The sequence below is a fragment of the Protomyctophum parallelum genome (assembly GCF_964188405.1).
Source record: "Protomyctophum parallelum genome assembly, chromosome: 1".
Lineage (NCBI taxonomy): Eukaryota > Metazoa > Chordata > Actinopteri > Myctophiformes > Myctophidae > Protomyctophum > Protomyctophum parallelum.
In genome coordinates, this window is record NC_139697.1 from 18,869,372 (window position 1) to 18,941,460 (window position 72,089).

Here is a 72,089-nt window from a genome sequence, read left to right on the forward strand (position 1 = left end):
ATACCCTCTGTGTACACATTCATTATGTTATTCTACCCTCTGTGTACACATTCACTATGTTATTCTACCCTCTGTGTACACATTCATTATGTTATTCTACCCTCTGTGTACACATTCATTATGTTATTCTACCCTCTGTGTACACATTCATTATGTTATTCTACCCTCTGTGTACACATTCATTATGTCATTCTACCCTCTGTGTACACATTCACTATGTTATTCTACCCTCTGTGTACACATTCACTATGTTATTCTACCCTCTGTGTACACATTCACTATGCTATTATACCCTCTGTGTACACATTCATTATGTTATTCTACCCTATGTGTACACATTCATTATGTTATTCTACCCTCTGTGTACACATTCACTATGTTATTCTACCCTCTGTGTACACATTCACTATGCTATTATACCCTCTGTGTACACATTCATTATGTTATTCTACCCTCTGTGTACACATTCATTATGTTATTCTACCCTCTGTGTACACATTCATTATGTTATTCTACCCTCTGTGTACACATTCACTATGTTATTCTACCCTCTGTGTACACATGCATTATGCTATTATACCCTCTGTGTACACATTCATTATGTTATTCTACCCTCTGTGTACACATTCACTATGTTATTCTACCCTCTGTGTACACATTCATTATGTTATTCTACCCTCTGTGTACACATTCATTATGTTATTCTACCCTCTGTGTACACATTCACTATGTTATTATACCCTCTGTGTACACATTCATTATGTTATTCTACCCTCTGTGTACACATGCATTATGCTATTATACCCTCTGTGTACACATTCATTATGTTATTCTACCCTCTGTGTGCACATTCATTATGTTATTCTACCCTCTGTGTACACATTCATTATGTTATTCTACCCTCTGTGTACACATTCATTATGTTATTCTACCCTCTGTGTACACATTCATTATGTTATTCTACCCTCTGTGTACACATTCATTATGCTATTATACCCTCTGTGTGCACATTCATTATGTTATTATACCCTCTGTGTACACATTCATTATGTTATTATACCCTCTGTGTACACATTCATTATGTTATTCTACCCTCTGTGTACACATTCACTATGTTATTATACCCTCTGTGTACACATTCATTATGTTATTCTACCCTCTGTGTACACATTCATTATGCTATTATACCCTCTGTGTACACATTCATTATGCTATTATACCCTCTGTGTACACATTCATTATGTTATTCTACCCTCTGTGTACACATTCAAATACACATTCAAACATTCGACGTGCATAAATGCAGGGCTGATACTGAACAATCATGACCCAGAATGAAAAATTACCAGATGAATACCAGATGAGTCACAAAACATATTTTGTTGTCTTGTGACTTGTTTCTCTTCTATTCATTTATGCATATTGTGTGTGCGTGTGTGCGTGATCACAGTTAGATATGTGCCAACTTGCATATTGTGTAAAACACAAACTTTTTATTTTCTCCAAACTTTTCGGTTTGTAATCTACAGAGGCTTTTGTCAAAAGGTTGTACTTTAATTGAATTATGTTAAAATAAACTTGACACAAAGCTTTAGTATGAGACATGAATATATATATATTCTTTCAGAGCGAACGTTTTAAACTCATATCCTTTGCTTCATGGGGGGGGGGTCCCTGGAACAACATATTTTCACATGGGCGTCCGTGGCCAACTACAGATAATTCTGGGGGTCCTTGACAAGAAAAAGGTTGAGCGCCACTGACACCTTTTGTATGTTTTAGTCTCCAAAATAATTATTAAAAATAAATGAAAACTGTATATGAAAAAACACGCCACCCTCACGTATTAGGACAATATCAGTCACCAGAAGAAAAAAAGGTTGGGTGTTATTGATTAATCTACCATGGTTAAAATAAGAGTTTGGAGTTAAGATATGTTCACATAAGCCTGAGTAGACGATAAAATGACCAAAGGTTTTTTTTTAAGTGAAATATGCCTTTAACCAATTTCAACCTGGGTGTGCCTAAAATGTCTGTCCAAACTAAGTCCCAAATGTCTTTAGAGGTCTTAGAGGTCTTGTATAGGTGTGACAGCGGTATACGGCTGCATGGATGCCTGCTTCTGTCAGGGTGACCTCATGTGTTTGGCACACAGCGAGAGGGGCTATCAGCTTTCCCCCTGTGCAGATTCCACAACACCCCCCAAGGGGCGTGCGTGCAAGTGTGTGCGTTTGTCTCGAAAGAGGGGCCTTCGTGTGTGTGTTTATGTGTGTGCATCTGAAGAGGGACCTTGAGAATGTAAGCCGTGTGTGTGTGTTTGTGCACGTGCGTGCGTGTGTGTGGGTGGGTGCACTCATCTTCCCCCCCGGTCTACAAGCGGTGCATTTATTTGAGTGCGAGAGCGAGAGTTGGAGATGAATTATATGACATAAAATATTAAGAGACTCCAACGTTTGTAAGACGGACGGAGACCGAGAGAGAGAGAAAGAGAGAGAGAGACGGAGAAAGCATAGGGGGGGGGGGAGAGGGAGAGAGAGAGAGAGAGAGAGAGAGAGAGAGAGAGAGGGAGAGAGAGATATGAACTGGCTGAACTCTGCAGGACTCCCCTTCCTCTCCTCCTCCTCCTCCCCCACCTCCTTCCTGCCTCCTCACATTTCCTCTCAGCCTGTTATGTATGCTCATGATAATGTGGGTCACTCTCACAGAGTGTGTGTGTGTGTGTGTGTGTGTGTGTGTGTGTGTGTGTGTGTGTGTGTGTGTGTGTGTGTGTGTGTGTGTGCGCGCGTGTGCGTGCGTGCGCGTACCTTCTGACCCCTTCCGTCACATGCGAGTGTTTACGCGTGGATTCTACGACATGGTATTTAGTCAGCGGTCAGAAGAGCCTGTTCTGAGCATTCTTTCAGGTGGAGACGATTTAAGTGACATCAGGTGTGCACACACCTTGAACAACAAGTGCCATACACTGAATGTTATTAGTAGGCCTTGGTATACATTCTATATTTGTATAGGCTATAGATATATGTTTATTATGTATAGGCTATAGATATCTATATGCGTGCTGTGTTTATTATGGCGTGGCTCTGTGGGAGGGTCTTTGGAAGCAGGGTTGATTTCGTCGACTATAAAACTATGACGAAGAAAATGCTCGTCGACTACCTTTTTTCACTGATGAAAACTGAATGGAAACTAAATGAAAACTAGGCTATGATGACAAATACAAACCAGACTAAAATGTTAGGGGACTAGAGGACAAGAGATCCAGTAAAAGTAAAAGATACACAAGTCATTTTACACTTGGTCGCATGCTGAAAATAGCCGACCTTGTGAGCTTGTAGATCGGCTATTTTCGGCAAGTGTAAAATCAGCCATTAATTGTGGCGGCATCAAGGCCCGCCAAAGCCGACTAATTCTTAGTTGATGTAAATCTTATGATATTTAGTCGACTAAAACTAGACGAACACTAAAACTATTCCGAAGACTTAGCTGTCAAGATCAACACAGTGTTGGAAGTGGGTCTGTGTGCTATAATCTGGCAAGCCTTTGGTCCAATCGATGGTTCCGTGTGCACACGCAGAGCCATTATGCCGTTGAATTATTTATGTTCTTCTCAAAATGAAATCAGGCTCCCGATCGGGAGGGGGGCTGAAACCCAGCCCAAACTTGAAGTCATGCGCCGTATTAGAGATGCATTATGGATGACTGACAATGAAGGCATGGCCACGTGAAACGTTGTGTTCGTAACCCGCAAAGAACAAATCCTATACCTTAACCCATTCTGACATGGGATCAGATTCTAAAAATGTCTCGTCTACATCCTGACAGTTTTCTGAAAAAGCTATGTTTCTATGTCAGCCGTTCTTCGATTTCTCAAAAATAGCAGACCTACAAGCTCGTAGCGCGCCACTCGGTGGCGCGCTATGAGCTTGTAGATCTGATATTTTTCAATAGCTAAAGCATAACATAATGGGTCGGCAAGATCTGTCCACCACATTAAGAGAGAACATGTTACAGTAAGTACGTAAGTACGTACGTACGTACGTGTGTATGTCCAGAACCAGCACCAAAGCCTCTGCCCGGGCTCTGGACCCCTATATCTCCATATATGCAGTCTATATCTGCATAGACTCCATATTTGGGCATGCCTGACAAAGAACTCCATATATGGGCATAAAAGGGACACCGACATAAATAACTGGGTGGGGCATTCATTTCCAACTTGCATCGTTCCAAGTAGGTTCTAGTTATTCTCAAAGACAAAAAGATCAAAGTCACCTCTTCAAAACAAATCTACGTATCAACCACATGCTAGAATAATGTATAATAATAATAGTAATAGCTTGGATTTATATAGCGCCTTTCATGAACCCAAGGACGCTTTACAAAATGTACCAACAACAATCAACAACTATATGCTATAAGCCTGAGAGAATAAGTGTGTTTTTTACGTGCACATTTACACATTTTAGAAGCAGCGCATTAGAATATGTTTAGATGTCACAGTGTGTATCATAACAGCTTACACAGCCGTGGGGGAATCTGGAGAGATCAATGAATCATTCAAATGCTAAACCGCTGAAGTGTTATTTGCCGGGAAAACACGCTTTCCAGCTTTTCCCGTGTTTATGAGGTGACCGTACACTTCATTAGACCCCTTGGTGTGGTTCTTATGTCTTCCCTTTGTATTTAGGGTCTCTTCCTTGAGGCTGAAACCTTGACATGTAGTCAAACGTGCCAATGGAAGGAGAAAAAAAGTGATATAGTGACATCACAATAGCATGGGTCCCATGCAGGGAAACGCTATTCTCTAAAACGCTAAAACGCTTTGGGAACCACATGGTTTAGGGGCTTCTGAATGGACCCTTAACAAGTCTGTAACTCTGAGCATACACAAATGGAACCAAATGGACCCGTTAGCTGTCAGAGTTATATGGGGAGAGCTTGGCATTTTAAAAAGTTTCAAAACCACCGATGCACATGTACATACTGTACATAAATAGTGTGTGAATCATTTCCGTTAAGTCATAGTATCTGTGTGCGTGTGTGTGCGTGCGTGCATGCGTGCGTGTGTGCGTGCGTGTGTGCGTGCCTGCATGCATGCGTGCGCGTGTGTGTGTGTGTGTGTGCGCGTGTGCGTGCGTGAGAGAGACCACAGCAGGGAATGTGCGCTATGCCAGGCTCTATATTACACCGACCCCGTGTGACCTGCAGTCATGCTCTGCACGCGCGGTGAGCACACACCGTTGGCATCCATCACTATGGTAACGATACCACACACACACACACACACACACACACACACACACACACACACACACCCACGCGCGCACGCACGCACGGGCAGCGATCCGCTTGATAAACTCAGAGGGCTTTTCCAGCACACACACACACACACACACACACACCACACACACACACGGGATACGGGTTAAACAGATGTGGCATGCAAGCCAGCAAACTATCACATAGCGAGCAACCAGGGAAGCAGAGTCCTCCACCATGCCCCTAGAAGGGGGGGGGGGGGGGGGGGGGGGGGGGGGGCATAGCAATAAAAAGTGCTATCTACACCTTAACACATCAGCAGATCAACTCCACACAGCAGGACTGTGGAACTGGGGCAGAGAGAGAGAGAGTTCTGTATTTACCTGCTGTGTATAACGTCAGGTCTAGTGATAAATTGGGAGGTGTAAAGTGCTGAAGACCACAAAACCTGCCCCCGGCATGCAGCATCTCATGAGGTCTTATCAACTAGCGTTCAGTCAGTGCACATCCGCTCTGACACTGTTACTGTTAAGTGTGCGAGGGGGGAAATATCTCGGAGATGAAGATGTTTGCCAATTCGTGGAATGTAAGGCTGCCTATATATATATACTGTACCAATATGTTGGGAGACGCGGAACATATGGCCGCTTCCACAGCATGCAGCTGTTGTTTTGGGGGGGGGGGGGGGGGGGCGAGAGGATAAATAATAGATACAAGTCTTTCACACGGTCCTGAAGACAGCTATGAGAGAGAGAGAGAGAGATGCAGAGAGAGGAGAGAGGGGAAACCATGTTTTGTTTTACCAGTTGTTTTTTTACACAAGAGCCTAAAGGAGTGAAATAGAGGGTGAAAATGAAAACATCAGTATCCACAAGTAAAGGAGTTCCAAAGCGAACATTAGCATCTAAAGCACTACCTTTAAGCATCCCTAACACAAGCGCAGAGTTCTATTCTTGGTCCCCTGTTTGTGTTATTTCCTCTTTGCCCAAAATAGGCAGTCTATAAGCTCAGCAGGTCGACAAGATTGTGAGCTTGTTCATCTGAATATTTATGTCTTTATGTATTTTTCCCAAATGGTTGCCTATAGTATTATGACCAGAAAAGGGATACTAAAGTTTAACACCTTTTGTGCTATATGGACGTCTTTTCGAATAAAACCGTTGGGGACTTTCTGACTTCCGGGCATTCATTCAGCTGCCACAGAAACGTTGAGCAGGGGGCCGTGTTAACATTCCAATAACGGGCCCTCGGCCAAATTAAGCCGCAGATTTCCGGGGGCCCCCGCTATCCTCCTGCGTGGGCGAAGCATGCGTTTGGGGGGTGGTGCGCTTTGCTCCGTGCGTGGATTAACTTTTTTCCCATCATTAAACTGCAGTAGTACAAGCAACATAATTCTAGACAGTCGACCAGTGTACAGATATGTCATCGCATAGTGACCACGTGTGGCAACTATACAGCCATCCCAAGGTACAGCATTTTCAGTAGAAAACAGTAGCCTGATAGTGAGTGAGTGAGTGAATTCATCTTTATCTTGTCCATGAGTGTGTGTGTTGTGTGTGTGTGTGTGTGTGTGTGTGTGCGTGCGGTGTGTGTGTGTGTGTGTGTGTGAGTGTGCGCGTGTGTGCGTGTGCTCGTGCGTGCATGTGTGCGTGCGTGTGCCGGCAAGGACGAGTGATTAACCGCAGAGAGCGTCGAGAAGCGGCACCTCGCGCGGGGAACACACATCATGACGCCACTTTTTAATTCGGTTGCCAATGGCTGTTTATGCGCTACTAATTACTGCCGAAGAATAATCATCTCTCCTCCGATTCCGCTCTGGAACGCCTAGAGGCATTCCTTTTCTCCTCTCTTAGACACACACGAACACACACACACACGGGCGCACATGCACACACACACACACGGGCGCACACACACGGGCACACACACACACACACACCTCCTTGTTAGTGTGATAGCGAAGAAAGGATGCCGTCTTTGCGGGCGTCCACAATGGAAATAAGCCTTAGGGCTTTTATACAATCAAATCAATCAATCAATCAATAAAATAACCCATGCCACCCGACCCTATACTTGCCCTGCTGTCTCTGTGTGTGTTTTCTTTTTCACACCCTTCATCCATGCCGCCCTCCTATACCAGTCGTTTTCACACCCTTCATCCATGCCGCCCTCCTATACCAGTCGTTTTCACACCCTTCATCCATGCCGCCCTCCTATACCAGTCGTTTTCACACCATTCATCCATGCCGCCCTCCTATAGCAGTCGTGCCATGTCTCTGGTGTTTTCGTTTTCACACCATTCATCCATGCCGCCCTCCTATACCAGTGGTGCCATGTCTCTGGTGTTTTTACACCATTCATCCATGCCGCCCTCCTATACCAGTGGTGCCATGTCTCTGGTGTTTTTACACCATTCATCCATGCCGCCCTCCTATACCAGTGGTGCCATGTCTCTGGTGTTTTTACACCATTCATCCATGCCGCCCTCCTATACCAGTGGTGCCATGTCTCTGGTGTTTTTCCACACAGACTAATGGTCCAAAGTGTTACACAGTGTTGGGAGTGGACAGGCCGGGTCCTTTCTGAATGCCTGCCAAAAGGAAACCATTCAGGGCATAACATCATCCAAAGAGGCTGCAGCAGCAGGCTTTGAGTCATATTATTATGCCTCGAATGGAAGCAGGAGGGGAGAAAAAAGGGCCTGTTTGCTCTTGGTAATCCTGTCCCCCTCCCCCCTCCACCATGCATGTATAGCGCTTCAAAAGGGTTCATCTCGCTACGCTAAATTGCCACGCCAATCTGGTGTGTATAGGAGCTCATTGAGGGGGGATATTCAACAGGTCTGGCATCCGCTCAACAGCCCTATTTGCTTATCGTCATTCACGGCACAATTGGCTTTTTTTTTCTCCTCTTTTCTTTCTTTTTTTTTTTGCCACTTTTCAAGCACTATATACACGAATGACGCGCTATACTTTCATTGAGCCTGCCCTGCCACCAACAAAAAAGCAGCTGTGTTGTGGGTTAACCCGTCCTCCATTATGCTATGCTTTAGCTATTGAAAAATAGCTAATAGCCACCGAGTGGCGCGCTATGAGCTTGTAGGTCTGCTATTTTTTGAAAATCAAAGAACGACTGACATGGAAACATGGCTTTTTCAGAAAACCGTCAGGATGTGTAGAAGACTTTTTTTTTTTTTAATCTGATCTCAGGTCAGAATGGGTTAAATATCTGTCTACATAGGAGGCACCGGCAGGAAAATAAGGCTGTTGAAGAAGCCTCCTTTTCAGGGACACTAACTCAAGAGCATTCGGGGGCTCCATGCACCGTGCTGGAAATAAATTGTATAAAGCCCACAGGGTGACATGTCCACCACCACCAACAACAACAACAAGCAGCATTTTGTTCCGTCAAACTCTGATGTGATCATTAGGGGATTGATTTAGGAGAGAGAAAAGTCTCCGGACAAATCCCATTACTCAATTTTATGCCTCCTCCTCCTCGCGTCCTCGCTCCCCCCTCCATCCCTCCATCCATCAACAAATCAACAAATGTCCCAATCTATCTATATATCCAACTATAAATGCACCAAGTGTTTGTGTGTGTGTGTGTGTGTGTGTGTGTGTGTGTGTGTGTGTGTGTGTGCGTGCGTGCGTGCATGCATGCGTGCGTGCGTGCCCAAGCCGAGAGCTATAAGGCATCGGCAAAATTCTGTTCAGTGTCTGCGATAATTGGCGAGAAGGCGATGCTTTCTGTACCCGTGATCTCTGTGTCCTGAAGCACTTGTTGTAGACTTTTTTTTCCAAGTTTGCGCATCCGCTATTGTTCGTGTTCTTGTGAATTTCTTGTAAAATGTGAATGCAAGTGTGTGTGTGTGTGTGTGTGTGTGTGTCTACAGTACTGTTCGCCCCACCAAACTTAAATTCGACACACGCGTTCCACCTCTGCCCAATGCAGGCTCTGGGCAGGGCCCAAATCCAGAGCACCCCCCTAGATCTCCATATATGGAGCTGGACTGTTCCGACGACATCACAATGATGTTCCGACAATGATGTTCCATCCCCTCTGTTCTTTCTCACATTATCGCAGGCTCATTAAAAACATTTGAGCATGTGGTGTGTGGCGACAGGTGTATCCAGTAGTGTGACACCTCATAAATCCATTTCCTATACAGTACATATCCTCGCATCTCTGCCTCGCATCATTAACCACTTCAACCGTATAATAATACATGTTTGTCCGTGGTGTCCCCCAGGGGCCCCCTTCTTTTGTTCCCTCAACACCAGATCTCTTCCACAGTCATGCCAAGAGTAGTATAGTGACACTACGGTTCGTTGCAACGGTATAGTTCACAGTTTACACACTAAACCCAAGCGTTTAGGTTATAAAGGTTATAAACACTTGTCACAGTGTTTAGATTATAAACCAGAAGAACATGTTTAATCGCCAGTAACACTTTTTAAACACATAAACATTTAGTGTTTAGTTTTTACAATCAAAGTCAGTCATATGGAAGTTTAGAATTCAATCACTATAGGTGTTCTCGTGAGGTGTTTGAGTGAACTCGTGTTCTACTGTATTTCATGACCATTAATAAACATTTGGCATTTTATTATTACACTGGTGTTTTAGGTTTTAACGTGTCACATGTTCCAGGGAAAATGTACATGGAAACCTGCAAAACATGTCAGTCAGTCCGTCATGCCCTGTGACACGCTCCATATATAGCCAATACGACATTACATTCCATATGTTGATCTGACCTCCTCCGACCTCGTCTGACCTCATCAAACCCTGTGCACCCTGACAGGGTTTGCCACCGCTGCCCAACCTTTTTATCTCCATATATGGAGCTGACCTGTTCTGACATTCCTGACCTCATCAAACCCGGTATATGCACTCAAAGACACGCTCCATATATGGCCAGACCTCATCGAACCCTGTGTACACTGACACTGCCCCCCGGGCACTGCCCCCCTTTGAACTCCATATATGGAGCTGACCTGTTCTTCATGACATTCCATTATGTTGATCTGACCTCATAGAATCCTGTATACACTCAATAGAGGAGGGATGCAAGTGTATAGGGACGGGAGGACGGAAAATCCACTTCTTTTCCTCCTTGCCTTTATGTCTTTCACTTTCTCCTACTCTCTTGCCTTCCCTCCCCACCTTCTCTCTCTCCAAAGTGATTTCCCCAGACTCTCAAGATGATTCTCTGCTACTAGTACTTTTCCCACAGCACAGCATTAATCAAAAAAAAAGAAAGAAGAGAAAAACAAAGAAAGCGCCCCCCCTCCCCATTTTCCAACCACGTCATCATCCAGTGTACATAACTATAATAATTCCCCCGTCCAGGAATAGCTTCTCGTCACAACTTGTGTCTCGCGTGCATGCGGTGCCATGTCGCTATAGGCCCGCCGCGCTGCATGTGCCGGCCCCTTTTCATTGCGCCCGCCTTCTCACTCTCCGTCTTTTTTTTTCCGTGCGTTTCCGAGTCTCTCCGGCTCTCTCGCCATATATATATAACTGCAGGCGTCATGGGGTTTGCGGGGTGGCGACGGCAAAGGGGCACAGACACGGTGGAAATAGAAACTGCTTAAACCATTTTAGGTGGGAACCCCTTTTGGTGTTAGCATTATGCTATGCTTTAGCTATTGAAAAACAGCAGATCTACATCTGATCTTGTAGGTCTGCTATTTTGAAAAACCGAAGAATGGCTGACATAGAAACATGGCTTTTTCAGAAAACTGTCATAAGGGGTGACCGAGTTCACCCTTATACTCTATATTGTTGCGCACATTTAGAGCTCAAAATGCTGATTATTTTAACGATTACCTTGAGGTTTAATTGAATAATCGAGAGTTTTTTTATTTATTACTTTATCAACAAATTGACTGAATCGGTTATTTCCGATTAACCTCTTACGCCGTACATTTGTCGTCGTCTTTTCGAAAATACCCGAAAACAGTCGAACCACGAGCTCACTCGTTTGTCCCGCGAGTGTTTTACAGATCCAGGGAATGTTGTAGTTTTTTTTAGTGGTGCTAGCCTACTCCTATATACCAGGGGTTTTCAACCGGTGGTCCGCGGACCCCTGGTGGTCCGCGGAGGTACTGCTGGTGGGTCCGCAGCCAGGCATTCAGAAAAGTTATATTTTTGCCTTTTTTTTCTTTACTTTTTTTTAACCTAATATATAATATAAAACTTATTTGCAATATTTTTACTTGTTTGTAAATAATAATAATAACTTATGTCGAATCTAACATTTCAAAAAGTCAAGTGCTCAAGGTGTCAAATAAACCAAAAAAAAAAAGCTGACGGAGTCATCAGCTGCCAGCGGAACAACCATCCTGCTCTTCCACCCAACGCATGCATGCTTACCGTGCTTGCTGCCCAAGGCAAGCACGGTAAGACGTAGACATAAGTTATTCATCCAATTCATAATAATACATTTGGGAAAGTCAAATCTCCCTGCCATAGAGTTATAATATCTGCCGCGGATCGATTGAATAGTCTCACATAATATGTGACGTATTCACTATTCAATGTGCAACTTCTCAGTCTATAGTTGCCGAAAAGGCAGAGCTACAAGCTCACAACGCGATGCAACCAGGTGCGGGCTCCACCGGGCCGGTCAGCGTCGCGTCTCCGTCAGGGAATGTTCCCGTTTTAAGCAATGAAGGGTGAATCCACTGCCCACATTGTGTTGCGTTGCGTGACTGCATTAAAATTGCCCCGGTTGGCCGGTTCGTTTTTTGACGCACACAACGGAGCCCCGGTGTGAGCTTGTAGATTGGCTATTTTTGGTGCGTGACACTGTCAGAAACAAACCTACTGTGACTGTCAAATGTGTCAAATGTGTCTTCAGTGTTTGGGTGATTAACTGAAATGGATTATTATTTTGAGACTTATTTTGAGTCCTGCTTAGTACAAGTAAAAAACACTTTAGTAAAACTTTTGATAATAAAATACTTTGAAACATAGTTTTTTTTTGTCCAGCTCATGAATGTAGCCTGTGATAGTGTGATTAGTGAGTAACAAGTAAGAAGAAAACAAAAACAATCTTAACCCATGGTGCATGAATGCCCCACCACTATTGTGTCGGGTGGGTCCATCGTAGATCTACGATGAACCCACCCGACACAACAGTGGTGGTCCCCAGGCTGCTGCTAGTCAGAATGGTGGTCCCTGGGTCAAAACCAGTTGAAAACCCCTGCTATATACACATGCAGCAACGTCTGTCCCTGCCTGCCTGGCTGGGTGGGTCTGTCCCTGCGTCCGTCCGAGTACGGAAATTGTGTTTGTTGACCACCGAGTGTCACTGTTGCGTGTCACAGTGCCGTCGCTATACCTATACGCGCAATAATACGCACTGCGAGTAGGGCAACACGCCGGGGGGGGGGGGGGGGAACAAAATGTGGCAAAAATTGCAAAGCCGACTGTCAAAATAAAACATTTCTCTGCATAATAACGAGTGGCCTTGTGTGCGTCATCGCAAACAGCAGAAATAGTCGATCTGGATGAGGAATAGCAGCGCTCTCGCCGGGAGGGGAGGGGAAGCACAACTATACTACGAGTATAGGGCAACCAAATGGTCAGCTACGTCACTGCTGTTGCGCAGCCTTAGCACGCGCACTTCGCACACACACACATGCACGCACGCACGCACACATGCACACACACACACACACACACACACACACACACACACACACACACACACACACACACACACACACACACACACACACACACACACACACACACAGGCCAGGGAGGAGAGCTTGTACAGTACAGCACAGCACAGCACCACTCAGTTCAGACGGGTCAGATTTCATTTATTATTATTTTTATTATTGTTATCTTTTTTGCTGAGTGAGCATGGCCTCTTTCAGAAGAGTGACCCTGTTCGCCTTCTTATTATTACGTACGCATGCATCCACAGCTGGGAGCGCGCCAGCACAACGACCGTCTTCTACACACTGCTGTGGCACGAGCAAAGCACCTTGCTCAAGGGCTGCCCGCACAGTGAAGACCGCAGTGCAGCATTCTGGCACAAACAAGACCAACAACTAAAACAATAGTACACTCCACCAGGCTGGGTGAGTGAGCTAGAACTATTAGAGTTGCCCCGATGACATTTTTTTCAGGCCGAGTATGAGTACAAGTACTTCATTTTTTTTTTTACTCGCCGATACCGAGTACCGGTACGAGTACTTTATTTGTTAACAACTTATTTTAGACCCTTTTTCTCATATATGCAAATGGATCTCTGATCTACACGTGTATACTATACAGTTGTCATTTTTATGCTTGTAGATCGGCTGTTTTTGGCGATTTGCTGCAGTGTTGGGTCAGACTTCTTGCTCCCGTTGCATTCGTTCAACAAAGTGTCAATGGGATGTTTTTTGGTACTATAGGGTCAAAGTATCGGGACCGGTTTCCGAGTACTTGAGGGTGGCATCGGCCCCCGAGTAACCGATACCAGTATCGGAACAACTCTAATAACCATGCAGGCCTGCAGGGCTGGCACACTGTGGAAGTCAAGTACAGCCAACAATGTGGAATGGGGATATGAACGCTTTGGCAAATAAATCCATAGATTTGTGTGTGTGTGTGTGTGTGTGTGTGTGTGTGTGTGTGTGTGTGTGTGTGTGTGTGTGTGTGTGTGTGTGTGTGTGTGTGTGTGTGTGTGTGTGTGTGTGTGTGTGTGTGTGTGAGTTTTGGAGTAGTAGCAGCAAAAAAAATAAGAGAGAACTCAAAGAGAACTTGTTCGGGTTTTGGCAAGCCCCCCCCCCCCCCCCCTCCAAAATAATTTAATTCTTTTGAAGTAAGCTGCCAGCTAAAGTCGTATAAGGCAAGCGAGATTAATTTAGAAATAGGGCAATCTTTCAAATCTTTTGAAGTGGACAAATCAAAAATAATTTCACCTTCAAAGGCGTCCAAGAACGCCGTTTTTTCTTCCCCCGCCAGTATACGAACTCCTCTCTCTCTCTCTCTCTCATCAATCCCAGACACCTGTTTTTCCAATCCTACCACCTCCTCCCGGGGCAAGGCCAAGGTGAGCCGAGAAGACGCCGCCGCACGCAGGAGTGTTCCGGTGCAAGGCGTTCCTTAAGAGTGCACACACGGGCCGCTCGTTTAAAAATGCAGGAGCAATTATACCCCCGCTGGTGTCTGGGTCTGAGCACACCGACTGTCCCCTCCTTCAGCCCCCCCCCCCCCCCCCCCCCCCGGCGCGGCCCGGGGGAAACACGAGCGTTGTTTTCCATCCTGAGTCGCTGCGTGTCATCGAGAGAGACGGGGCGGCGGAGAGAGCAGACACCGGCCCGGGCGGATACGGTTACTCCTGGAACAAAAGCCTTCTGCGCCCGTCTGTCTGTCTGTCTGTCTCTCTCCATCCCTCTGTCTGTCTGTCTGTGTGTCTGTGCCTGCCTGTCTCTCTGTTTGCCTGTTTGTCTATAAATGGTACATGGTATGTATAAAGCGCCTTCATCCAAGGCACTTTACAGAGATTGTGCCAAATTGACACATCGACGCCAGAGGAAACCATGCATGCAAGGCACCAAACTGCACATCGGGAGCAATTATAGGGGGTTCAGAGTCGCTTTGACACTATAACTCTCGGGAGCCCCGGGATCAAACTGGTGGCAACCTTTGCGTTTCCCATGCAAAGTCACTCTATACCCCTGAGCCACTGGCGCGGTGAAAGGAAATGTGACAATGTCAACTGTCGACGACTGTATATGTCTATGCCTGTCTGCCTGATAAAGTATGAGAGTATGCACGCCTCTAAAATGCAATATGTATGTTTGAGTATTCAAAAGTACACATTGCAAAGTAAAATGTCTTTTTTAATATCAGTGCTTTATTGCTGTATTGAAATGCAACACATTTTCCTCCCAAAATGATAGGCAGATCATGATGATCTTGCAGATGCAGTATGCCGATTCTTTACGAGTATAGCATCGCAACGCATTGTGAGCTTGTAGATCAGCTATTTTAACTATATTTGAAATAAGGCTCAAGTGGTTAAAATGAAATGTAGTAAAAAAAAAAAATCCCCAAATAAAAACTATAAAAAAAACTACTCAAGCAAATGTACATCTGATTACTGTCCAGGGCCCGCCTGCCTGCCCCAGCCCCAACACGCTGGTAACATGGAGCTGTCGTACGCCATCATCTTACACTTCCTTCTGTAAATACTCCTCTCTGCCCTTTCCGCCCCCCCCCCCCCCCCCCCCCCCCACCACCACCACCAACCAACACCACACACCCCTTCGACGGGGACCAAACAAGATGTTATCTGCCCCCCCCTGTGAATTCCAGCTATGCAGTCTCGCGTAAACAGAGGCGCTCTCGGTTTGCACCGAGAAGCCCCGCCAAGTTACAGTAACTTGGTGACCCAGCGGCATTCATCTGCCGCTCATTTGGCATCCCGCTCAGAGCTACAGTATAGCATTACGGTTACAGTTTGTGTTGGCCGTAATGAAAAAAAAAGAAAAAATACATTTGTGCAAACTTATGAATTCCAGACTATGTGGTCGTCTTCATGTGAGCCATCATAGCATAAACAGTTTAAAAAAAAACGTTTTACGTTTTCAGTATAGCTATTTATTTGTCATGAAAACACCCTGTTTAACCCATTTTGGGTGTTAACCCTTTTGGTGTTTTAAACATTATGTTATAATTTAGCTATTGAAAAATAGCAGATCTACAAGCTCATAGCGCGCCACCGAGTGGCGCGCTATGAACTTGTAGGTCTGCTATTTATTTATTTTTTTAATCATGAAAATGTGTCGCAAATCCTGACAGAAAACTGTCAGGATTTAGAAGACATTTTATACATTTCGACATGCAGGCCTAAGTGGGTTAAATCAGTATATGACATGATTACTCGCAACAATACAGAGGACCGAGATGTTCTCACAGCCTGTGCAGAGGTGGGGTGAGCTGGGTTTAGATGTTTAGCTGTTTATCTCCCTGCATATATATAGAGCACACTATGCACTTTTTAAACCGCTCAGTTACTGAAAATGTTTCAGAAACTTAATGGAGTTAAGCTGTGGAACAGCTCGTCTGAGCCAATAAAGCAAAGCAATAACTAAACTAAAACAATTTAAAAAGAGGCTCAAACAGGAATTATTGTATGGAAATAACCTGGACTGAGTGGGGAGCCGAGCTATGTTATGCTATGTAGTGTTGGACTAAGGTATAACATTGTATAGCTTTGTCTGTTTTTGTCTTTTTTTTCCCTCCTTGTTTCTCGTTGTCTGTTTTCTGTTTTTGTTTTTTGTTTGTTTAAGTTTCTTTTCTTCTTCTAGAAATGTAATTTGTTTGTTTTGTTTATATGTTGATTGTTATGCATATCTTCAATAGTATTTTGGAATACATTGAGATAAGGATAGGCAGTAATAAGCTTTAAGCTTCTGCCTATGCCTTTTCGATCACCTAAAAAGAAAAAGTACTGTAAACTGTTTTTGTGTAATGTTTCCCCTATGAAAGATCGAAATAAACTATTCATTCATTCATTCATTGTAAGCCTGGAACCAAACCAGCCAACTATGGGATGCATTGTGGCCATATAACTAATTTGACTATAAGGTCAAAGGTCAAATAATTTCCCAACCTAACGGTATAACCCTCCTCTCATTATGATTATGTTAATACTAGTGTGTATTCTATACTTCAGTGGTTCTCAAAGTGGGGTCCGGGGACCGCATGGGGTCCTTGAGGGAGTGTTCCAGGCCCCGGGGGTCCCCAGCTGAATGATAGTGTGGGAACCCAATGGACCCTTATGGGTCTGTAACTCTATACAAATGGAACCAATTTGGTTCAGTTTGTAGTTATATTAGTTACATTAACTTAGATTTTATTATAAATTGGGGGTCCCAGAGATAGAAATACCATTAAATGGGGGGTCCGTAGACTGCATGTCAAACTGGGGGGGGGGGGGGGTCCTTGAAATTAAACGGGTTGAGAATCATTGCTATAGAGCCGTAAGCATCTTCTCTTATGGGGGGGGGGGGGGTCCCTGCATGGCATATCTTTTCAAATGGGGGTCCGCGGGGCTAATTAGTGTCAATTTCTGTACGGGAACCCCTTTTGGTGTTTTAAGCAGATCTACAAGCTCGTAACGCGCCACCGAGTGGCGCGCTACGAGCTTGTAGGTCTGCTATTTTTGAAAAGTTGTGAAAATGCAGCACAAATCTTTCAGAAGACTTTTTTATTTTTATTTCGACGTCATGGCCTAAACGGGTTGACATGAAGGCGTTTGGGAACCACTGTTGTACTTTATACTTGTAGCGATCGCACGGCCATCCCTTCTGGCCGCGGCATTCAGGGGACTCGGGATATAATAGCAAAGAATCTCATGAGCCGTCCGTGACATTGATAAGTATATAACCCATTCTGACCTGAGATCAGATTCTAAAAAAAATGTCTTCTACATACATCCTGACAGTGTTCTGAAAAAGCCCATGTTTCTATATGTCAGTCGTTCTTCGATTTGTAAAAAGAAATAGCAGACCTACAAGCTCGTAGTGCGCCACTCGGTGGCGCGCTATGAGCTTGTAGATCTGCTATATTTTTCAATAGCTAAAGCATAACATAAGGGCGTTCCCGGCCCAAAATGGGATAAACACTTGCACGGTGTAAACGTCCAGCTCCACCATGCAGCAGAGTATAGACGTGCCATGCCTGCACGCCTATAGTGTTACACACCGGGGCTGCAGTCAGTGTATAGTATTTCGGCACCGTGTCATTGTGAATAAAACATGGTTTTTTTCTTCACACCGCATTTGATTTCATCATACACAAAAACGCTGTGTGTGCGCGGCTTCATCGTTTTACACAACCTCATATAGCACTATGTGTGTCAGACGGCTTATGGCGTTACACGAGCGATATTAAAATCCTCGAACTGAACGGGATTGTGTTCCTTACGGTAACGATGGTGCTGGAAGTGGGGTGGGGGGTGCATGCGTGCGTGCACGTGCGTGCATGTGCGTGTGTGTGTGCGTAAGGGAGTTAAGAACCACATTTTTACACAGGACAGTAACGGGGTCCAATTGTACACTCCGAGGCCTCTTTTACACGGCGACCATCTCCAGATAAAACGGCAAAGTCCCGTTGCGTTCTCATTTTTTTAATTGACCCTTTATACACGAGAACGCAGACGCTCAAATGCAGAATAAATAACGTGAAAAGGGTTCAGAACCACTGCTCTGCATAATCCTTCCGGAGACGAGGATGTCCTTCTACATGGAACGTTATGACATGGACGTAGGAAAATGGAGGGAGGGGTCTGCATGGTATTATATACAGGTGGGCGTCTCCACATACAGCCTTGTCCTTTGCCAACGCGCCACAGATGGTGGCACTATAATACGTGACCGGGGCAGTCTGCAGGACATCCCCCTCCAAGCACGAGGGCCAATAGGAGGAGGGGGGGGGCAAAGGGGATATGAGAGAGAGAGAGAGAGAGAGAGAAAAACAAGAAACATGAATGACTCGGTCATAACTGCCAGGTGCAGCCAGCAAGATGTCATGATTATTCCAGATGCTCCGGGGGTCTCCTTCCAGTTGGACATGCCTCGAGGACCTCCCTATAGGGAGACGCCCGAGAGGCATCCTAACCAGATGCCCCGGGGGTCCGAGAGGCATCCTAACCAGATGCCCCGGGGGTCCGAGAGGCATCCTAACCAGATGCCCCGGGGGTCTCCTTCCAGTTGGACGTGCCTCGAGGACCTCCCTATAGGGAGACACCCGAGAAGCATCCTAACCAGATGCCCCGAACCACCTAAGCTGGCTCCTTTACAGACGAAGAAGCAGCGACTCTACGTACCCCCCGAGTCTCTCTTGCGTGACTGAACCTCTCACCCTCTCTCTATAAGGGAGATGCCAGTGGAGAAAACGGAGTTGCACCACTCACTTCACACGGGTGTGATTTCATTTTACAGTGAAGCAGGCCTGGCATCCATAAAAAAAAAGAAAAGTAAGACAGACTGTACTTTGAGCTTCTTTCCATCTTCCCACACTCTCACAGACACCGAACACACCTGATGATGCTGTTCTTAACAACACCTGATGAGTGTCTCTATGCTGTTCTCAACAACATGTCAACAAAACGTCAATTAGTATTTTTTTTTCCAGACACCATGCTAGGGAGCACACGGTAAGGAGGAGACGTTCTGTTCCTGACAGTCAATGGTCCGGATCTGATTCTGTGCACGCACGCACGCACGCACGCACACACACACACACACACACACACACACACACACACACACACACACACACACACACACACACACACACACACACACACACACACACACACACACACACACACACACACACACACACACACACACACACACAGTTGTTCTATCAAACTGCATAGATAGAATGTGTCGTTTTGAAAGCACCACTATTGCACCCCTTGCAAATAAGAAATAAGACACATGAACATGTTTTGTTTGAAAACCTGTAAAAGGGGTATATACATATATATTTTCATTTTTTATTATTTTAAGTTAACGGACAAAAGGGTATAGACGTAATAAGCCCATAGGCTTCAGTCTATACCTTTTTTTTTTCCAGATTAATAAAAAAAAAACTAAGAATGTTTTTTTTGTATGGGGAAAAAAAACTAAACTAATAAACTAAACTAAATGCTGAGAATGTTAAGTTGATATAGCATATAGTAATTTCCTACGTTTGATGTTTAATACCTGGTATTCGAATTTCAAAAACTCTAAACACTGTACTCTACTTAACCCATTTTGGTGTTAGCATCACGTTATGTTAGCAGATCTACAAGCTCATAGCGCGCCACAGAGTGGCGCGCTATGAGCTTGTAGGTCTGCTATTTTTGAAAAATCGAAGAACGACTGACATAGAAACATAGCTTTTTCAGAAAGCTGTCAGGATGTAGAAGACATTTTTTTTAATCTGATCTCAGGTCAGAATGGGTTAAAGCGTCCATTGACTTTGACGCTTGTTTTACCAGGCGGGTTCGTGGCATTCATTCCGATGCTGCACTCGTAAAGCCACTCCGTCCGGATATCTAAGTTTCTCGGGACCGACGGTTTTCACCTATTTAGTTGCATAAATAAAGCCTATACTATAAATTTAATTAGCCAAAGCCTATATCAAGTTTGCTCTTTAGCACAAATGGGGGGGAAAAAAAAGACAGCTTCTTGATGGTGACTTTCAGTGGGCGTAATTGCAGATTCTCTGTGCCATTTAATCAATTTTGAGCGGGAACCCCTTTTGGTGTATTAAACATTATGTTGTAATTTAGCTATTGAAAAATAGCAGATCTACAAGCTCATAGCGCGCCACCGAGTGGCGCGCTACGAGCTTGTAGGTCTGCTATTTTTGATGAATCAAATTTGGAATATTTTTTTTATTTTTTTTAACTCAAATCTTTGCTTCTGGAGGGTCCCTGGAACAACATATTTTCAGATGGGGGTCTTTGAGGCCAATTACAGATAATTATTGGGGTCCTTGACATGAAATATGGAGTGATATAGGCCTAGAAACATAGGTTATTTCGGAAAACTGTCAGGATTTCGAAGGCATTTCTTTCAGGCCTAAATGGGTTAATTGTCACAAGCAGAGTTGTGTGGCACGAGAGAGACTATATACACTAACCGACGTCTTCCGACGTGTAAATTGTTCAGACGAATAAATAAATAAAACCAAGCATATAGTCTCATTTCCCGTGTCGGTCTCCTCTTTTGCTCTTCAGCAGAACGTATAGCCTATACTGTACGTGATGTACAGTATAGACGCACAAAGAGCAGCGTAAATGAGCTGTGTCTGCCTTGAGAGAAGACTCACAGTGAGAGACAAATGAACACAGAGCCCCTAATAATGTATGGCCAGCTGTCAGTTTATAGATGAGCAGCGCTCGCACTGCAGCGTGTGTGTGCGTGCATGTGTGTGTGTGTGTGTGTGTGCGCGCGTGTGTGTGCGTGTGTGTGTGTGCGTGTGTGTGCGTGTGTGTGTGTGTGCGTGTGTGCGTGTGTGGGGGATGCATGAACATTGGTGGGTACATACATATGTCTCAGTGTGCACACGCGTACCGTGTGTTTGTGTGCGTGTGCGTGTGTGTGCGCGTGTGTGTGTGGTGCATCGCGTGCATGCGAGTACGCAGCTACACGTACGCTGCATGTGCGCGGCCGGGTGCGCCCACACACGTCGAGCTTTATAAACGAAGCTGTCTGCCCGACTGAGTGACAGCTGTGTGTGAAAGGGATGGTGTGACCAGAGAAAATAAAGATGTTACAAACATAGCTACAGAATCCACAGAGAGAGAGAGAGAGGGGGGGGGGGGGCTAAAAAGCCTGCCAACAGTGGAGAGAGTAACCAAACGGACGAGTGCTTTATGGCAGAGCAGAGGCGGGCTGCGTTCAGGGCCAGCCAGTCAGTCAGTCAGTCAGTCAGTCAGTCAGTCAGTCAGTCAGTCAGTCAGCCAGCCAGCCAGCCAGCCAGCCAGCCAGCCAGCCAGCCAGCCAGCCAGCCAGCCAGCCAGCCAGCCAGCCAGCCAGCCAGCCAGCCAGCCAGCCAGCCAGCCAGTCAGTCAGTCAGTCAGCCAGCCAGCCATCCAGTCAGCTAGCCATCCAGTCAGTCAGTCAGTCAGTCAGTCAGCCATCCAGTCAGTCAGTCAGTCAGTCAGTCAGTCAGTCAGTCAGTCAGTCAGTCAGCCATCCAGTCAGTCAGTCAGTCAGTCAGTCAGTCAGCCATCCAGTCAGTCAGTCAGTCAGTCAGTCAGCCATCCAGTCAGTCAGTCAGTCAGTCAGTCAGCCATCCAGTCAGTCAGTCAGTCAGTCAGTCAGTCAGTCAGTCAGTCAGCCATCCAGTCAGTCAGTCAGCCACTCAGCCAGCCAGCCGTGAAGCGCCAGTCAAGAGCTACAGCCGAGGGAAGTGAGTTATACCTCGAACATAATACTAATAAGTACACAGCGTTCCTGTACCTCAACAGACCGGGGCCGTTGGTCAATGAAACGTAGGAGTATTTCATTTCCCCCCGGACAGACGGACGGACGGACGGACGGACGGACGGACGGACGGACGGACGGAAAGCCTAGGCCTAGATGAACTCTTCAAAGTGCCCGGGGGCTTCGACCAGCGAGGAGGGGTGGAGGTCTTCTCTGCTCCGGAACACCCCATCCACCGTTAAAGATCATGAAAAATGAGCGTGCGAACATTCGGCAGACCTCCGAGCTTCCAATGCGTCGCAACATGACACGCGAGCTCGTAGATGTCCGTGTATGGGGGATGACTGCAGTCAACCCACATATACACATACACATTCTGGGCGGAACATTAGCCAAAAATGCAACGCATTGTGAGCTTGTAGAAGATAATTGGGCTTAAGTAATTGGTTCAAATTAGGGTACGATATGGGTACCCTTACCTCACGATACAAGACATGTGGCAAAAAGGCAAAAATCTGGAATTTATTCCAAAATCGTACAAGATTTTTCGCGTCACAAACTGGCCGAATCACATGAATCTTGCCCTCCTCCAAACAGAATAATACTGACTGCAACTTTGCAAATATCACGATATTGGGCGGACAATACGATATATCGCAGGGAGGAAGTATCACGATATATCGCGATATCGATATATTGGCACACCCCTAGTTAAATGATATAGTGCATATTCGGAATGAGAGGACGTTGAAAAGCTATGCTCGGCTGGAGTGGCTGAAGATGAAGATCAGGCGCGCCCACGCACGCACGCACATACGCACGCACACACACACACACACACATTTACAAGGCTCCGTTGTTATTTCTGAAGCACAAATAGATCATCCCGGCTAATGTAACCAAACCCTCTTCCCTTGCTTTTAGCCGACCGACCGACCCCTCCCTCCCTCCTCCTAACTGCTCTGACAGTCAGTCTCTCTCTCTCTCTCTCCATCTCTCAGGCTGGCTGTCTGGTCCTCCATCTATAAAGCATTAAGAGTCTAGTAATGTTCCCTAAGTACAGTATATGGGCAGAGCCTCTCAATATGGGCTCCCGTCGACCGTTTGCTTAAGGCCCCGCTGCTAAATCTGCCTCTATGTCTGCTTCCCCCATGTGCTGCTCACCTTCTGTACACACTGATCCTTGATCAGTCAGCCACGGCGCGCGCTCGTGCGTGCGTGCGTGCGTGAGAGATACACCAGATCCACTACAACAGCACATCACAGCTGGAGGTCAAAGGCCACCGTCAACATTCGTGAGAGCCCCGTGGCGTCAGTGAGAAAATCCCCCAGCATGCATTGTGTGTCAGCAGTCAGTCTACCATAGAGTTACTGTATACAGTTTTGGAAGAAAAAAAGTACTCGCATGTTTTATACTTCAGTAAAAGTATCAATACTGCAATGTAGAACTATATACTCCGTTACAGGTAAAAGTCCCAAATTCAAAATGTAGGCTTATGCTTGAGTAAAAGTATAAAAGTACAAAAGTATCAGCATCAAAATGTACCAAAAGTGGAAAGTACTCATTGTCCCATTTTCAGCAAGTATAAAATCAGCCAAAATACATTTTTGTCTACTAAGTAAACTGTCCATTTAGTCGACTAAAACACTGAACACTAAAACATTCCAGGTGACTAAAATGTGACTAAAACTAAATGAAAACTATTCAAGGGACTGTGACTAAAATAAAATAAAATGTGCTGTCCAAATCAACACCGCTCCGAGGGTGTACAAATGGAAACGAGTGGACCCGTATAATGGCTCATTTGGTTCCATTTGTTCACTCAGAGTTCAATTAACACTCGGGATTTGCAGATCACGCCGAGTGCCAAAACCAACAAGCGCTTCGAAAGCGCCTCCCATCAAAATGAAATCCACACATACACACACACACACATCCCCACACACACACACACACACATCCCCCCCGCCCGAACGCTGTCATGAAATAACAATAATTGATCATGTGCGATGGTAATTGTTCGGGGAGGTTGAAGAGCCGTTTTTAGCTGTAATTTTCTCATTTGCGGTGCGCGCACATTACCTAGCATTAAAATGAATGCACACTGAGCCGTGAGAGCCAGTGGTGCCCGTACACATGTGTATGTGCACGCACGCACGCATGCACACACGCACACACGCACACACGCACACACACACACACACACACACACACACACACTTATCTCTGTGACAGCTCTGTGGATTCAACAGGCGAAGGAAAATTAGTATAGTCATTCACTCACCAACGTCATGTCCAACAAGCCGCACGCACGCACGCACGCACGCACGGTTTCAGGGATCAATAATTGTGCTATACAGAGAGAGGCACATGCAACGCCCCGCTGCATTAAACGATAGAGGTCCGATTGTTATTGTTTCATCTCATTCCCAGACTTTTACATGTTAATCTGGAGTGAGAGGTGGACGCTATGGGTCCATTACGTATTCATCTAGAAGACCACCCCTTTTGTATAAGCAGATCTTATAGTTTAATGATGTTTTGGAGAGACAATAAACTCTTTCCTGTTTTGTTTATTTATGTGGGTAATATGTGTTTCTGTTTTTAGATATTTTTTGTATTTCAAAGTGTCTGTGATGCCACAGACTCATGGTCTCACTTCCTTCCTGGACTACAAGTTGTCTCAGTAAGACGGCCCTCCCCCCTCTCCACAAGATGGGGTGAGTGCACCAAAGCATTGTGGTCACTGTAGTATAATCCAGCAATCCAGTCAAAAGCCTAGTCAAACACACACACACACACACAGACTAAATTATTTGTCTGCCCATATAGAGTGCATTCCGAATTGTGCTATACTGTTATCTACTACAAATACTATTAACATTGAGTGACTGCAGTTTCCTCGAGCTGTGAAATGTCCAAGGGCTGCACCGTTTACAAATGTATTTAATAGACGGCAGACTATACACGACTGGTGTAACAATTAATTAATTTCCATCTATCCACGAACAAAAGCATTGTGATTAATGAAGGTACAAAACGAAGCGTCGTTCACAAAACGTGGAGAGAACATTAGTATTATTACGGAGCTATGTGTGTGGCTGGCTGGCTGGCTGCCTGTGTCTGAGCACTATGCCCTATATATTGTGCCACCCCCTTACCCCTTATCCCTAAACTTATTTGCCATTTCTTACTATTTTTAAAACATTTTAAAATACCCCTTATCCCTAAACTTATTTGCCATTTTTTACTATTTTTAGTACAAATAGCCGATCTACAAGCGAACAACGTGTCGATGTAGATTGGCTATAGTGAACTATTTTTAAACGTTTTAAAATAGTAAAAAATGGCAAATAAGTTTAGGGATAAGGCGTAAGGGGTGACGCAAGATGGAGCCCTGTGTGTGTGGCTGGCTGGCTGGCTGGCTGCCTGTGTCTGAGCACTATATGTGTGTGGTTGGGTATGAGCACGAAAACAGCATGGTTGTTTTTCACCACCTGTGCACAACCTAACACACACACAAACACACACGCACATATTAACCCATTCTGAACGGGGACCCATTTTGGTGTTAGCATCATGTCGTGCTTTAACTATTGAAAAATAGCAGATCTACAAGCTCATATCGCGCCACCGAGTGGCGCGATACGAGCTTGTAGGTCTGCCGTTTTTGAAAAATCGAAGAACGACTGACATAGAAACATAGCTTTATCAGAAAACTGTCAGGATGTAGAAGACGTTTATAGAATCTGATCTCAGGTCAGAATGGGTTAACTGTATATATGATGATTTCGGGTGTGCCAGTACAGTACAGTAAAGTACAGTAAAGTAGAGGGACCCCCCACACGGTATAACTATGTCATTTCTCAACCATTTCGGACGTGGGGCGGCACGCCGGAACCGGCCCGGCACGCCGGAACCGGCCCGGCACGCCGGAACCGGCCCGGCACGCCGGAACCGGCCCGGCACCCTCTGTGCGTTCCTGTGGGTCTAGAACTTCCACCCCCCCCCCTCCCCCCCCAATACAGTACCAAGTCGGCCATGACCAAAACGTTGAGCCCATTTTGGGTGGGAACCCCTTTGGGTGTTAGCATCATGTTATGCTTTAGCTATTGAAAAATAGCAGATCTACAAGCTCATAGGTCTGCTATTTTAGAAACATAGCTTTTTCAGAAAACTGTCAGGATGTATACAAGACATTTTTAGAATCTGATCTCAGGTCAAAATGGGTTAATATAATAAAATGATTGGCAATATTAAACCTATACGGTCCAATATGACATAAGGCATTTAAATAGCAACTTATACGTAATAAACTGGTGCACCGTAGACTGAATGCTTTAGGAGTGGTCCATCCCCCCCCCCCCCCCTTTCTCAGTAGTCTATGGTCCATTTGTCATACAACAAGTAATGGTTCATTTATCCGTTGTTCGACACGTGAAAAAAAAGCGTCTTTTAAATGCGTCGAGTGACATTTGTGGAAAGGGGGCCTAAAAGAAATTAGCCTCCGAGAAGACTCCATCCATTTTAATAGAGACTTTCATGATAATCACGGCCAGATGTTGGGTCGGTTGTGTTCTCTTCTCTCTCTCTCTCTCTCTCTCTCTGCAGATATGTGCCATGAAATGGAGGCGGTGGGTGGGTGGGTGGGTGGTGGTGGTGCTGGGAGGGGGTGGCAACACTTTGGTATGAGTTATACGCAGAGGGAGAATGGCATGAGGCCATACATACATACCTTCAGTATGCAACAATCGTGATTAACCCATTTTGGTCGGGGAAACCCCTTTTGGTGTTAGCATCATGATGTGCTTTAGCTATTGAAAAATAGCAGATCTACAAGCTCGTAGCGCGCCACCGAGTGGCGCGCTACGAGCTTGTAGGTCTGCTATTTTAGAAAAATCGAAGAGCGACTGACGTAGAAACATGGCTTTTTCAGAAAACTGTCACGATTGTAGAAGAATTTTTTTAGAATCTGATCTCAGGTCAGAATGGAAAACTGTCAGGATGTAGAAGACATTTTTTAGAATCTGATCTCAGGTCAGAATGGAAAACTGTCAGGATGTATAGAAGACATTTTTTAGAATCTGATCTCAGGTCAGAATGGGTTAACGGAGGCAGGACCTGCAAAGGCTCAGGAACTGACGCCCAGCAGCGCCGCACGGCAAGAACGAGGTAGGTATAAAGGTATTGGTTTCGACAACACACTCGTCTGCGAATCGCACGAGCGCCGCAGGTCAAAATGACCTGGACCCGTCATGTCATCGTGTGTGGACATGGCGTTAAGCTGACAGACAGCCGTGTTCTCTCTCCCTCTCTCTCTCTGGTCTCTCCCAGCGATCAATGGTCATTAATGAGAGCGTGGGATAGCCCTCCCCGAGCCACTCTGTCACACTGCCCACCCCTCCCTCAGGCCACCACCCCCCTCCCCCTCCCCCTATATATCCACCGGTGTCGGCTCGGTGTTTGTCAAGGTTAGCGTCAAACGCTGACGGTGGCAAGATGGGATCTGAGCTGACCTTGGGGTGGGGTGGGGTGAGGCGGGGGAGGGGGAGGGGGGGGATGGGGCTGGGTGCCTGTTGCAGGTTATACAGTGGGAGGTAGAGAGAGGTAGAGGTAGAGAGAGAGAGAGAGGCATGAGGGGAATGCTCTGGTTGAGAAACCTCTGAAATGAGCAGAAAGGAGCTAATGAGTGCGTGAGTGCGTGCGTGCGTGCGCATTGTCATTGCACAGTAAAACAAGACTTGCGATTCTGGTAAATTGCACGTGTGGTTGCACCTACAAATCCAAGCTTTGAGCCTCGCATAACAGTATGATGATGATGATGATGTACTGTATGTATAAGTCGCTCTGGATCAAGAGTCTGCTAAATTCCTACATTGTAAATTTCGTGTTGACCCACATGACGTCACAGAGGGACCCTATAAAAGGTTTATACGGAATAAATAAATGAATCATAAAGTCGAGGCATTGGTACTATATAGTCTGGTTGCCCTGGGGCGACCACAACAGCATGCTGGCTTCACGTGGATCTACAGATATCATGTGTCCAGAGTATCGTCTACAGATGTGTCGTTGGAGAACGTTGCATGTCCTGCCATTGGCAATTCAGTAGATTGTCAGTGCGTTTTTGATTGATTGAAATATATAACAGTTTGCAGAATTACAGTATACATTTCAAGCACAAACTCAATACAATTAAAGACTGTTAACTGTGAGTGGACGACCCAATTAAGCATTACACTTGTTTACAAGAGGGTCCACCATGTTCAATTCATCAAAGCATTTAGAGACGTACAAATAGACACTTCTATATAGAACAGGAATTCATGCGTTGTCAGAAACAGAACATTGTCAGTGACAAAGGGGGGGGGGGGGCTGGGCATTTTAGCCAAGGTGTTATATGTTAAATCCCTGAATAGACATAGAGTTCCTCTGCTGCTGGACACTTCACTTCACGCTTCAATAGCAAAGCAGTAGAATTAGTAGTGAAAACGTGGCATTTTCAGAAAACCTTCAGGAAAGTGAGAAGAGTTGTCATGATGCAGAGGTTTCAGCCTGATCTAACCTGCATTGACGCGCCATTATCAAATCAAAAGGTATAGATATGACCAGAAAATATGAAACCACGTGGATGGGAATAAAACGCACGGAGGAACTTCCTTGGCCTACTGGCGGGCGTGCCTATAAGAAGCCCGACGCTAAATTGTCTGACGTCTTCTTTTTTGATTGATTGATTGATTCATTCATTTATCAACGGTTTGCAGAATCACAGTACATTTCAAGCACAAACTCAACACAAAGACTGTTAACTGTGAGTGGATGACCCAATGAAACATTACACTTGTTCACGAGAGGGTCCACCATGTTCAATTCATCAAAACATTTAGAGACGTACAAATAGACACGTCTTGCCTCTCGCAGAACTATATAATGAGATGAGGATGAAAACTATCCACTGTATAGGTAATAGCGATTAACAGAGCCGTGTTAATTCACTGAAACAGCATGGAGGAAAATTAAGCCTGATTTAGACTTCGTCACGCGTCGGCGTATATCCACCCGTGCCGAAAATAGACCGTATATACTACTACGAGCTGGCAGCACGCAGCATCACCACTCGTTTGCAGAGCCCGTACAGCGTCAGCTAAGATTTCCGGCCGCACAACGCCATCGTGAGATAAAGACTATAAATCGGGGCGTCGGTGCTCAGCGTCCTGGCAGTTTAATCCTCTAAGACCTGGAAGGCATCCTTGTTGCCTTTAGCTTTTATAACCCATTTTGGGGCGGGAACCCCTTTTGGTGTTATAGCATTACGATATGCTTTATAGCTATTGAAAAATAGCAGACCTACAAGCTCGTAGCGCGCCACTCGGTGGCGCGCTACGAGCTTGTAGGGTCTGCTATTTTTGAAATAATCGAAGAACGACTGACATATAGAAACATAGGCTTTTTCAAGAAAACTGTCGGGATGTGTAGAAGACATTTTTTTAGAATCTGATATCAGGTCGGAACGGCTTAAACACAAATGAAGTGTCTCCCATTTGAGTCCCCTGGATGCTGCCTGGTGTGTGTGTGTGTGTGTGTGTGTGTGTGTGTGTGTGTCTGGGGGGGGGGGGGTGCCCTGTCCAGGCAGACAGACAGGCACTCAGGCAGACAGGCAGGCAGCATCCTGGCAGCCATAGCAGAGCCATTGGTCTGGGCTCCCAGCCCAGAGCCGCTGATGCGTAAAACAGCCAGAGCAAACATGGGCATGGAGCCTCCCTCCTCCTCCCTCCTCCCTCCACCACCGCTCGCCGTCCGTCAGCCCCCCCCACCCCCCCTACAATATACGATGTGGAGATCTACTGTATATATATATATATATATATATACACACACACACCATGACAGATTATAGGACTATAGATCAAATACATTGAGATGTTAAACCATTCTGACCTGAGATCAGATTCTAAAAAAATGTCTTCTATACATCCATGACAGTTTTCTGAAAAAGCCTATGTTTCTATGTCAGTCGATTTTTCAAAAATGGGAGACCTACAAGCTCGTAGCGCGCCACTCGGTGGCGCGCTATGAGCTTGTAGATCTGCTATTTTTCAATAGCTAAAGCATAACGTAGTGCTTACACCAAAAGGGGGTCCCGCGCCCAAAATGGGTTAAACTCAGACGGTATGATGCGAAACCTATACGGTTCAATATGAGGGTCTGCTGTACGGCATGGCATATTCAAGACCATGGATATAAGTATGGTGTGTATATGATGTAAAATGGTGTATTTATAGAGCGCTTTTATCCAAAGCGCTTTGCGTTGTGCATTACATCCACCCAGTCTCACACACACACACACACACACACACACACACACACACACACACACACACACACACACACACACACACACACACACACACACACACACACACACACACACACACACACACACACCGATGGCGGAGGAAACCAATGCAAGGCACCACCACCAACCTACACATGGGGAATATAGGGGTGCAACAGTTTATCAAGGCAATCCATTTGATCTATTTAAAAAAAATGGAACAAAATAGCAAAAACAGAGCCTGTGCATGAAACAAATCACACCCGCGTGAAGTGAGGGGCGCTCTCATCATCATCATCATCATATCACATACATCATCACATTCCAGCCACACGTCGCGATTCGCGTCCTCACTTTTGGCTTCGAGGTTTACGCGCACTTTTTTCTTCCAAGTTTTTTCACGCAAAGACTCAAACACATAGGAAGGGCTTTAAGGCATTTTGGGTCGGAACCCCTTTTGGTGTTAGCACTATGCTTTAGCTATTGAAAAATAGCAGATCTACAAGCTCATAGCGAACTTGTAGGTCTGCTTTTGTTTTATCGAAGAACGACTGACATAGAAACATAGGCTTTTTCAGAAAACTGTCAGGATGTAGAAGACATTTTTAGAATCTGATCTCAGGTCAGAATGGGTTAAAGCGAACCTCAATAAAAAAGAAAAAGAAAAACCCAGCTCCTTGATAAACCAGCCTATATAACGGAAAAGGTATAATGGGTAGAATAATGGCCATAAGAAAAACAATCGATAGTCGCAGCCCTAACGGTCCAGTATGTCACGCATTCAGCACCACGGTGTTGTGTTAACACACAGGGCTCTCTCTCTGAACTATACGAGGACCCTGCATGCAGCATGTCGTTATGGTGAGAGATGAATGGAGGCCACTGGACAGCTCCCAGTAAACACACACACGCACGCACGCACACACACACACACACACACACACACACACACACACACACACACAGACACAGACACACACACACTAAACGCTCCAGTACACCCAGTATAGACTCCAGCCCACATAACCTCCATCACTCAACCAGTGACAGACACACACACTCATGCACGAGCGCGCAACCGAGCCGCACGCACGCACAAGCTGACACACTGACACATACGTTCAAAGCCTGCGCGACCACCCACCCACCCCACCATCGGGGGGGAGAGAGAGAGAGAGAGAGACTATAAGGCCGGCAGCGATCCATCACACCCCAACTTCACTCGGGGATAAATAGCGTGAGGTGAGCGGTGGTGGGTGACGTGTAGAAGGGAAGGGGGTTGACGGGGTTAAGGGAGGTATGGGGGGGGGGGGGTCGACGGGGTGAGGGGAGGTAGGGAGGGGGGGGGGGGGGGGGGAGACTGTTATCGGGGTGTGTGGGGAGGGAGGGAGGGGGAGCGTTCTTTTACCTTGGTCTGGAGATAGTGGGGGTAGTAGTAAGTGTACTGAGGGTACATTGGTTGCTGCTCCAATCGCTTGCCCATGTAAGCTGGAATCCTTTAGCACTGCTGAGGCAGGCAGGGGGGGGGGGGGGAGACAACACAGATCCAACCGGTCGCTCCAGGAGTCGCTCGGGACGGACGGACGGACGGACGGAGGCAGCTTCCTCGTATGTTTCCTTTTTCGCTGTGGTCTTTTGTTGTGTTAAATATTATTATTTTATCTCCTGGCTGGCTGGCTGGCTGGCTGGTCCTCCACCTCCTCCGGGGGAGGGAGATCAGGCAGAGAGGGTCCGTTGATCTGGAGAGGGGAGGGAGGGAGGGAGGGGGTAGAGCTCCTTAAATGACACACGGGGTATACCTGAGCGGAGAACGGGCTCAGTCTCTCTCTCTCTCTCTCTCTCTCTCTGTGTCTCTCTCTCTCTCTCTCTCTCTCAGTGGCGGTCCGACGTAAATATTATCCCACGCGAGATTAGGAAGCGGCTGGCGTCTCGCTGGCTGGCTGGCTCCGTGCGGTCCGTCCGGGTATACGTATGCGCGCACGAGCCACGCGCGGCGAGCTTTGGAGGAGGAGAAGGAGAGAGGAGCAACGTGATGTGGAGAAGAAGAAGAAGCAGGTGGCAGGAGCGAGATCTGGCTCACCACCAACCGGCACACTGGAGGAGGATGATGAGGAGAGGGAGGAGGAGGAGGAGAGGACGAGGAGGAAAGGAGCGACAAGGAGAAGAGGGGGGAGGGAGAACGTAGAGCTTCACTTCTCTATTTAAGCTGTCAAGACTTGTAGTCCTTCAGACTTGTAGTTCCTTTCTGCCTTTCGCTTTGATCTCTATCTCCTCTGCCCCGGGAAATCGCGTGCGCGCGTGTGTGTGTGTTAGAGATCTGCTCAGCAGACAGATGTGCTCTGGCAGGGGGGGGGGGGGGGGGGGGAGAGACGAGAGCCCAGCTACGACCAGCGAAACAGTCCACAGGCGGCGGAGCAGGCGAGTGCAATTAAGAGAAAAATCAAAGGATCCTCCCGGCTTCCTATAATGAGACGGCACCAGTTTGTCATTAGAATACAAAAGAAGAAAGGGGAAAAAACTAATCAAATATCCCAGTGGTCGGTCGGTCGGTCGAGTCGGACGGATGGTCGGACGGACGGACAGACGGACGGGTGGTCCAGGAGAGGAGTGGGAGAATTTTTTGTTTTCAGTGAGTGATTCCCAGCTGTCCAACAGACAAGGAGACCCTCATCTGAGATCCTCCCTCTTTCCTTCTTCCCCACAAAATGTGTTCTTTATTTTTCTTCCGCGCGGCTCTCTCGCTTTCAGCCTGCCTCCTCACGCTCTCTCTCGCTCTCTCTCTCTCTCTCTCTCTTCTCTCTCTCACTCACACACACACACACACAGTCCCTCGCTCTCTCTCCTTTCCTTCCACAGTGACAGGGCGGTAAAAGGGGGCTCGTCCGAGTGAGCGGAGCAGACCGCCTCCTGTAGACTGTAGGAGGGACCAGAGCACGGGGGGAGAGAGAGAGAGAGAGAGAGAGAGAGAGAGAGAGAGAGAGAGAGAGAGAGAGAGAGAGAGAGAGAGAGAGAGAGAGAAGCAGGCTGCAGCGTTTTCAAAAGCCTGTGAGAGGAGAGGAGAGGAGAGGAGAGGAGAGGAGAGGAGAGGAGAGGAGAGGAGAGGAGAGGAGAGGAGAGGAGAGGAGAGGAGAGGAGAGGAGAGGAGAGGAGAGGAGAGGAGAGGAGAGGAGAGGAGAGGAGAGGAGAGGAGAGGAGAGGAGAGGAAACGGGCAGCAGCACAAGGAGTGTATTCCCCCTACTGGCTGCATGTGGAGCTACGGCCCTAAACACTAAACACACACACGGTCCATACAACACTGACTCTGCACGCATCAGTGCTGATTCTATAGCTCAGGAATCTTGATTCTAGATGGGATCATCAGCGCTGATCCGGCCAATTCCATCCGTCAAAGCTGATTCTGCATCTGACAGTGTGTTGCCTCTTTGCCAGCATACACAGCGTCCGCTTAATTCTCTGATTTCTCAATTAAAGACGTTGATTCTTGAATCTGATTTTCTTGAGCAAAATACAGATCATGTATGATCAGTGGTGGAAAGTAACTTTACTCAAGTACTGTATACTTACTGTAAGTAGCATTTTGAGGTAGGCCTAGGTTTTACTTTACTGCAGTATTTCCACTACATCTCGTACTTTTACTCCACTGCATTTATTTGAAAACTTTAATTACTAGGCCTATAGTTACTTTGGAGATTTACATTTTGATTATAGAAAACAAACCACTTCAGCCCTATCTACATTTCGGCCATTTGAAAATAGCACATCTACAAGCTCACAATGTGTTGCGATGAGTCACATTGTGAGCTTGTAGATCGGCTATTTTCAAAAGACTTTCTGCAATATGAGTACTTTTACTTTTAGTTCTTTAAGTACATTTGTATGCTGATACTGTACTTTTACTTGAGTATACAGCCGACTTCTACTTGTAACGGAGTAAATCTACATTGCAGTATTGATACTTTTACTCAAGTACAACATTTGAGTACTTTTTCCACCACCGTCAGATGCAGACTGAAGATATTTGTCCCCCCATTCTGATATTGAATACCAGAGGGTTACCGTATACACGAAAGGAACATAAACATTATATCTTCCCCAGCAAAATAATTCATCTCCTGTGCATCGTATAAAAAAGAAGGTTATGGTGGAATACAAGACATATTTCTTTTCAATTTAAACCGATATACTGTGCTGTATATTTTCCACGTGTACGTTCAAGAGTGCATTCATATACGGTATATAACAGTACAGCTCATCTCAATAGAAGCAGTTATTGGACAGGAGGGACTGTCCGACCACAGACCGAAACTAGTGATGCACCGAATATTCGGCCGCAGAAAATATTCGGCATAAAACGTCTAAAAATGCATTTTCGGCCTATTCGGTTTCGGCCTGAATAGGCAGAAAATATATCACCAAATAGTGTATGCTATTAATGCATTCAAAAGAGCTGAAAAAATTTTGGACCCATAATAGTGATTATTATTTAAGTTTTGCCATAAATCAGCTTTAAGGTACGGCCATGACAGCAATGGTAGGAAAAATACTGTATATATAATATTAATCATATTCGGATATTCGGTTTCCCTTTCGGTGCATCCCTAGATAAAACAGAGGGGTTTTTTTTTCATCCACACATACTCAAATGTTTTACTTCAGTCAAAGTATCAATACTGCGATTTAGAACTATATACTCTGTTACAAGTAGAAGTCCGGAATTGTAGGCAACAAAAAGCATAGGCATCAAAAAGTACTTAAAGTACCAACAGTAGAAAGTAGCCTACTCACAATGCAGAATTTCAAGTTTACAAAATAATGTCATATTTTGAAGATAGCTGACGCATTGTGAGCTTGTAGATCGGCTATTTTCAAATGGCTGAAATGTATATAGGGCTGGATTGTTTAATGTATGTTTTGTAATAATAATCAAAGTAACTACTGTATAGTAACTAAAGGTTTCAAATGAGCGTGAAATTAAGTGGAGTAGAAGTAAAAGCATTGGAAATTGGAAATACTCAAGTAATGTACAAATACCTCAGAATTGTACTTAAGTACAGTACTTAAGTAAATGTACTTAGATACTTTACGCCACAGGTACTAATGGAACCAGCACGATGGATGAGTGTAACTTCCCTTGCATAAGAGGAGCGTTTTTGTTTATACCTCGTCATACAACAAACACTGAATATTGTCAAATTTTGACACACTTGAATATTTGCCCAAAATACATGGAGGCATGTCAGGGTCAATAGAAATTGTAAAATTGTGCTATCATCAAATAGAAATATGAAACATCCATTTCCCAAACGGTAATGCATGGATATAATTCAGTCTGACCCAGAAAGAGGAATAAAACATAATCCCACTGGCAATAAACATGAATGTCAAGCCCTTATAAGAAACGTAATGTATTAATTCACTTGTCAATTAGAGGAGTCTGACAACTCTGTCATTGTGATTTTTAACCAACCCCGTGAAGAGTTCTAATAGGAGACATTGGCGAAACAGACTGTGAGCAATATGCTTTATGGTTTTCATTTACCGTTGTTTTATTTTAATTCGTTTTTTTCTTCTTATATTTTTTATCCCTCGATTTTGTAACCCATTTTTCACCCCTGTGTCAATCATCTAATCTAATCTAATCCTGGGCTCTACACACCCTCCACCAACCTAGTCCCCATATATGGGGGACAAGGGGAGAGCAACGGACTTGAACTCATGCTTCCTTCATGCCTGAGTGTCCAAGTTGCTCCTTTACACCTGACAGGGGGGAGTTTCCCTGGTTGGACGTAGCGCGTGGAAGGAACACGTTATTCCAACCAGTTCCTTTCCCCTCCATCAGGCGCCCCCTGTTTTTTAGCTTTTAGTTTTTAGCGTATATTTATTGTGTATTGATATTTTGTATGTGATATGGACCCCGAGTCTGAAATAAAGATGGAATTGAATTGAATTTCCAGAGGGGAGGAGAGCCCTCACCGCCCATCCGGTGGCGGGCGGTGGAGGCTCAGGGGTAGAGTAGGCCGGATGGTAACCGTAAGGTCGCCAGTTCGAACCCGGGCTCCCCCAGAGTTACTGTCGAAGTGTCCTTGAGAAAGACTCTGAATGTCCTGATGTGCAGGTTGGTGCCTTGCATGCAGTTTCTGCCGCCATCAGTGTGTGAATGTGATGTGTGTGAATGGGTGAATGTAATGCACAATCTATGTAAAGAGCCTTGGATGAAGTAGCCTTGCCGAGCCATGGGGCCCATAGGGGGCAGGAGCCTATGTCCTGTTTCTGTAGCGTGAGGCAGCTTGATGTACAAGTATACACCCCCTGGACATGACGCTATAGTATGTCGCAGGGACTTACCCCCAATCAAACCCTTTGATGCTGAGTGTCAAGCAGGGAGGCACTGGGTCCCATTTTTACAGTCTTTTGGTATGACCCGGCCGGGGATTGAACCCCAACCTCTCGGTCTCAGGGCGGACACTCTAACCACAAGGCCACTGAGCTGGATAAAGGCGCTACATGAATGCACCATTTACCATCCCGAGCAAGAGGACCGCTGGATGAGAACACTACACCTACACTCCTTCAGGTATAAAGACAGAGATAATGTTATAGAGTAGGCCCAATGCTGTTGGGGGAACAAGATGGCTGCCTGTGTATAACAGCAGCATAGAGCACAGGACCATATGGACATCAGGCTCCACTCTATAGAATGACCCAGACCTAAAGAAGAGCTGTCTGCTGGCCAGAGAATTCCACTGACCACAAAGTATAGCCTGAGAGATGTGCACATAATGTCTCATACTGTATACTGTAGTGTAGTGTTATAACCATAACATAATGCCTCATACTGTATACTGTAGTGTAGTGTTATAACCTCGCGTCACAAAGGCTTTTGCACCTCGGAGCAGGAAAGCCACGGGACTCGACCTCCAGGCTTCAGGGGTGTCTGAGTGAGTCCAAGGTCAGGTCAAGACTATATTTAATTTCACACTCAAAAAGCTAAATACAGCGTGTTTAGTATTCATACAGTCGATTGATACAGTCGATTTGCATTGCAAAACGATTCGATATACCGATTATTTGCATTTCAAAACGATACGATACGAAGTCAAACGATACGACATTAAAAATAGATTTTTCGATACAGTTTACTATAGCGTTACACCCCGATGCTTTAGTATCAGCGGTAGGAGGTAGAGGGAGTGTGCGTGCGCAGAGGCCATATTCTCCCTGGGGATTCCCACTTGTGTGAGTGGTAGATGTTTGGCCTCCCACACAGGAGACAATCTCGCGGTTGTTGTCCTCTCTCTCCGTCGGGAGAGGACATATAAATCTCACGGATTGCAGGCTTAACGCCGAGGATATTACTGTGTGCTGGCATGAAAATGGATGTGATGTTCGACACAACCGTGCTCGCTTGTGGCAAAAAAATAAATAATAACACTAGAATTTCTTTCTCGTGCCGGCACACGTTAAACACGATAAATTAAGATCGTCGTCGGCAAGTGTATTACCCACCATGATTATGTTTCTTTCTCTTTAAGTTATTTTTTCTGTCTTTTCTTGCCTTATACTGTAGATAGTCACAACTCACAAGTGTAAGGAAACGCCCGGAGAAGAGAGTTGGGTATTGACATGTTTGTTCTGGCCTGGGAATCGAACCCGAATCTCGCTGTCAGACATCAGAGCCAGCCTGAACCACTTGTCTAACGGCACGCTGGGCCTTTTAGTTTTTTTTGGTATACTACTACTGTATATTATAACATATGTGACTACATTTGACTGATGGACTGCCATTGGATGTTTTTGAATTTTCGTTTTTTTTCATGTCATATGAAAGCAGGGAATCATATATAGCCTCAAATTGACATATTGGTTGTTCAGTTTGACCCACCAGTTTTGGAGGATATGGCTTATAGAGTAATGTCTTGCAGAAAACAGCGAGTTGAGAAAACAGGCTTGAAAGGTTCACTTCTGTGGTCTCTATAACATTACACCTACATGTTTAAGCATTTATTTCATTATGTACATGTTGATTTCAGCTCTGACACTTATTTCAGACATGTGAAGAGTCTGCCTGTGCTATTTAAAGCTGGAATTGATGGCAGGCTCTCAGTCAAATCTGGTCACATCATTATAATAGCCCTATAATCAAGGGGGGGGGGGGGGGGGGTGTACCTGCACATCAAGCCTCATCATGCTACAGAAACAGGAGAGGGGCTCCATTTTCGTCACCACTAAACCCCTTATCCCTAATCTTCTTTGCCTTTTTTTCTTTTTTACTATTTTGCTAAACATTTTTGAATTGTTAAAATGGCCAGTCTACAAGCTCACAACGTGTCAACGTGGATTGGACTAGTTGAACTATTAAAAAATGTTTAGGGATAAGGGGTTTAGCGGTGACGGAAATGGAGCCCTAAGGGCTACATAGATCAGAAACGGTTGGTTCAATACTTAATTACTTACTCACAGTATATTACAATAGATAATACCGTATGTAATATCATATGACCTATACACAGATTTGTAATAAGTCTATTGTCATTATCTGCCGTACACATAAGACAGCATGTCAAGACTACAATGTAAAATCTCAAGTGTTAATTTAACCCATTTTGGGGCGGGAACCCCTTTCGGTGTTAGCATTAGGCTATGCTTTAGCTATTGAAAAATAGCAGATCTACAAGCTCATAGCGCGCCACCGAGTGGCGCGCTACGAGCTTGTAGGTCTGCTATTTTTGGAAAAACCAAATTACGACTGACATAGAAACATAGCTTTTTCAGAAAACTGTCAGGATGTAGAAGACATTTTTAGAATCTGATCTCAGGTCAGAATGGGTTAACACCAAATGGACCAGTAACTCCAGAGGAGCGTACACATGTGACCAAGTGGACCCATGAGCGGGTCCATCGGCACACTCGTCTGAGTCAAATGACCACTCAGGTGTTTCACAGTGTCCAATCAATGGTCAGGAAGAAAAGCATCCCACGGAGCAAAACAATGCGGAGGCGAGGGGCCGCGTATACGAGGAAAACATAATTATCAGATAGGTCAGCTTTTATCTGAAGAAAAAGAGATGAGACTGATATCGATCGTTGGATTATCAGATTAACGGTCTCCAGAACCAACAGGCTCTGTGCGCGCCAGCGGAGGGACGTGGCACCAGGAACAGAGATGGAGGGAGAGAGAGAGAGAGAGAGAGAGAGAGACAGAGAGAGAGACACAGAGAGAGAGAGAGAGAGAGAGAGAGAGAGAGAGAGAGAGAGAGAGAGAGAGACAGAGAGAGAGACAGAGACAGACAGGCCGACGCGCAGCAGAATGATAGAAAGAGAGATGGGGAGATTAAGAGATGAGAGGGAAAGCCAAATGAGCTTGAATAGAGGAAGAGAAATCAAGGACAGAGAGAGAATCTGAATTGTGCATTCTTCTACTTTGGACTATATACTCTGTGAAGTATTTTTTTTGTTTTTAAACTGCAACCTGCATGTTAATATGATGGACTTGTTTTTTTTTTTACGTCCAGATACCTCGTCCAGGACAGGCTTCAGACGCACCTCCTCAGGAGACTGAGGTCAGATCTGAACACATTTGACTTGGCGCTATAGGAACCCGTTGCGACCGCATGCCCCTGCTGACGTCGACCACAGGCAGGGTTCGAACCCACAACCTTCCGCGTGAAAGGCATATGCTCTGACCACTACAATATAGGGCGGCCATTTGCGTTATAATAAATATAATAATTTGTACGTCTTGGAGGACCCCAATGTAAACAAGTCGGTTTTACCCTTGTAGCCGTTTTTGTAATGACCTGTACTTTCTTTGAAATGTACCCATTCTACATGTGTGAATACAACTTTCAATCAATCAATAATTTAACTTACGTAGGAGACGTAGGAGGAGCCCGGACAGGAGACAACCCACAGAGCCTAGTCCCTCCATGTGCCAGAAGTGTACCTCCCAGCCCTGGCAGAGTAGTTCTGGAGTAGTTCCAACGGATTGTGTGCCCCTGGTTTTTCCCCAATGGGACTGATTGAGGGTAGCTACTGGGACGTAAGTCGGGACTTGATCACTCCCGGCTGGGTCGCCTGAGTGAGGGGTATGATGTTGCGAGACCCGAAACCCCGTTGACCTCAGGATACATCACTGAGGATACGTTCCAGGTGCATCCATGTGATGTTTTTTTGTTATTGTTAAAATAAAAAATAAATAAAAAGGCCTATATCTGTATCTGTATCGGGGAAATATCCTATTTCTTTTTAATTCTCTTTCTATTTTTGGAAAAGGGACAAAATAGGGACGCCAGGTTTAAAGTGGAGAAACCCCCAAAACAGGATGATTTGCATGTTATATTCTTCTCTGGGAATGAGCAGCAGACAGTGGAGTGAGCAGCAGACAGTGGAATGAGCAGCAGACAGTGGAGTGAGCAGCAGACAGTGGAGTGAGCAGCAGACAGTGGAGTGAGCAGCAGACAGTGGAGTGAGCAGTAGACAGTGGAATGAGCAGCAGACAGTGGAGTGAGCAGCAGACAGTGGAGTGAGCAGTAGACAGTGGAATGAGCAGCAGACAGTGGAGTGAGCAGCAGACAGTGGAGTGAGCAGCAGACAGTAAAAACCCCATTGGAGTGCCGTTGCACACAGCTTCCATATTCAACCGGCACTCCATTAAGAATTAAAAGCAGGGAACTGAGCCTTGACTCGTGAAACTGAAGAACTTGACCTGCAAACCTCCCAGCCGACACTAGAGACCAGAGCTATAAGGTTGGTGGAGTGCAACGTTTCTCAGCGGCCAGCGAGTTCACACACAGCGCAGGCACATCTTCGTGCACAGCCGCGGACAGAGGAAGCTGACGCCCGACGTCATTCCGGCTTTTTTAGACAGCTGGTGGATGGAATAGAAGCTCCACCTCCGCGGCTGACTGACGCGAAGTAGAGCGTTTCCGTGTCAGCCGCGGAGGTGGAGGTGGAGGTGGAAGAGGAAGAGGAAGAGGAAGAGGAAGAGGAAGAAGAAGAAGGTGCTACCGATGATACTAATTGAGGCTCTGTTTCATTTAGTGTGCAGTGGTTTTCAAACTTTGTTTAATTTCAAGGACCATAACTCTGAGAGTGTACAAAATGGAATCAAATGGAGTCTGGGAATGCAGGCTGTACTGTATACTGTACTGTATACTGTATACGTACATCTGTGGAACTGGAACTGGAACCAGAGGCCGTGAGTGTGTGTGGGTGTGTGCGTTGTTGAAAACACTCAGCTGGAATGAATCACTCTGGCTGACGTCAGGACACACAAATGTGTGGTGTGTGTGTGCGCGGGTGTGGAGGGGCAAGATTTGAATACTAAAAACATTGATCATTGTAGTAACAACACAAACCAGATGAGATCACATCATGCAGACGGCATCCACCGATTAAAAAGGGATAACCCTACTCTACCTGTAAGAATCCACACTCAAAGTACAAAAAAAACGCACTCACGCACGCACTCACGCATGGCATGCACAAAACACCTGTATAGTGTATAGTACACCATCTGGTCCATCTCACACACACCAAGCAAGAGGGAGAGAGCGAGAAAGGGAGTATATTACTTTTCCCTTTTTATTAATAATATTGATAGCAATGCTAATAATGCCATTGAAACGGATATGCCCCACTTTAAGCTTGAGCCAACCTCCAGTAGGTAATGTACACGAGTGAAGGTGATTTGGAGGCTCAACAAGTCGTTTTGAGAATTGTAATTCACCAAAGCGACTGGGGGAGAGAGAGAGAGAGAGAGAGAGAGAGAGAGAGAGAGAGACACGAGGGTACATCATTCCTCTAATGGCACAAAGTGATTACACTTCTCCTCTAAACAGCCTGAGATTGCTAATAGAATGACCTTAGCACAGCACCAGGGTATACTAGACTGGACGATTATACTTGCAATGCTACTCCCTTCATTTCAACTTTTATTTGCCATTTATTCCACCAGGGTGACCCAAAATAATGGAGGGAGGGCAGAATCCATTTGTTTCCGGCCGACGGGCCGGCCGGTAAACACCGTCGGCCGGTCGTTTTAAGGGTCCCCCAGGAACCTCCAAATGGTAACTCTGTCATTCCTCTACCGTTTTGGACGGGGGTGAAAAGTGTGTGAGAGAGAGAGCTATAGTAAGAAGAATATGCAGATCAATATAAATGGTTCCCCCTAATATCTATCATGAAAATGTCAAGAGTTACCATGTGGGGGTCCCTGAACTTCCTAAACCCCGATAATGCGCCCAGAGAGGCAACACGATTCCAACAAACCCCTGTCCAAAACAGTTGAGAATTGATAGTTACCATGGGGGGGCTCCCTGGGGGTCCCCGAACCTTGAGACCCCCAAATATGCCCCCAGGGGGGCGACACGATTCCAACGAGCCCACCCCCGTCCAAAACGGTAGAGAAATGACAGAGTTACCATTTGGGGGTTCCTGGGAATCCCGGGGGGTCCCCGAACCTTGAGACCCCCAAAGACGCCCCCAGGGGGGCGACACGATTCCAACGAGCCCACCCCCGTCCAAAACGGTAGAGAAATGACAGAGTTACCTTCTTTTTTTTCGGCCGGCCGACGCACCCACGGACCGGCCGACCTATCCACGGACCGGCCGACCTATCAACCTACCGGCCGACGGTGTTTACCTGTCGGCCCGTGGCCCGGAACAAATGGATTCTGCCCTTGCTGAAAAAATGTGATGGATACACCTGAATGAGTGAATGCAACCTTACATAATGACATTACACGACAGGAGTTTGATGAAAAAGTAATGCGGGGGAACTAAAAATGGGGATCAATAAAAACATAACCAACTAGAAAAAGTGCCCTTCTGGGCACAGGTCTCCACCAGGAGGATAGGAATATTTAGGAGTAATATAAACATGTTTTTTGTTTGTTTGTTCCAATCTTTGCCAATCAGGATGGAATATGGGAAATGGTGCAGATCCGTGTTGATGGCACGCATGCACAATCCACCTGTTGGTGGCGCTATAACAGGGCAATGTGAAATGGGTGGGCTATATTCCTCAGCCTAGTAGGAAAGTGCGTGAAAGATTTCACGTGAAATTGCACGCTGCGTTCATGATTTGAGGTTTTTTGTTCAAAACAGGCCAATCCTGCAAAATTTGAAAGCCAATGTTAGCCAATTAGGATGGAATATGAAATATCAGACACATCCGTCTTGAGCACATGACTATGGAGATACTGTGTAACGATTTGCGGGATTTTTGGACAAAATCTGTAGGTGTACTGTGCAAAAACTTGTTTTGCACAAAGCGGCCTCCTGGTGGCGCTATAACAGGCCGTTCTGGAAATTTTGGGGCAAAGGTTCATCGTTGGCATCCAGGGAGTGTGTGTGCAAAATGTGGCATCGACCGGGTTAACGGTGGCCGAGATTAGCTTCTAACGGACGGACGGACGGACACACGGACGGACGGACGGAGTGCAAAACATACTCTCTCCCCATGCCTTCGGCCTGGTGGAGACAATTAAAGTAATACTACTGTTTGAAACGGTTTCAATGAAACAAAAAGCTATTTTTGATGTGACCTGTCACTGGTATATCTCACAATAATGACCTTTCTCTTACTATTTTCGGTCATGAGAGTCTTCCCCCGATGCTGGCGACTGCTATTCTAATCTTACTTTCAAAATATATCCTCTGTAGCATTCGTTTTGTGGCGCTACTTCCATTTGAAGTCAATTCTGGGAATTGCAGCTCAAACGGACAACAGAGCTATACTGTACCAGAGGTGTCACCAAAACGACGACTAAAATGGAGGTTACACGGTATAAGACTTCAAGCTTAATTATATGCCATTGTACGTAATGCGGTAAGGAGTTTAAATATCAACATTTGGTACTGTAACAATCTCTCTAGGCCTTAATGTGGTGACAGCTCTTGCCGTCCCTTTAAGGTATAACGAGTATAGGATTTGTGGTTTGCGGGTTACGAACACAACGTTCAATGTGTGAGCCTCCTCCCTGGCTCAACAACAGGAATAGTGCACACATACTGGCCCACATGTTGACATGGAGACGTTGTGAGTAAACTAAGAAAATACAGACATATAGGGAAGGGTGTATAAGACACAAACAACACCACACTCTTCTTATTGGGTCATAAGTGTTAATTGAGAGGAATCATAATTTTACGTGTTTTCTTTTGGGAAAATACTACTCGTTATCGTGTAATGAGTAGGTGTAAGAATATGGGTTTTCTTGTAATGAACACAACATTTGTAACACTGGTTTTGTCTTGCTCCTCAACAGAACATTGTTATGAATTGGAAGATAAGACGTCCAAGCCATGCCTTTAGCATGACGCTTTACTTTTTGAAACTACCATACTCATTCTGAGAAACCTGCATAAAACACTAAGGGAACAGAGTCTTTTGTTTATAGATCATTCTAATAACACCCCCCCCCCCCCCCTCCCCTCCCCCAATAAACGCAGGTCTCATTGAAAATGAATCACTACTGGGCGCTTTAATCGTTGCCCGCTGGACCTTTATATGTTGTCCTGAAACAACAGCAAAGGACTCGAACGTCGACAGAGAGAGAGAGAGAGAGAGAGAGAGAGAGAGAGAGAGAGAGAGAGATAGATAGAGAGAGACTGACAAACAGACAGAGAGAGAGAGAAAGAAAGTAAAGGAAACAGCTTATGACACAAAAGGGAGACGGCGCTGAATGAGATTCCCCCGGCGTTGATCTACAAAAGAAAACCATTAAAACCGCAACAGAACCGGCCTGCCTCCGTCCCCCCTCCGTCCCCCCCCCCCCAAATATCCCTGGAAAGTCCAAAACAATGCGTCCCCCTGCGGCCATAACAGCACTACTTCTTCCCAGCCTACTATACCCTCCCCTCCCTTTCTGCAGTGCTGTGAGTCCAGGACATCCATGCTTCAGAAAAAAGGGGGGAAATAAATAAATAATAAAAAACAGAAAGGCTGTGTTCCCTCCAGAGTAAGACAGTGTGGACTGGACAGACGAGGCGTGGGCGTTTTTCCTAGAACCATGGACATGCTTGGAATTCGAGGGAAATACTGGAACTGCACCAGGGAGGGCTGGGGGTGGGGGTGGTGGAGTGTTTAGCGGGTACAGCGGGGAGGATCGGGGCAAGGGGAAATGGGGTCACGGAGGGGAATAGTTAGTTCCTGGTATTCCGGTAGTGGGGGGGGGGAATAAATAGTTTTAAGGGAATATGGATGAGGAAACTGACGCAAACATGTAGGCCTATACCCTGTTACAATAGAGGGGTGGGAGTTTATACGTTTTTACTTATTATCACTCCTTTTCGGATATGCTTATAGATTTCTTTATTTTTTTATTTTTCCTTTTATTTCTTCTTGTTATTTTTTAACTATTCATTTTAATTGTTTTTCCTTGTGAAATGCAAGGAATTGTTTCTGTTTTATTGGCATATTCGAAATAAACATGACAAAAAAACAAACAAACAAACAAGTTCAAGGTTCAAAAACAAACAAGTTCAAGGTTCAAGTTCAGTTAAGAGTGCAGGCGGAAGGAGAGAAAAGGAGATGGAGAGCAAATGGAACGATGAGGGGTATGTCACGGCGTGCTTGCATGTGTCCTCGCGTGTGTGTTTTGGCATGTACATTATTAATAATTACTGTGTAGAGCTGAATATAGACTCACAATCTCTCACATGTGATCAAGCTGGTGGCCTTAAATCGACGTCACTGATACGGTGGTTATTAGGAGGGATTGCAAGCATTACACTTTAGGCATTTAGCAGACGCCCTTAACCCAGAGCGATTTACAGTAAGCAAGAACAAAACGTGGTAATGGATCAAATACATAAAAAATTGTCTTCAAGAATCATATGTAAGCTAAGAACCTAAGATCTGTCTAACAGTAGAAAATCTATATAATGAAACTATGTGTACTGTATACACTATAGATTGCTATGTCTACATGCTATCTAATTTACATAAATTGAGCCTTTGCATACGCCTGTGACGTCGTCGAGGCTAGGGCAAGTGCTATGACAAGTGCTACGGGCTAAATGCATTACTTAAAGGACCACTTCACCACTTTTCAACCTATCTTTATATAATAGGTCCTCACTAATAATCTTGAAAAAATGGTTCTACTCGGTCTGTGTCTCATAGGAGGGCTGTGGGCAGTTCAGAAACAGTCTTCCAGTGACATCATCGATGGGGAATACAAGCTAATAAAAACTGCATGCTTTCTAGTCCTGAAAAGTTGCAATGTGAAAATGGAAGCCATCATGTCTCGATAATGAAAATCTAAACATTTTTGTAAAAACATCTCGTTTAAAACATAATCTGCCTAATCTGCCTAGTTTCTAAACTTCACACAGCCCTCCTATGAGACACAGACTGAGTAGAAAAGAATCGTGCCATTTTATCATGATTATTAGTGAGGACCTATTATATGAAGATAGGTTGAAAAGTGGTGAAGTTGGTCCTTTAATACAAAAGCACCCTCAAACTAGAGGACAATGCAACCAATCCACCAGAATGTGACTTAAATGGGTGTACGGTAGATCAACAGTCTGCATACAAAGATCGCATTGGGTTGTAATTGAGAGCCGATGAAAAGTCTATAAAAAGAAGCCTATATAGCATGTTGTTTTATTCCTCCAGATGCTGAACTATATGAAAGGCTGCAGAGAGATGGAAGCATCCTCTAAAGTCTACGCCCCCATGTACTGTAAGCAAATTACATAAGGTCACGTACTGTACATGTTGACCTTCCTGTAGAAGTTCAGACTTGTCTTTCAAGCGAGAGAGACGTGAGAGTGACCAGCCTCGGATCATTAACAGCTTTAGAAATACACAACAGACTGATCCCATAAATCTGGTATTCGTTGGGATTTTTTTTTCTTTTTTAACGACATCATAAAGATATCATAAAATATGCGGTGCTTGGTTTCTCCGCACACAACTTTAGCAATCTGCCACCGATATTGTCAGGACCTTGGGGTCTTATTTATGTTGACAGACTTGAAACTTCTCATTGTTCAAAGTGGAAGTGCACTTACTTTCCTTAACCCATTGAAGACCTGAGGCCGGTTCTACAAATGCCTTCTAAAGCAGTGGTTCTCAAACCTTTCCATGCAAAAGACACCCGAAATGAACACAGATAAATCATCAGTGTTAGCAGTGTTGATTTCGTCGACTAATGCTACGACGAAAGATTTTCGTCAACTACGCTTTTTCACTGACGAAAGCTAAATGGAAACTACATGAAAACGTATATGATGACTAAAAGTAAGAGTGTTGCAACTTGTGACTAACTAGTTACTAACGAGTTACTGTTACTACTTACTGTGTTTCCAATAGAGTGCCGAAGTCCTGACGTCACTCTCTCATCCCCTCGATTCACCTGGTCCACGGAAGTAATTTCTCTGTGGAGAACATCATGGGCTTATCTTAAAATCGTCTCATACGTATATAAGCATTGTGGTCCAAAAATAAACAAGCTGTCTCGGCGTTATTGTCAGGGAGGTGTCTCTGTATCGTTTGCAACAGTCAGTCACTCATATGATACAGTCTGCTTCTAGCGAAAATGTAAACTATTTCAGTAGCAGTAACAACAGCGTTTTCTCTCAGTCAGTTGGTTCTTCATATCCATATGAGTGAAACGGCCCGGGTTGACATGTTTATTTTTAGTTCTTATATGAGGCGATCTAAAAATCCCCCTATGGGGATTACAATGCAAACACGAACCCGTGGATTTGCGCCCTCTACCGATATTGACGTCAGACTTCGGTGCTCTATGGGTGAGTTAGTTACCCACGTTACGTAATGTGATCCAAAAGAGCTGTCTCCTCCTACCAATGCAGGGAGTCTGTCATGTACAATGAAATTAAATCGAACATTGATATTGTAGTTTAGTGTTGAGCACGTTCACTTTCTACGTTGCCTCAATCCACCCGACATGCATGCACCACCAGCAAATTGGTTGTTGAGCACACATGTGACCGAATTTGATCGAGAGACTGCCATTGAATTTTTTTTTTCATTTGTCATATGAAAGCAGGGAATCATAGCTTCAAATTGACATATTGGTTGTGCAGTTTGACCCACTAGTTTTCGAGATATGGCTTATAGAGTAATGTCTTGCAGAGCTACAGCAATCTGATAATTTGGTCTTCAAAGATGCAGTTCTGTGGTCAGTGGCATTTGGGGGCGCTGTTTCCTCTTCATTGCTAAAATGCGGTACTCTACCCCCCCAGGTGGGGCGGTATTGAGTCAAAAACAAGAGTGAAGCTATTTTAATTATGGGTTAGGGTATAGTAAGGAAATTAGCCTTTATAAAAGTGTCAAATTAAAAAAGTAGTAGGCCTATACTATAAATTACCCAATTGATTTACTTAAGTTAAGTACTACTTCCCTATTCATACTAATGAATATAAGGTTGAAGTGGTTAATGCATGTTTTATAATAATTATCAAAATCTATAAAGTAACTATAGTAACTGGAAAATGTCAATGTTTTTAGCACCTATTATGTTATTGGGGTAGATTCAAATAGTAGACAAAGATGAATACATAATGCAGTTACCACATAGTTTTAATTAAACGTCCCTTTGTTCTCAATAGAGGGGAACAAAAACAAAGATACACAGCGTATTTGTAGCTTTGAATCTTTGTAGGTGAAGTTGAAACCAGTTCATCTTATTTGTAGCTCTGTAGATTTGTGTCTTTTGCAACAGCTACAAATTGTTTTGTTTATTTGCTGGGATTTGAAAATCCTCGCACAGGAGTGAGAATATCACCAGAGGGCTGCGGAAGCACTGTATGCACTGGGCCAGGGCTACTGGACTGTTAGCCGTTAGCTCCTGCCGCTAGCTGAATAGTAGGCTACTAAGCCCGTTTTCAGCTAAATGCGGAAATGTCCAGGCTAAATAACTTAGACGAGAGTCGTGTTAATATTTATTTACTCGTCATTGTCATGTTCACTCCAAATAAACAAGTATTATGCACTTATGATGCGGAGAGCCATCTTATAAAATATTTGGGTTGCGATATTGAGGGGGCAGAAAACAGCCCGTTCACGTGGTTCATGTACTTGCAAGTAGGGACAAAGAAATGAGGAAGTGTTTCAACATTTCCCCTTATACCAACGAAGAAGAAATGCAATGTTTTTTATTAATTAAACTGATACAACAACATAACGTGGCTAATACTTGTTTATTTGGAATGTACTTTTGCTGGTATTTAAGGTAAATATAACGAGACTCACTTGTATAAGTAATTTACCGCGGACATGCCGCATTTACCGCAATACATTGGCTTTAGTAATGCGGTTAGCTTATAATATTAGCAAATGTAACGGCTGGAGGACTACGGATAATCCGGTCAATAACATCATTACACTTAAACATTAATACAATTATGTCATGTTTACATGCCTAGTCAAGCTGACATTTATTTCAGACCTGCTCAAACATTAAATGAATAATAATATAGCTTCAGATCATTTTAGACAGAAAAATAAAAAAGGAAAAATAAAAAAGTTTTTCAGCTGTCCTGAACAGTTGCAACTTGCGCGATGGCAGTCTGTACTCTGTACATCGCGTGGGGTCACACATGTTGCAAAAGGATTGTCTAAATGAACTGAAAAGGATATAAATGTTTACATTGAAATAAACGACAACATTACACTGTTTATATTAGTTTGATCAAACAGTGTATAAATAGGTGTGCATTTTCAGAATAAAATGTGACGGGTCTCTCTCTACGCACGCAGTAAGTGCCTTAGTCACTCCTGCATGGCTGCATCATTTCCATGCCAAGAATACAGTAAAAGAACACCCTCTGATGTAATGGGCTACTGCTTTGGGGGGGCTTTGAAGTCATGCATGCTTTCCTCAGAGAATAAAATGGTGCCACTTACAGTAGGTGAAACGGAGATAGGGGGACAACAAAGCATTGAAATATACAGTGCACACATTAAGGCTCGATCCAGTATTAAAATGTATACCATTTACACAGGGAATGGTTATTTCAGAAGGGCTAAGTAAACGATATCCACTGGAACAAGATAAAGAGGTTAGCAGCCCCACCACTACCGCCCCCTAGAGGCTGTGCTGCTCTTTACACCTACATTGATTAAAGGGCCACTTCACCCCACTTTTGCAACCAGAGCTTATTTTAAAGGGGAATTCCACTAATGCTCAACATTCATTGTCATTAATATACCTTAACGCTGAAATAATAAAGATGTCCCCCGCCCCCCACCCCCCATTCTGTGTTTCCTACAACTGGAGGTCTGAAAAGAATCATTGACATTGTGAAGTACATCTTGATGACATCATCAAGATGTAGTTGACACAAGACACCATGTTCATGACCAAAAACCTGCCATGGAAATGTGGACTCACTTCCATCCTGAACTACAAAAGTCACCCCTCCATGCAGCCCCCCCCCCCCCCCCCCCTCCTCAATGTCTACAATAAATGCTGCAGCACATGCATGGCAACGCAACACAACAGCCACTGTTGAGCTCTGCTTGCTCTTTCCGGTGATCTTCCACCACCTTTTATTAGCCACATATGGCACACGTTTCCCATGAAAAGAAAATAGCCTATATATATTTGCCATCGTGATTCCTGTCCTCCGTGTGGCGTGAGCAAACTGATCCATCAATGTACATTTTAATTTTCATTAAAGGCTTTAGCAAAATACCCCCCCCCCCCCATTTGGTCCAGCTAATTACAAAATAATTGGGAATAGAATACCCAATTATACACTGCCTATTCATCTGGAATCTTCCTGATAGCCAGTCCATCCTCGAGTGCAGAGTCTATTAATATTGGTATACATGATATACTGTTTATTGTGAATAATTGCAGCACTTATATAACCATTCACAACTCAAACAAGACTAATGGCCCTTTCCCCAGCGAACACGCAGCACAACACTGCACTCTGAAAGCTATTACTTCCAATGGCTATAGCGCCACACACACGGATGGCTCGCTGGCCAATCGGCCGTCCGCCGTGCAAAGTGGGAAGCACAGAGCAGAGAACAGAGCAGAGAGCTCCACAGAGCTCAGCGCACCTCGCGGTAGAAGTGCAACACCGCTGAACTTTTGAAAACCTGCGAGCTGTGACGAATAAGCACACCGTCGACAGAAATGGCTATTTTCCGCCAATCCGAGTTCAGCGGCGAGTGCAGCTCAAAGCGTGCGCAAGGCATCACGACGAGTCTAAAAGCCCCCCAGTATCAACCCAACTGAACCGGCCCAAAGTTGTTTTCAACGACTTACATACATTGTGTGCAATCTGCCATGATAGGTTCAGAGAGATTGCTTGTGCAAAGTTAATTGTGCCTTTGAGTCCACCAAATCCATAGCATTCATCCTCCGGGGAGCATGACAGTGCACAGCAAGTGTTGGACAGATGGACATTGCTATCTTTACGTACAGATAGATAGATATCGGCACTTTATTTGTCCTTTCGGAATTTTGTTTCGTGCACAGCAGTCGTCAGGATACAGAAGACAAACAGATTACACAGTACATTGACAATAAAGAAACAATGCCAACAGAAGGCCGCCAGTCATAGTTCCAAGAGGCATCACATACAGTATACAGTATAGCTGTTCTATAGACGAATCCACAGAGGGGTTGCTGTTCTGTGCCACGTAGTGTAGTTTGTGTATAGGGTTGCTCTGTATTCCTCCCCTGTCTCTCCTACCCTGCACTTTGTCATTCTCTGCAGGTTTGACGTCATCAGTCACCTCATTTTAATCAGCCTGTTTACCTGACTCCACCCTCATCCAATCACCATCACCTGCTGCCTATATAAAAGGCTGCAGTTCCACCTGGGCTCACTCTCTCAACCAGTTAATTTGTTTGTAGTCCTGTCGCTGTATAATTTTTGTCTCCCTTCTGTGTCCCAGAGCAAACCTTATGTTTTAGTTTATGTTCTCCTATGTAAATTCTGTTGTATATGCCCTGCCTTGGGACAGGTAAGACAGAGAGGCCTCTATACACAGGCACCACGACGTAGGTGGAACCTTGTTAAGCACACTAGGTAAGGGTTTTTTGCCACCACATGTATTTTGAACTAAGTTTTGGTTAGAGTCGTTAGGTAGGCAGGCTTTTGGTTTACTAATTACGAGTTAGTTAGTTAGTTAGTTAGTTGCGAACGCAGTGAGCCACTTACTATGACAGCAAGGGCTGAATGTCTTTGTGTGTGTGTGTGTCCCGCTGTTACACCACCCGCCCGCCACCAGAGGGCGCAGCTGTAGCACACACACACACACACACACACAGGGCGCAGCTGTAGCACACACACACACACAGGGCGCAGCTGTAGCACACACACACACACACACAACCACACACACACGAGCTGCGTTCGCTTCCCGCGTTTGCGCGTCTTACTTGTTAGTTAGTTAGTTAGTTAGTTAGTTAGTTAGTTAGGCAGCGGTGGCCGAACGGTTTTCGGAGCGGTCTTGATATCGAAAGGTCGCTAGTTTGTATCCCCGGACCGGCACGTTCAAATTACCACCGCTGAAGTGCCCTTGGGCAAGGCATTGAACCTCTACCATGAAATGTTCTATGAGCAGGGCCTGGCTGTAAACAAGTTCTTGAGCTTAGTCCAGTTAGCCTGGGTAAACATAGTACCTTTCCTTTCCTTAGTTGGTCTTTTGTTTGACTTAGCTGCTTATTTTTGTTATTTTGGCAACACCCGTGTCCCTTGGTAGTGACTTAACTGTTTCATGTGTGCTTGTGCACACCTGTATACTGTACAGTACATTGTGTAAATATCTAACGCCTAATTCAAGAGTAAAGAGAATACCTCACACTTTTCTCACTCTAAAACTGTGTGGTCTCCATTTATTTGCACCATATGCTCAACCACCTGGTAAACTGTCTTTACGTTACAAACCTATTCCCTAGACAAAAAAGGGATTCATAACGTAACGTGTGCCCCGGGCGCAGCCATAGCTGCGGTGTACCATTAAGCGCAGCTTGACACCTCAGCACTGATTAGGTACACCTGGCCTACAGGGCACTGCTCCATGGATTCGTCTATACTTGGTCTGGAGTCATTCGGTCTTGGCGGTCACGGTACTTAGACCATGAATGCAGTGGACGATAGATCACTCTTCCAACACTGAAAGGATTGATTAAACAGTCTGATACTGTAACACCATGGCAATAGCTTTCATGTTCACCCAGTCTAAAGGATTGTAGGATTGTTCTAGAAGGATGGTATACAAGTCCTATATAACCACAGACAAATTTGACTCTGGAACAAGAGGCTTGAGGAAGACGCAGTGTCCCTTTAATGCCTGTTTGTGTTCATTAAAGGACAACTTTAGTTTTTTTCAACCAAGGTTCATGTTTTAGGTTGTTATTAGAGAAACTAAAAGGTGTGTGTTAATTTTCTTTCATTTGCTGCTTTCTTTCGTTTTTGGGATTTTAGCAGTTTCTGACAGGGGGGCGGGGGCATTCGAGCATGGGGCTAAATATGTATTTCTTTACAAAATATTATGGTGATTTATTATTTTATTATTTACTATAGTCCTAATAAACCCCAAGAAATTACATCTGGCCACAAAATATCACAGGATCTATTGCATGTGACAAACTGACATATTGAGCCTATACACACAGTATAAGCCTTCCCCCAGTAGGTAGATCACATTCAGTAGATCCTGTGATCTTCTGTGGCCAAATGTTATTTCCTGGGGTGTATTAGGACTATAGTCAATAATACAAAAATAAATCACCATACAATTTGGTAAAAAAATACATATTTAGCCCCATGCTCGAATGCCCCCGCCCCCCTGTCAAAAACAGCTACAATCCCTAAAACGAAAGAAAGCAGCAAATGAAAGAAAATTAACACACACCTTTTACTTTCTCTAATAACAACCTAAAACATGAACCTTGGTTGAAAAAAACTAAAGTTGTCCTTTAAGTCTCAGTGTGGAAGCACTGATCTGTGGTTTGTCCTAATAATCCAGACAAAATAGTTTAGCTTATTTCTTTAGGCAACCTTTATTCTGCAACGCAGGTTTTTGCGAACAAAGGTCACAGTTAACTATGAAACCTTTTTAATGTTTTTTTGTGGCTTTCGCCTTTTTATTTTAGATTTTTGTATGGAGGGACAGACAGTAGGCTGACAGGAAATGGGGGGATGACATGCAGTAAAGGCCGTCGGGATCTGGAGTCGAACCCGCGGCACACTGCCAGACTGGATTACCAGCCAAGGTGCCTGGACCGCTGAGCCAACCTTGCGCTTTTGACACCTAACCCTCGTTCCCCGTCACCTAACCCACTTCCCCCGCTGCCACCCTTAGATATACATATATGGAGCTGGCCTGTTAAGACATTCCATATGTTGATCCGACCTCATCGCACCCTGTACACTCAAGACACGCTCCATATATGGTAAGGCTGTCACGATTCTCGATACGAATCGAAATTTAATCGAAATTGACGTTCGATTCAGTGTATCGAAATGACGCACCGTCTCGCGATGTTTTATGTTTTTACTTCCGCGAGCGGCCGGGCCATTCCGCGCATGCGTGCTTCCGCTGGGGGAGAAAAAAAAGAGACGAAAAGCCAGCTGTATCGGAGCCGTGCCACACACACACACACACACAGAGAGAGAGAGGAGAGAGAGGAGTTGACAGAAGTGAGAGAACGAGACCGCTGTTACGTTTCACCATGGCCAGTGCTGTTGTAGACAGCGACGACGATGATACACGGAAAGAAGTGTGGAAATATTTTGGCTTCCCAGTGAGTTATGATGGCACACGACGCATCGTTGACAAAACGGCTTCAGTTTGTCGTTTATGCTCCAAACGAGTGCCGTATCCCAAAGGCAACACGTCAAATATGGGCCAGCATCTTAGCAGACATCACAAAGAAATCGATCTGTCCAACGATGGTACAAAGACAACACAACCAACTATTCTAGATTCTTATAGAGAAAAGCTCTCAGCTAATTTGCCCCGTGCTAAACAATTAACGCACAGAGTTGCGGTCTGCATAGCTGCAGACATGCGACCACTTTCAATGGTGGAAAACGCTGGCTTTCAATATTTAATGAGAGTTGCAGAACCACGTTACAAAATGCCATGCAGGTCGCATATGACCACACGTGTGTTGCTTGGCATGTATGATAAAGTGAGGGCACAAACCACTGAAGGGCTGAGCCATGCAGATCAAATTGCATTAACTAGTATTCACACTTCTTGTTTGTTAGAGCTCTCATAGTCTTACCTGTTCAAACAATGTGAACATTCTACAAAGTAGAAGAATTTGTAACAGCCAAATAACGTAATTGTTTGGTTGAACTTTGTATTTACTATTTGTCTTTTTTTCCCTTTCTTTTACTTACTTAGAGCTTAACAAGAATGTTACAAGTCATCTCATCTTAAAGAAACATTAAAAAAAAAAACCCAAAGTTGTTAAACCTTTTATTATTCTCATTCTGATTTGTTATTTATAGAAAATAAAAGTGACTTATTGGGAAACAAGTGTTTTTCTTTACAAACCAAGATATTGGCCTAAATTATAATTATATAGCCCTCAATGCTGTTAAGGAGGTTTTAAAAAAATAGAAGCAAATCGTGAGCTTCAAATCGAAAATTGAATTGAATCGTGGACTAGGCGAATCGTGACAGCCCTAATATATGGCCAGTGCACGCGACCTCGCCCTAAAGGTCGCGAGGTCGCTTCCTGCCCTCAGGCTTCTTACTGGTCTTAAAGCTTTGATTTGTGTTTTGTTGGGGGGGCGGGGGTGTAAAAAAATGTAATATCGTATATCGATAATAATATTAGCAATATTATTTGGCAATACAGAGATTATGTTGTCCATATTGTCCAGCCATACCAATAGGCCTCAACTCTGTTCACGTCAAGACAGCAATGTCGACCAGATAAAAATAAATAAAACACCACTAGGCTATACTACTACTAAATGGTGCATTTATATACAGGCCTAGCCATCCAGAGTGCTATACTAATAATAATAATAATACGTGATACGGTGCGCTGGGAGGAGGAGCACTCAATGTACGTATATATTTTTTTACCATAGAAATTCACAGCAAAATGGTGCTGGCTACCCCTCTATACCCCCCCCCCCCCCCCCCCCTCACGGCCCCCTCACTCTCTCCAGCTCTGCTATGACTCACGTGATAAACAGCCTTTCAATGACTCACTATCAACTATCACAACACAGGACAGCCGTGCACCACTGATATGGGGGACTACAGCACGCACGCACGCACACTGTGTGTGCATGAACATAGTACTCAAATGGTTTACTTGGTTTAAGTCAAAATATCAATGCTAGGAGGAATACTCTGTTACAAGTAAAAGTCCGGAAGTAAAACATTTACTTTAGTGAAAAGCACAAAGGTATTGGTGTCAAAATGTATCGTGTCGCATCGTGAGCTGCATGTGTGCAGATCGGCTATTTGTTAGTGTATGTTTTTTTAATCAGAAATCTTCAAAGTAACTAGTAACTAAAGTTTTCAAATAATTGTAGTGGAGTAAAAGTACAACGTCTGTCTCTGAGAAGTAAAAGTATCTAAAACTGGAAATATATATACCCCAATAAAGTAAGAATACCTCAAAGAATATTACACACCATTTATTCATAGAGGTCGATGCTTTTATTACAAATATATAATATTAATATTGTACAAACCTTCATTCATGGAGGTTGATGCTTTTATTCGCACCGAAAAATCTACCTGGTTTAAAAAAAGAATTACGTTGCTTTATCGCCGGGCAGAATATCTGCATTCCGTGCCCGTGTTACTCATGAAACAAACAGCTGTTTAAATTCATCGCACAAAATGCACGCTCCCGGTGTGTGCAAATACCACAACAAAGTAAAAAAATAAAATAAACACTTTCTAACCATAAGAACAACACTTTCTCACGGGCCCTGCAGGAAAACGTATTTCCTCACAATATTATTATTATTATTATTATAGTATTTCCTCTGTTGTATAGCACCCACACTGTGGAATGAACTTCCACCTCATGTCAGAGCTTCTAAATCCTTGTCTGTTGTTTAAATCACGTCTGAAAACTCACTTGCACTCCTTGGCATTTGAACATACTGATTAAGAGTTGCTGCTTCCACTGCACTGTGTCCTTATGTTGCCCTGTTTATGTACTGTTGTTGTTGTATTTCTTTGTGTACAGCACTTTGTGTGTGGATTGGATTGGATTGAATAAATATTGCTCAAATGCTAGTATGATTGTTGGCCTCCGTCACACGGCACACAAACACAACATTAAGTCATTGTGGGGGGGCTTGTTTGCTGCACTGCTGTGCTTTCGTTTGATCCCCACGAGGAATCATTTTAGAAAGAAATTGCGTCTTTTCTCAGGCATTGGAGGAGGATCCAAAGAATGGCGTGTCAAGGCTCATACATACTCCAGTTTTTGGTGATAAGAGTTGAGGCCAACATACTCGCGGTGATGTCCTTAAGGATTGACCCTGCCTCCCTGTGGTTTACCCAACTTCTAGACCAATCAGTGAACGGGGGTGATAGCTCCAGAGTGAAAAGACTTGTCTGATAGTAAAAACAGAGAGATGGGTCTGTGTCCGCGGTGATAGCTGATCATCACCGCGACTGACGTAATGGTGTCGTTTTCCCAACCCTTTAAAAACTACACCGCTGTGATAAGCTATCACCAAAAACTGGAGCATGTATGAGCCTTTAGCCAGCATGGTGCAACATCATAGATAGATAGATAGATAGATAGATAGATAGATAGATAGATAGATAGATAGATAGATAGATAGATAGATAGATAGATAGATAGATAGATAGATAGATAGATAGATAGATAGATAGATAGATAGATAGATAGATAGATAGATAGATAGATAGATAGATAGATAGATAGATAGATAGATAGATAGATAGATAGATAGATCAAAAATGGAGTACTAAAAGTACACACTTAAGTGTGTACAAAATATTTTTGAAAATAGCGGATCTACATGCTCACATGAAATGTACATAGGGTTGAAGTGGTTAGCCTATATGTATGTTTTTTAATCAAAATGAAAATCTCCAAAGTAAGTAACAAGTAACTAAAGTTTTCAAACAATCGTAGTGGAGTAAAAGTACATAAATGTTGCCTCGAGAGATGTAGTGGAGTAGAAGTAAACGTATATATCGGGCATCGGAAAAACACTCAAGTAAAGTACACAAATTCCTCAAAGTTGTACTCAAGCACACAGTACTTGAGTAAATGTATTTGGTTAACTTTTCCACCACTGGTAAACGCTTGCAGGAGGGGGAGCGCTACAGGACGGTGACCACAGTGATGTGAATGTAAAGCTATGCAATGCATGTGGTCAGAACTCTGCACTCCAAAACAACGAAATGTACACCGAGTCATTTTCACTCCACTCGTTTCCTGATGAGGGGAGTTCTAGAAAAATAAAAGAGAAAAGATCAGAGCTGTGACAAATGATCCGGTACTGTGAAGGAAGGAGGCCCCCGCTGGGGGAGTAGTAGTTGTGTGTGTGTGCGTGTGAGTGTGTGTGTGCGTGTGTGTGTGTGTGTGTGTGCGCGGGTATACCGTGCGGTGTGGGTGAGTGCGAGTGCGAGTCCCCACGTGCACGAGTATTGTGTTGTGCAATATGTGCTTGTGTGTGTGTGTGTGTGTCTGTCATGTCAGATGGTACACAGCTGAGTATGTCCACATTGTGTGTGTGTGTGTGTGTGTAGTGTGTGTGTGTGTGTGTGCATACTGAAAGGACTGTCTCAGCAGACAGGAGGATCACAGCGGATGGGGGGGAGGGGGGGGGGGGGGGTGTCGGGTGAATTCAGGGATGAGGTTACCTGCGCGGCCTCATCCTAAACGCTTATGTAACCCACCCATCTCCATGACCTCTGACCCCACACATAACTCACTGACCCCTCTGCGTTGGTCACACAACTGACCCCAGCGCAACCTGCGCGACCCCCCCCCCCCCCCCCGAGGCTGCAATGTGACTCAGGGCTTCGGAGGAGCTGTACGCGCGTGCGTGTGTGTGTGTGTGTGTGTGTGTGTGTGTGTGTGTGTGTGTGTGTGTGTGTGTGTGTGTGTGTGTGTGTGTGTGTGTGTGTGTGTGTGCGTGTGTGTGTGTAGTCAGAACCACGGTTGCCAGGTAACGGGCTGTTTATTCACAGAATTCCGGTGCGACAAAATTAACTTTCTTTTCTCTTTTTTCAGATTCCAAGGATGCAAGGCAGGTATTTCAACACACAAAGTTCTTTTTTCACTTTTCCGCAGGTGAGTGGAGGAGTCGTCGTAGGTATGGTATTTTTACTCAGGTATTCACTTCAGGTATAGGCGTTTAGCTGAAGGAATTTCCAACAGGTGAGTATGGTTCAGAGTATAGGATTGCTCCCCCCTTCTAGGTGACGGCATGTATATCAACAAAAGGTTTGTGAATAAACAGTCTCTCTCGATAAAGGAGGAATGGGCAAGAATAGCAGTAAGTATTTCTACACAGCCTGAGTATTTGTACTCGTCGTCCTTTTCGATACGTCTGTACTCTGGACCTTAATCACTCGTTTCTTTTAGGTTACGCGGACGTTTAAACGTGCCTGGAAATGCGTGCCCCGCGGAAGGACGAGAGGATAGATGCCCGTGTGTTGGTTTGAATGGTTTCCCAGAGCACCAGTTTGCTGGCTGTCAAGTTCTTGATGCCTTTGGCAGTGTCCTGCTATAGTCCCATTCTCATGGCTGTAGTGGCATGCACAGTCTTGCTGATGTTAAGTACGGCACGCAGCATTCTGGTGTGTAACGCCCGTCAAGGGACTTCTGCAGGGTTGGCTTCAGGGTCCAGCATCCACTGCCGTATTTGCATTTCACTATTGCCGCGTGGAACGAGACGTGAAATGGAGTGGTGCTCGACTTATACCGCCCCGGTATATTGCGCTGCCTCACCTCCCTGGAAAATGGACCTGGGACTGAGGCAGAGAGAGAGGGCTTTACGCTGATTGTCTCACCTAGGGCGCAGTTGCAGTTGATCAAGTAAGTAACGAGGTATGTATTTCACCACACCCAGTGGCTGACGTTCTCCTCTGCTTACTCTCTCTGCCTCTGCCGTGCTCCGGGGGGCGCTCTTACAGTATGCCTGTTGGGTGGCTTTTCACCATCGAGACGCCTGCACAATGTATTATAGATAATGCTCGTAACCGTGCTAAAGAATTGCGAACTATTCAAACAATGCGACATTTACGTATAACCGTCACTCGAACAAGCTCATTGGAGTGATAGTGAAAATAGCAGACATACAAAGCTCACAAACGATATAGGTCGCATTATACGACGACTTGTTGTAAGCTTGTAAACCAGCTATGTATTATTATTATAGTAATAATAATAATAATAATAATAATTTCCTATAATTATAATGACTCAACCAGACAATCTGGTGCACTTCCCCCTCATGAGATTATAACTCCCCTTTTCTGTTGAATTTCTCAACCTACAACCTAGGCACCAAAACTAAAGCTATGTTGTTCACTCCACGAGCTATTTCAGCTCAAATGAGTATCTCCACTCTAGATGGAACTCCCATTGAGTGTGTGGAAAGATACAAATACCTTGGCTTTTGGTTGGATAAACACCTTAATTTCAAATTTCATATTGATTCTTTGTGCAAAAAGCTTAAATTCACTCTGGGTTTCTTCTACAGATTGAAGGCTTGTTTTGCTTGTTCAGCTCGTAAAAAACTTGTCATTGGTCTCTTTCTGTCCCAATTGGATTATGGTGATACCATTTATAGGTTTGCCTGCTCCTCATCCTTGACCAAATTGGTTCCCCTATACCATGCTGCATTGAGATTCATAACAAATGCACCTTTCAGAACACATCACTGCACGTTGTATGCTGCAGTCGGTTGGTTCTCATTGGCAGCTCGCAGGCTTCAGCATTGTCATATTTTCATTTATAAAGCCATTCTGGGTGACCTGCTGTCTTATATTTCATCTAAATTCGATCTGGTCCAAAACGGCCTAAACCTCAGGTCAAATGCTTGGCTGCGGTGTGTAGTGTGTAGTACCAGCATTCAAATCTGAGGGGGGTAAAAAAATGTCTGGCCTTCTTTGGCCCATGGTCGTGGAATGACCTACAGTCCAGACTAAAATTGGCTTTGAACGTTCCCTTGAGAACTTTCAAAAGGATCATCTTTGATGTACAATCCAACAATTGCACATGTTTGGATATGTACTAGCCTATGTTCATGCCTATATATTTATTATATGGGCTCAGATCGTTGAGATTGTGTATATGGTGTATTTTGCCCTGCTACTAAAAGAAAAAAGTAGGACAGGTGACTTGTTGTATTTATGCATAGGTACTTTAAGGTGTATTCTGGATTTTGTATTTGCTGGTTCAAAATGTAACATTGATGATGTGGTATTGAAGTGTAATTTTTATTTCTGCCTCTTGGCCAGTTCCTACTTGTAAAAGAGGCGCAGTCTCAATGTGATTTTACCTCTGTCTGCCTCTCTCTCTCTGTATATTGTGTCTTCTCTTCAGTCTTCAGTCTCTCTCTCCTTCTATCACCAGACTTTTTTTTGTTTCTATATCACAATGTGTGTGTGTGTGTGTGTGTGTGTGTGTGTGTGTGTGTGTGTGTATGTGTGTGTGTGTGTGTGTGTGTGTGTGTGTGTGTGTGTGTGTGTGTGTGTGTGTGTGTGTGTGTGTGTGTGTGTGTGTGTGCGTGTGCGCGTGTGCGCGTGTGCGTGTGCGCACAGGCTCGCTCACTGGCACGGCCCTCGGCGTTGTGATTAGCTAAATTGTTCATAGCCCACAGAACAACGTGCCGTTTCATTCAGGCTGACGGATGACAGGGGGCCATTTAGCTGAATGAATGACCTGCATGCCAGCGATGGGGCCACCGTGTCCTCCATGTCCCCCAGTCGAGCCTGACCATCTGTGGGGTCACCCCCAGGCCAGCAGGGGGTGATGATGATGGGGACAGCTAGAGGGGTTTGCGAAGCAGGGATGTGCAGATTAACGTTGGAGCAGTGCTTCCCAAACTGTGGCGCGTCGTGCATCCCTTGTGGTGTGCAAAAACGCCCTCTATAGGGGGGTGCGTGACATGACAAGGGTTAATGCCGGTTTTAGGACAGAGGCCTTGTGGTTAGAGTGTGTCCGCCCTGAAACTGGGAGGTCGGGGGTTCGATCCCCGGGGCCGGGTCATATACCAAAAGACTGTAAAAATGGGACCCAATGCCTCCCTGCTTGGCACTCATGCAGCATCAATGGGTTGGATTGGGGAGTTAAATCAGTGAATGATTCCAGAGCGCGGAGCATGCTGCGGCTCACCCGCTCCAAGAGATGGGTCAAATGCGGAGAGCAAATTTCGTATGACTTTTATTGTTATTTAACACAATCGGCTAAATTTCGGTAAACCACTGGAGATGTATTGAGCATCCGCGGGAGTATACAGCAACCGCATGTCTCTCAGTACAGTGACATTCTGTGATTATTTGCCATAATCATATTCAAATCCTTTTCGGCCAAATACAACGAGACTGAGCGGTGGGGGTCAGGAGGTAACATGCAGGTGCACGGAGAAATATGTTTGGGGACCGCTGCGTTAGGAGCATACATGGGCAACTAGTGGCCCGGGGGCCCACATGGGCAAGTGGCGGCCCGGGGGCCACATGCGGCCCCCACCTTCACTTAATTAATGTGGCCCTCAGGTCTATATCCGAACATTGATATATTATTGATTTAAGCTAATTACTAGTATTAAATTATTGTCTTTTTTTATGTCCAATGTATTTGGTATTTATAACTATAACTAAATTAATTTGAAATTAAAAAATAAAATAAAAACCAGGATTGAAAAAAAAATAGTTCCACACTGAGGGCTGAAGGTGAAAGGAGCAGGATAACAAGAAGACACTGTAGATAGGAAAGATAGGGAGAGCAATAACAGAAATCAAAGACTATTGCAATAATGAGGCATTGCAGCTGAGGCTGTATTCCTTCGTTCAAATGGATCAATTATAGAATTATCATTGTTCCTTGCAGTGGTAAGTCCTTCGGTGCTAATGCGAGATAGATTCGGTATTAGTCAGGTTGATATATGGAGGGCGTGTTTCAGACAGCCGCTAACACTGCAGAGCTTTGTAGAAACTTTGTGACGAAGGTCATTAACTTCCATTTTTGCATCAACAGTCACTTTCATCAGTCCTTGAATATAGAGACCGTTTGACTCATTCCCCCAAAATGCTGCAAATGATTCATCTTCGCCAAGAGCAAGAATGGGGCTTTGTCTGCGTAATTAATTTTGCTCTCGGGACAGCGGTTGGAACGAGTCATGTCTCCGAGGCCTAATTAACCTATTTGGGACGGGAACACATTTCGCGTTTAACCACTTTTTTTACCCACGATTATAAACGTTAGCTGTTGTAAAATATCAGATCTACAAGCTCATATAGCGCGGCATTGAGTGCCACACTACGAGCTTGTAGATTTGCTGTTTTTTTAAAAATCGTGACAATGTGGTGTAAATCTTTAAATATATGCTTTCACAGCGAACGTTTTTAACTCAAATATTTGCTTCCGGGGAGGTCCCCGAAACAACATATTTTTCAGATTAGTGGACGGGCAGTTACATATAATTTCTGGGGGTCCTTGACATGAAATAGTTTGAGAACCACGGTCAGGATTTAGAAGACATTTTGTAGAATCTCAGTCCTAAATGGCTTAAAATAATATTGTCAAACATCTTCTGGGTCACCCAGCCGAGGAACCCAAACCGTTTAGCGAAAGGATTCCTAGGCACACTGCCTCCTCAGCCTTTCTGGGCCATATTGCCGGATGACGCAACGCCGGTTAACCGAGCCAAAAAAAAAAAAGATCTGTTTATTTATGGCGTGGCGCCTAAGAGGTGAGCCAGCCTAGAAGAAGAGTGCGTAATGGCCTTGTGCACACTGCCGATATAGGCATGTGAGTTTCGTTCACATTTCTTTGTGAACTCATGATCTCATTTCATTCTGAACTTGGCACCCTATCCGCAAACATCACACACTTCTTTTTTCTTCGATCCGGATATTTCCTTCAACACCCAAATCACCAAAGTAGTCCAGTCATGTTACCATTGAATCAGAAATATAGCTAAAATTAAACCTTTTTTGTCATATATGCAGAGCTGGAAACCGTCATACATTCATTCATATCTTCACGACTGGATTATTGTAATTCACTGTACTCTGGTATGAGCAAAAAATATATATCTCGCCTCCAGATGTTGCAGAACTCTGCGGCTCGCCTTCTCACAAACACGAGGAAACGTGAACATATCACACCGATTTTAGCTAGTCTTCACTGGCTCCCTGTGAGCTACAGAATTGATTTTAAGATTTTATTGATTACTTTTAAAGCTCTACATGGTCTAGCTCCCATTTATTTAAGAGATTTGCTGCAACCCCATAACCCATGTGCGCTGCCTCAGATCATCGGATAGGGCCCTCCTAGTTCCTCCGGCAACGCGTCTGGTCACTCGGGGTGACCGGGCCTTTGCGGCTCTGGAACTCCCTGCCCTTTGGCTCTTAGGTTAGCAGAATCAGTGCCTTCTTTTAAAACGCTTTTAAAAAACACATCTGTATGTATGCCAAGTGTTTTTCCTAATATTGTTTTTAATTGTTTTATTGACCCGTTATTTTCTTCATGCTTTATTATATCTGACGTCTTGATGTTTTGTTGTTTTTATGATTACTGTTTTATAACCTGTCTGTAAAAGCACTTTGTAACTATATGTTTGGAAAGGTGCTATTCATTCATCAGATTCAGCATCCCCCGCCCAATCCACTGATCATGCATGCTCGCCCAAATGTGGAGTTCCACACTGAACATGACTGACATCACCAAGGATGTCATGATATCAGAGTTCCCCCGGGGGGGAAACCAAAACGACGCCATTGTCGGTGTCTTGTCGTTTGTGTCATTTGGCTTCTGCATAACTCGCTTTCTGCAAGCACACGCAGCTGATGACTTGTTTATTATCGCTTTGCTCTTGAGTCTACACAGTATCAACGTGACCCCGGTTAGCTGTGTTTACACTAGCGACTCCAAAGGCTACAAACGACCGAGCGATCGTCAGCTGCTGCACTGTTTGTTGCCGAGTCGCTGTTGAAATGTCACTCGTTAACGTCATGGTGCGTGTGCGTCAGTGTGTGTGGGGGAGAGACGAGCCGAGACGAATATAAAGGATGATATATACAGTGAAGGCATATGGTTTAATACGAACGGGGAACTGTTGTTGGCTGACAGGAGTACATTGGTTTTTCCACTTTACAATCAAGGAATTGTGTGGAGAGAGCTTGCTTAACCCATTTTGACCTGAGATCAGATTCTAAAAAAGACAGTTTTCCAAAAAAAAAAGCTATGTTTCTATGTCAGTCGTTCAATTTTTCAAAAATAGCAGACCTACAAGCTCATAACACGAGTAAAGCGCAGCTAGGGGTTTAACCCATTTTGACCTGGGAACGATTCTGCGAATGCCTTCTAAATCCTGACTGTTTTCTTGAAAAAGCTATATGTTTTTCTATGTATGTCGTTCTCAAACACTTTCATGTCACTTTTCGCGATTCTTCAAAAATAGCAGACCTGCAAGCTCGTAGCGCGCCACTCAGTGGCACGCTATGAGCTTGTAGATCTGCTATTTTTCAATAACTAAAGCATATCATAATGCTACCAAAAGGGGTTCCCGCCCAAAATGGTTTAAACTAAAATGTATGATTGATTGACACTTGTCATACACACGTGTCATTGGAATGCTAAAAAAAAAAAAAAGAAAAGCCAACTTTATTTTGTTGCTTTTGTAGCAAAAGCTACAAGTCTGTTTGTATGTCAATGTCACTGCATCTTCCACTGAAAATGGTTGTACCCTGTCGTTTTGTAGAACTGGTGTGAATGTGAATGCGGCATTAGACCAGTGCTTTTGTGCCCAAGGCACACCGACGGACAAAATCCCAAAGCACACATGTATCCATAGAGAAAATAGCCAATCTACAAGCTCAGTACTGTACTGTAACGGTTTGTGGTTCTGGGGGTGCCGGCCAGGCAGTTGTATCCTGACAAAATGTTCAATTTAAGAGGGTAACCGTTGCATAAGGCTGTGCAGCTAACGTGGTCCGCACCACACTACACACCCTGTAAAGTCACTTGTAACTAGGCATGCCGCGGTTTACCGAATTTCGGTAATACCCCGACAGTAACAGCCACGGTGTTGATATACCGTGAGATTTCCGAGTTTACGGTATTTGAATACAGCGTCGGTGGGTGGCGCATGGTGCTCATATATGCAGTGCAACTCCACTTTTTTTTCTTTTTTACTTTTTTTTTATATAAATACCGTGGAATACCGAGGTATAGGTTATCAATACCGGCACCGTACCGTACTGTAAATTATCATACCGTGGCATGCCTAAGAACACAATAAAGCACAGGCACCGTAGATGGCAGTTAATAGATTGTATATTGAAACGTTCAAAGCACATAGGTTCACCACAGTTCAGTTTAGTAATCAGTTCCCATACAGTTCCAGCTTATATCCAGCCCTTGCACAAACGCAAAACCCGACAAGTTATGTTTCTTGTACCCCGCACGGTATCCGTTAGTTTGTAACCCAAAACCCCTCAGCTGTTCTGTTGTGTATCCTCGTTAGTTACTCACTAAAAGGGTGGTGGTTAAATCCCCACTGTTCCAAGGTGTCCTCCTTATGGCTCATACATACAGTTTTTGGTGATCGCTTATCACCTAAAACGGTGATAAGCGTTGAGGCCATCATACTCGCGGTGATGTCCTTAAGGATTGACCCCGCCTCCCTGTGGTTTCCCCAACTTCTAGACCAATCAGTGAACGGGGGTGATAGCTCCAGAGTGAAAAGACTTGTCTGATGGTAAAAACGGAGAGATGGGTCTGTGTCCGCGGTGATAGCTGATCATCACCGCGACTGACGTAATGGTGTAGTTTTTGAAAAAAAATCGACTGACATAGAAACATAGCTTTTTCCAGAAAACTGTCATTTTCAAACAGACATTTTTTTTAAATCTGATCTCAGGTCAGAATGGGTTAAATCAGCACTCAGGATTGCACTAGCGGTTGGTCGTCTGTGGAAGCAGAATGGACTCCGCCCGGCGCGGCCGCCGCGGCAAACTGGAAACGAGCATCATATTCACCAACGAGCCAGTGCCATTATTCCATTCTGACCTGAGATCAGATTCTAAAAATCTCTTCTCCATCCTGACAGTTTTCTGGAAAAAGCCATGTTTCTATGTCAGTCGCTCCTTCGATTTTTCAAAATATAGCAGACCTACAAGCTCGTATGAGCTTGTAGGTCTGCTATTTTTCAATAGCTAAAGCATAGCATAATGCTAACACCAAAAGGTGGTTCCCCCCGCCCAGAATGGGTTATTCATTCCATTGCGGCGGTCAGACGGACGTTGACACAGATGGACTGGGAAGTGTTTGTCCTTGGTGACCACCATGGAAGTACATTTGTCCTCATAATTGGAATCAACGGCCTCAGTCACAAGCAGAGGATGGCTGTTAATGGGGCACGCACGCACGCACACACACACACACACACACACACACACACACACACAATCGGGTTCTGAACAATTAAGTGCTCGCTGTCGGGGCTTAGAGCCCGGGTCCATTGTATAAGCGCGCTAAACCCGTTAGACCGTGACAGACCATTAAAAGGCTGCCAAGGCTTCCTTAAATTGCTTCAACAGTTTACATTGACCTGGAATGTGTGTGTGTGTGTGGAAGGGGGGGGGGATGTGCGTGCGTGCGTTCCTGTGTGCATGTGTTTCTGTGTGCATGTGTTTCTGTGTGCATGTGTTTCTGTGTGCATGTGTTTCTGTGAGTGAGCATTTAGCAGAGGCCCAACAAGAATAACACACGTGAACACACGTACCACACACACACACACACACCAATAGCATCTATAACGCTGAAAATACGCCAATATCTCCGACTCCATTTTTATCGTGTAATTATCTCATAATGGCCAATTTATGTTTGTTTAAGGCAAATGCATCTAGCCATAAAAATAACGGCCAGTGCTCTTGTACTGTATAACAGTCAGTATTTTTTCCTTAAATTGTTAGCTGAAATGCCCAAATTGTAAACGGCAGTAAATGTCTGTAGATTAATGGAAGGCAACGCTAAATGAAATGCAGGCACTTGGACTTGATGTATATACACAATGATGTACCACCCGGCCTGGCAGGGACTGGCTCAGAGTTAAAGCCACATTGATGATCATGATGAGGCACATTTTTCAGTGTGTTTGGTGCTCGGGGGTAGGATAGAGAGATCGCCCTGTACAAAAGTACACAGGTTTGACCCCTGCGGAGGTCTTCAGGGCCATTGCTCCCCCTGACTGCACGTATACGTTATCCTGTTTGATATACTGTACAGTTATCTCTGCCAGCTGGAAGCACTTTTTGTGTGTCTGTCTGTGTGTCTCGGTTTTGAGGTTTTTCCATAAATCAGTGCTATTGAACACCCTTCACGTCTGTGTTGGTTAAAACAATATTGAAAGGTATATTCAGTGATTTCACTCAAAAAACCTTTGGTTTCGTTTTTGGCTGGGACCTAAGCCTTTCGTCCAATCAGGATAGAGAGCCAAAAACGAAACCTAAGGTTTTTTGACCCCCAGGGGTTAACTGGGGACAGGGAGGAACTCCTTATATGGTCAGCACACTCTATAGTAGAGAAGATTATCACAACAAAACAAAAAAATAAGTGATATTTGAATTAAGTGAAATCACTGAATATACCTTGAACCGATGAAAAGTAGTCAAAACTGCTTTAGACAAAACTCTTAGCTCCATTGGACCCTCAGACTGTCTGCTGAAGCGGTTTTACTCCACCACCTCTCACCCTCTCATCTGCAATTGACAATATACAAAGTCACAACACCAACTTTGATGCGGCAGCATTGCTTTGTTTTCAAAACATAAAGGCAATGTATATTTTCCATTTCATGAAAATTGTTGGAGTTAAGTGGTTTTCTCCTGACGGCAGAGATTATGCATGTGATAGGTTTGTATAGATCTGTTATTTTGGGACGCATAGCTCTTTTTCTTCGGAGTGAAGCCTCCCCTTTGCCGCCATTATAATCCAGAATCCGTGATCGGACCGTTGCTGGCTTCAGATTCGACATGCTATCGGTCCGAATGTCATTTGAACGACAACCTACCTCAAACCAAACACTGACCTAACCATAATCGCAAGCACGGAGCAGCGCATGTTCGCCAACCTTAATCCAATCGTTGTTTCCGCATGTCGGCTCTATATGGCGTGTCGGATAAGCCTGCGCAGGCCGTCTACAGTTTAGCTTGTTGGTATAGTGTGTGCTGACATTATCAGGCAAGCGCAGAGTTTAGTCATTTATGCACCGCGTGTGAAATGACTTGGTTACGAGGCGCCCGTATAGCGCAACATGTGAACAGACCTCTCCCTCTCACAATCTTTCAGGAAATGAAGAAAAACCTTTATTACTTTTAAAACAAAGCAGTACCATATCAAAGTTGGTGTCGTGACTTAATATATTGTCAATTACTTCCATGAGAGGGGGAGAGGTGGTGGAGTAAGTTGGCTGTTTTAGCAGACAGTTTGAGCCGTCCAATATAGTTGAGAGGTTTTGACCCAAGCACTTTTTTTTTACTACTTTTTATTGGTTCAATATTTTCAAAACAACACACAGATGTAAAGGGTGTTCAACAACACTGATTCATGCAAAAACTAAATGTAAAAAAAAAACCTCCAACATGGAGTTAGGTGGTGTCTGTAGACACAAGACACAGCCGTCTCCTCTCTAGAAATACCGTAAAACGTAAGCATTCGGCAGCAGTGTCCGTGTTTCAGCGGCATTGGCGAGCAGCTGCTGAATACATGCACAGTAGGGCAGTGGTTTTCAGCCCATTTCATACCAAGACCCATTATTTATCGGGTATTTGAGCCACGGCTGTATTTGAGCCATCGGGTATTTGAGCCACGCTCCTGAGAGCGTCAAATGAAACCACATGGACCCATACAGTATACGTCCATTTGGTTTCATTTTACACTCAAGAGATAAAGATCTAATAAGCACACCATTCCCGATTTCTCCGGTCAATTTGACATATGGCTCAAGTGCGTACAGTCAAAACTGTGGGAGGAGTAGTGCGTCAAAAAAAGGTTACTCTAGTGGAATAATAATAATAATAAAGTGTTACAATTACAATAGTCTGACAACCACACTAATGAGCAGGTTAGTGACTTGCATACGTGGTAAATGCGTAACTGTGACGTCTTGTCCTCTGAAAGACCGGAGCCATGTCGTGCGTGCTTCCACTAATATTGAGCGTAACTGTAATGTGTCGCTCTTTAAAAGAATAGTGCCCCGTGTAATTTAAATGTGTTGCTCTTTAAAAGAATGGTGTGCTATTGTGCGCCGCTTCCACATATATTGGTACAGCGGCGCAAACATCACACAAGGCTTGGTATTCAGTGGAGCTCGTCAATCCAGCCAATATGGCAAATCGAATGCCATAGCAACCCCAGCCCAGGCAGGCTCTGGAAATCCCCCTGCTAGGGTGTCATGATGTGGTTCAGGAGACAGGCTCAGGCAGAGCAGTGAACATGCAAGAGGTTTTTATTATACAAAACCAGAGATGTCCCGGGCCGATACTGTATCGGTACATCAGCACATTATTTGTCATATCGGGTCATATCGGTATCGGCGAATATGCCAGTCTAACCACCGATCCGACACAGGGGTAAAGGGGGTTGACACTATACAATTTACAATTTACAATTTAGGCATTTAGCAGACGCTCTTAATCCAGAGCGACTTACATTTAAGCAAGAACAAAAGCATGGGAATACATCACATAAAAGCATTTATCAAGAAACATGCGTAAGCTAAGAAGGTAACAGTGGAATATCTATATGATGAAACTATACATACACTATACATAATAAACTATACATATTCACTACTATGCTATACATATGTACTATGGCGTGCTATGACTATATACAATACAATTATAGTGCTGTCTATAATTGTATTGTATATAGTCATAGCACGCCATAGTACATATGTATAGCATAGTAGTGAATATGTATAGTTTATTATGTATAGTGTATGTATATGGCAAGTAAATCAAATGTTGGGGCATGTGGAGTTTGCTTTGGAGTTGCCCCAAACTGCAAGTGCACATTTGAGTGAGTATATTCTGCTATAAACAGAAAATAATAAATAATACATTCGGTATCGGTTAACACAGAAATTGTGGTATCGGATCGGAAAACAAAAACCCACACATAGGACACTAGGAACTATCACAAGGAATCTCAAACTGAGGGAAACTTGGAAATACAATAAATAACCACGTAAATGATAAACGGTAAAGGCACTTTACATAGATTGTGCTTTACATTCACACACACACACACACACACACACACACACACACACACACACACACACACACACACACACACACACACACACACACACACACACACACAC